Source organism: Dipteris shenzhenensis, chromosome 22, assembly GCF_047967505.1.
Source record: "Dipteris shenzhenensis isolate YYH24624 ecotype China chromosome 22, Dip_SZ_1.0, whole genome shotgun sequence".
NCBI classification, from domain to species: Eukaryota; Viridiplantae; Streptophyta; class Polypodiopsida; order Gleicheniales; family Dipteridaceae; genus Dipteris; species Dipteris shenzhenensis.
The window spans coordinates 589,360-661,448 of record NC_141617.1 but is presented as its reverse complement, the minus strand read 5'-3'; the positions used below and the strand labels follow the sequence as shown (position 1 = coordinate 661,448).

The window sequence follows — 72,089 nt, the reverse complement described above, 5'->3', positions numbered from 1 at the left end:
CACTACTTCCACCCCATTGGGAGGGCCAATGCTTCTAAAATTCTACATCATTCTTTCACACATGTGCATCCTCCAGCGGTTTGTGACAAGTGGTATCAAGTAGGGATCCTCTGACTATGTGGACCTGTCATGTGGAAGCTGTCAAAGATACTGACATCAGTGCAACATCAATGCACAAAGAATTCACCAGGGGGATTTCCTTTTTCCCTCTCTGAAAGCCGAAATTTTACAAAAAAAAGAACTCTATCTTTTGTTAATAGGGGGAGACCCGGACTCTGATCCTTATTGATTGGGGAACCACGGGTAAAGGATTAAAGGAGGAAGGGTGCCACCCAACACACGTAGGTAGCCCTTCCCTCTTAAATTAGGGGAGGCTTGTAAAAAGTCAACCCTCCCCTTCCTAGTTGCACAGTCCCACCGTCGACTCTTTCGCATGGTGTTGTGATCCGCATCGTGTTGCGTGTTGTGATTTGCACTGCCATCATGAAGGTGTCGTCTCTACTTGTAGTTCTATGGGCTGCCATCATCTGCCCCGTTGGCCCCTCTACCACATGTCAACCCTGCCAAACTTGTATCAGCCCACCTCTGCCCATCTATCATCATGTGCAGCCTATAGTATAGCCGCTAGCTGCCTTTGCCATTGCCACCCTGCACGGCCATTGTCAGCATTAAAATCCCATCTCCCTTTCATTTCAAACCCCCCCTCCCTTTAAGTTTCCATTCAAATTTATCCCCCCCTTTCCCTTATTTCCCTCTAATTCTCCTTTGTCCCTTTTCCCCCCCTTCTCTTGCAGTATTTTTTTAATATTTTTTTCTTAAAAAAAAGAGATAAAGATAAATGAAAATGGAGAAAATAAGAGGAAAAGTTAGAATATAAAGGGGGGGGAGAACAATTATAAAAATCAAAAGAAGTTCCAAAGAAAGAAAAAAGAAACAAAATGGGGTTAGGCATATTTGAGCAGAAATGTACACAATGGTATCATACAGAGACATTGGGCAAGCTGGATCCTTTGGAAGGCATCCATGGTGCTAAGATTCTTGAAGTTAGAAAACCAGAGATGGTTAAGTTATTCTCTTAGTTTGGGTTGATGAGCCAAGGTAGTTTGGGCTCTTCCCAAGCAAGAGGGTGCTAGAAGACATATTAGGAAAATTAGCAGATGGTAACTTCCTTACTAAGTATAGCTTGCTAAGTATAGCAAGTGGGAACCTATACATGGCCATAGGTCTTGCAACCTTAATTTAGACTAGGATAGTTGAGTAGTATCTAGGATATTGAAAATAGTGATTCATTTGGAATGATCATTGGAAGGGTTCATAGTCTTACCTAGGTGTTGGACTAGGTGGTGGATATGTAAGCGCTTAGTAAGGTGTAGTGACCTTAGAGAGGACCTTAGAGAGATCTCAAGTAATTGGTAAGTCATGGACGCATGACTATGGATGGATCTAGAATTAGACCTGGTGGTCTAGAGTGAATACTCATTCAGATCTAGTGATCTTGATCTTGTAAGTTTTGGGTTTGATCAACCTAAAACTAATAGTTCCAAAATAGTCACTTGGAACTTGGACCAATGCATACATATATGAGAGATAAATTAGGAAATGGTATCTTATTAGAAAGGAAAAGTAGAACAAAAATGGATTCCTACTAGCCCTAATGGATAAAGTCGAAGTAGTCTTTGTAGGAATGTCCAAAGCAAAGGAATACATGGACAACACAACATGAAAGATAAGTACTATTTCTTTCTTATTGATTTATTTGGAAATTTGATTTAAAGGAACATACTAATGTTGGACTTGTTTGGTAGGAGTACTAGACATGAAGATGAAACATTGAAGATTTTGTATGGAAGTATATGCAAGAACCTAATGAGTGTTAAAGACCATGAAGGCAAAGAAGAGTACCTAGTAGATGAGGACATCTATGTCCCAAGCAAGAGGGCATGTCACGACATGATTTTGTAGCCTAGAATGTATTAGGCTAGCATGATTAAAAGCAATAATTAGAAGGTAGGTTAGGTAGGTTCAAATGGCTAAATGCCATATGGATAACGTATTTGATATATTAATTGATATGGAATAAATGGTGCACTCACACATGTAGGTCCTAGGATAGGAATGGGTAGGAATGCATGGGTATGCATTAATAAATGGTAGGCATAAAAGTGTTATAGGCTAAGGGTAGAATGATGGGGTATGCCCAAGGGACAGATCCCAAGAGGCATGAGAGGTTGTGACCTCTTCTATGCATGGAATGTGTGCATGAGGCATTATGCATTCATATGTGGTATGGTAGATTGCATGAGCATCTATTGGTTGTCAATAGCAAAAGTACACTCAATGGGAACTCCTTCCACCCCATTGGGAGGGCAAATTCTTCTAAAATTCTGCATCATTCTTTCACACATGTGCATCTTTGTGACACTCCAAATACAAAAAAAACTAGCAAGAATCTTTTTCCCATTATTGTTTAGAGTCCTACTAAGTTTGGCCCCATTCCAACCATTGATTCCCAACATCCCCTTGAAATACCAATGTTGGTAGACCCACATATGTCTCAATGCATGCCACTAAGGGCATAGGAAAAAAGTTGATAAGACCTTTGCATGGGACCATATTTGCTAGAATGCTTTCCTTGTCCAATTTCAAGACATGAAGCTCGATATTTGGTGTTACCTTAGTGAAAATCCATTCGTGATGCATGCAGCTTAAAAAAGCATATGCACCCTAAAACAAGGACCCACACTACTCCAAATGGAACAACCTAGCATGATCCTTATCTCGTTTTATGATTTACAGGCCTACCACTTAGCAAAAGTGTCTCCATGTACTAGTTGTAATACATGTCTCCATAAAACATCTCTAACATGTCTTCTCAATAGGAATGCATCTTATTCAAAGTTATCATTGGAATAGCTATTGCACATGTCATTGTGCTTGTACTAGCACCATACCACGACCACACAATACACACACGCATGTGTGTGTGTGCATGCATGCATGCGCGCACATGTACTAACACCACATCATGATCACACACACGTGTGTGTGAATCCATGCATGCATGCACACACGCATGCGCACACATGTGTGTGTGTGTGTGTGTGTGTGTGTGTGTGTGTGTGTGTGTCCTAATAACTTACCCCTTAGATTTTTCTTTTTCTTTTTCTTCTTCCTTCTTTAAATGGTCACAAGTACTCAACTTGGCTCACTCAAACTTTGAGGTGCCAGTTCCAAAAGAATCGCTCATTCATACTTCTAGCAATAATTCCATAACAAGGATCTACATCCCTTTGCTACAATGTAGCAAAAGAAGGTTCAACCTAGTGCACAAGAAAGACTACTTTGCATGATTTTCATTGACAACACTCCAACAACCATGAACTTTGCATGATCTAGAGGATTGGCATGAAGGGGGGCATGTTAACTGATCGGTTACAATATTCCACCACTTGTTAGTGATGTCATTTGATGGATAGTGGTAAGTCCATAGAGCTAGGATTATGCCTTGGAGCCAAATAGGCCCAAGTTGATTGTAAAAGAATGAGGAAAGAGAGTTTCACTTTTCTTTTTCATAAAGTACACCCAAACTTTTCTGCTGTAGTCATCAATAAAAGTGACAAAATAATGATAGCCTCCAATAGATGCAACTTTAGTAGTCCATACATCAGAGTGGATTGATTCCAATGGCTTCTTACTCTCTTGAACATGGCTAGGAAATGGTTTCCTTGCCTGTTTTCCAAATTGACAGGCTTCACATACCTTATCATTTCTGCAACCTTGAATTTAGGCAATCCTGCAACAATATTTTGAGCCTGCTTTCATTTAACTAGTCGTACATTAACATGACCAATGCATTTATGCTAGATATCAATATCTGCAACTACACCGGTCCCACATGCAAACACTGCTACACTTAATTCAAGCATGTCTGCATCCAACATAAACATCCTGCCCTTCTTCTTTCCTTTTGCTATCAAGCGATTATTATTTTTCATATCCTCAACAAAGCATCCATGAGGATTAAATCTGACCTGCAAGCCTTGCTCAACCATTTGACCAATAGAAACCAGGTTCTTGGTGATATTTGGGACATGAAATACATCAGACAAGTATTTCTTTTTCCCATCCTGCATAAACAAAGGTATTTTACCAATTTGCACAATAGGATGTGCAGTATCATCACCAGTCTCCACAAATGCTGGTCTTTCCATTTTCCTTGCATCTTGCATCCATTCTGCATGACTTGTCATGTGGTTTGATGCACCTGAGTCAACATACCACACATCATTGCTTTCTTCTGCACTTGTCACAGAATTGGTCATGCGTTGTACCATATACAAATGCTCATTTCTGTCATCACCCTGTCTACTAGAAGATGCATAATTCCCTTGCTGCAATTTTCCATTCATGATGTCAAACTGCTTTTTATAGTAGTCTTTAGCCATATGACCCATTTTACCACAATAGTAGCATTCTACAAATTTTCTATTTGCATTTTGGCCTCTCTGCCATCCACCACAACCTCTTTGGCTCCCCCTGCCTCTAGAGTTACCACATCCTCCTCCATAGGACTGGTTTTCTTGAGTTTGCTACATATTTTGATTTCTACCATGGCTTCCAGATTGGCCTGCTCTACCTCTTCCTCTACCTCTTCTAGCATTTGAGTAGAAGATAGTTTATTTTGAAGTTCCTCCTGAAGAAGATGCACCACCATTTCTCTGGTCTTCAAAAATTAGAAGAGCAAACAACTCCTCAAAATCAGGAAATTTTTCATGGATGGCAATGGATGTCCAGAACTGTGCATAATCCTTTCCTAGACCATAAATATGCTGTCACTGCAAAAAACACAGCTTCTGCCTCACAAGGGCAAATCTGCAAAACTGACGAAAGTGGTATTTGACCACACAGTCACTTCCTAGTGATGATTTTGCATCAACAGGCAATAAGGATGATTTTGTAACTCCCAATATCTCTGCGCATAGGCATTTGATGCAATTTCTGTGGCAACTTTTCATCGACTTGCAATGTAGTGGTCACATAGCAAAAACAGGGCCTTTTTCTCAGTGCTTGCGGAGAACTTTTGCCTCCAAAATGGGCCCCGAAATGGCCTCGAATCAAAAAATAAATTCACCAAGTGCTTCACCTCACATCACACAACATATATTGCCCTCTCGCCACACCACGAAGGGCGTCTCAATCTGAGACAATGCACTCTTGCACTTTTTGGCTGTGCTACCTACAGAGATTTGCTCCCAAACTCGAAAAAGGAAAGCAACACTGGTCCTCTTACTAGGACACTATGAACTTGGTTTGCTTTCTTGAGCTCCTTACCATGAACCTGGCTCTGATACCATGTGAAGATAGTGGGAGAGAAGGAAGGACTCTCACTTGCGGCTTTCTCACATACACAATGGGGGAATACACACAAAGGTGGAGGCTGAAAATAGTTTTCCTCTTCTTAGTTGTGAAAGCCAAAAGAACTCTAGTATGAAGAAATAGAAGAACCCTATATGTGGGTCTCAAACCAAACTCGGCTAACTAAGGTGGCATACTAACTGAGCCATGAACTAGAGTACATAAGAATAGATGTCATCCAGCTATTATTCATGGGCGGTGTACCAACCGCATCTGCAGCTAACAAGTCAGTGACATAAATGCACAACGGTCACCCTAGAATATCACGAGTGGAGCTCGATATCTCAACACTTGTCATATAGGATTCCACTTGCTTGCAACCTATGCTTCAACATAGACCTTCATTGCACCTAGGATGTCACTTAGACACACATGTAAAGGTATATTGTGATCGAGGTATTGAATCACCACATCATCATATCCTTTTGGGCCACATCAATTGCCACATATGAAGATACCTTGCTAGAGGTATGACGATGGATTGTACATGTCCTAGGTGGTTACCACATAAAGTACCTCAATTGAGGTATTTTATATACTTGGTATGCCACCTGGACACCTAAGCCTAGGAAGAGGAACGTCCAATCCTAGGAAGGAGAAGAGATGTCACCATGTGATTCAATAGAATACCTTGATCACCTTGTGATTCCATAAAATACCTTGATCAAGATATGGCTACCTGCTGCCCATTCTCTACATTTTTTGTATTTTGGTGTGCCCTTATGTCCCAGTTTGCCCAATTGCACAAATTGGACACCCTTTTCTTGCAACTAGCTTGTGATATTTATAAAAGGTATATATATTTGGCTAATTGTTTTCAATTTGTTCAATTCAATAAAAAGTGATGGTGAATATAAAACAATGTAAAGATGGTTAACCACTGGAAACTATAATGGTTAATAATAATAAATGGATGCTTAAAGAAAGACTCATGAAAGATTAAGTTTTATGTTTTTCTTAACATCATCACAGTTTTTAAAGATAGATATTCTGATATGAGAACACCAATTCCTAGGTTCTCTTCTACAAAATGAACATAATTTGATATTAGATGCTTGTTGAAAACAAGCCCAAAATTAGGTAGTACTACAATTTTGTTTTATGACTAGGACTTCAAGTATGATGGATGTATCATGGCTCAATTCAAAAGAGAAATAAAAGAAGAACAACGATGAATGTAAGAGCACACTACATAAAAATAATATTTTAATAGATTGTCAAGGTCCTTACTATAAGCAACCCTTAAGGACCCAACAAAGACCCAAGATATCCTAATGCCTGATCAAGTGAACATAATATATTCATCTTTCTTAGGCTAAAATGTGAATCCCTATACAAAAACTTTCCTCTTGGGTCATCCCTATTATATCAACACTTGGTTGTTTTACTTTGAGCTAGTTCTTATCATGCATTCGGAAGCATGTGTAAGAAAACAATACAACATATGTGCTCAACAGATAACAGGATCTCGTATGCAAGAGAGAAAAGTAGATAGTATGGAGAATCAAAAATTTGATTACTATAGAACTGATACAATAGATGGCACTGCCTCCCAGCCACATGCTCCTGTGAGAGAAGCTTCGATGGCACACTGGAAACAGTAGAGGACGGAGGCTGGATGCTAAGGAATCAGGGTTGTTGTAGCCAGTGATGATAATGGGCTTCACGGGCTTGCTCTTATATAGCCACCAATTGTAGTCAGTTAGACTCAATTAGGAGACCGACCCAATCCACCCAAACTAGCCTCGGTCCCAAAATAGGCCACCGACCACACGATAGAATCGTGGCGCAAAATAGAGCAAATGACCTATGCTTGCCATTCGGCCCACAGCCATCCGGGATCATCTAGGGCTCCAAACGGGCCCTGCAACCCGAGAGTGGGCTACCCCAGGAAATGCTCCATCTACCCTCAGTGCGGTCAGTCATGGGATGCCTTCCCACACTTGCATGTAGCTTAGCTGGCAATGTGCCAAATCTATCTAAAGCCATCTAGCCATCAGGCCACGCATGGCCCCCATCTGGTGTCCAAGCCAGGACCTATCGGATAACCGAGCTACTCAAATGCCTTCTCCTCATATGGGGGGCTTACAAGTAGAGTTAGCTGGTTCTCGCTTAGTTACACGAAAGTGGAGCATTGATAGTTAACACCCCGCCTCAATGTCCACCCACAAGTGAACTCTTCCAAGAGCCTTTGTGAAGATGTCTGCAGCATTCTCTATAGTTGGACAGTACATCAAGTCGACCTCTCCATCCCATGATGAGCTCGCATACAAAGTGATATTGAATCTCAATGTGTTTTGTGCGAGCATGGAACATAGGGTTCTTTGCAATCACCGTGCAACTCTGATTGTCACATGATAACTGCGTAGGCTTGTTCTGCACTACACCCATGTCTCCTAAATTCCTCCTCAACCACACTACCTCACAAGAAGCAAAACATGTAGATTTGTACTCAGCCCGGTAGAAGAAAGAGCAACTGTAGGTTGCTTCTTGCTGACCCATGACACAGCTCTAGATCCAAGTGAGAAATAGTAACCTGTCACTGATCTCTTGCTGTCCACGTCTCCTACCCAATCCGAGTCACAGAATCTGGTCAAGATGTTGCCATTGGTATAGGTGATGCCATAATCAAGTGTGCCTTTGATGTATTTCAATACCCACATCCCTGCCCTCTAATGGTTCTCCTATTCTTCACATCGGCTCGAGCACTGAAAGCTAAGAGTTCGTAGATGTTGTTGCACCGTGTAACTTTACCAATGACCTTCCCTTGAAGATCCAAAATCTGTGTGCCATTCTTATCGAATTGAAATTTGAGGTCCCGATCCGTGATCGCAAAAACGGACAACAAGTTCCTCTTGATATCTGGCACATAAAGAACATCGGACAAATGTTTTACAACTCCATTTGACTTGAGAGCAATTGTACCTTTTCCTTTTGTTGGACATTTTGCATCATTGCCGATTGCTACCAGGATATTCCCTACCGAACGTAAAGAGGTATACCAATGCTTCCGAGTGGTCATGTAGCGTGATGCACCACTGTCAATAATCCAAGGTTCATCCACTGGTACATGAACTACCTCCATGCAAATCTCCTCAATTGCTATGAATAGCTCTACTAGTACTGCCTGCGTGCTATTGCTAGATTCTTTCTTTACTCCATTCTTCTCATCAACAATCTTCTTTCGGCACTCATTCTGCTTGTGCCCTGCCTTGTTGCAATAGAAGCACTTGATCTTCTTCTTTCTCTTTTTATCATCAGAAGAAGATGGGTTACCAGAGTCCTTACCCTTACCTTTCTTTGATCCAACATAGAAATCCGAATCTTCTCCAGTCCTCGTCTTTTGACGCATCTCCTCCTCCAAAAGCATTGCGCTGAAATCCTCAAAGTTGAGGGTTGGATTTTTGTTTTGTGTATTCAGCGCCGTAACAAGATCATCGTACTTTGGTGGGAGAATCTGTATGCACCTTCGTGCTAGATTCTCACTGACGATGGTGATGCCAATCGTAGTTATCTGATCGCATAGATTCTTCACCCTGGTGATGAACTTCTCTGCCGTTTTAGACTCAGACAGTTTCTCGTTCGTGAGTTGGGTCTCCAGATTTTGAATCCACGTCTAATTCATGGTCTCGTACCGATTTTTCAAGACCGTCCATGCCTCCTCTGCTGTGGTGACATGTTGAATTAATGCCATGACATAATCACTTACACTGCAGACAATAGAACTCAGCGCATCTGCATTTCTTCTTATCCATGTGAGAATCTCATCCATAGTTGGTACTATCTGTTGTGCTGCATTGGCTGGATTCAGCGGTCTTGGAACCACGGCACGGCTTCAGATCCACCCCAGTAGCAGTATCCCAAAGCTCGTATGCACTTAGGATGGTCTTCATCTTGAACTTCCAGAGTGGATAGTTAGTGTCGTCCAACTTTTTGGTTTCACCAAACAGTGGGATTCACAGTCTTGCGGGCTAGGCCATCTCTCACAATCTACTCGCAAACAGAAACATACTACCAAAATCTTATTGCTAGAGCCCAAGCTCTGATACCATGTAAGAAAACAATACAACGTCTGTGCTCAATAGATAACAGGATCTCGTATGCAAGAGATAAAAGCAGATAGTATGGAGAATCAAAAATTTGATTACTGTAGAATTGATACAATAGATGGCGCTGTTGAGATATCGAGCTCCACTCGCGATATGCCAGGGTGACTGTTGTGCATTTATGTCACCGACTTGTTAGCTGGAGATGCGGTTGGTACACCGCCCACGAATAATAGCTGGATGACAGCTATCCTTATCTACACTAGTTCGTGGCTCAGTTAGTATGCCACCTTAGTTAGTTGAGTTTGGTTTGAGACCCACATATAGGGTTCTTCTATTTCTTTGTACTAGAGTTCTTTTGGCTTTCACAACTAAGAAGAGGAAAACTGTTTTCAGCCTCCACCTTTGTGTGTATTCCCCCATTTGTGCATGTGAGAAAGCCGTAATGAGACTCCTTCCCTCTCTCCCACTATCTTCACATGGTATCAGAGCCTTGTTCGTGGTAAGGAGCTCAAGGAAGCAAGCGAAGTTCGTGGTGTCCTGGTAAGAGGACCAGTGTTGCTTTCCTATTTCGAGTTTGGGAGCAAATCTCTGCAGGTAGCACAGCCAGAAGTGCAAGAGTGCACTGTCTCAGATTGAGACGCCCTTCGCGGTGTGGCGAGAGCGCAGTATATGCCGTTTCGGGGCCCGTTTCTGATTTGAGGCCATTTCGGGGCCCGTTTTGAAGGCGGAAGTTCTTCGCAGGCACTCAGAAAAAGGCCCTGTTTTTTGCTGTGTGACAACTGCGCGGCTAGTTGGTGGAAAGGTGCCGCAGAAATTGCATCGTATGCCTGTGTGCAGAGATATTGGGAGTTGCAGATTCATGCCTGTTGCCTGTTGATGCAAAATCGTCACTAGGAAGTGACTGTGTGGTGAAATACCACTTTCGTCAGTTTTGCAGATCTGCCCGTGTGAGGCAAAAGCTGTGTTTTTTATAGTGACAGAATATTTTGCAGTGTTCTGTAATGGCATCTGATTCTCTTTCACAGATTGTCACTGAAAAGCTTGACAAGAACAACTTCCAGGCATGGAAGTTTAGAATGACGAATTTCTTGATGGGAAAAGGCTATTGGGAATTCGTTATAGGAAATGAAGAAGAACCTGTTCTTCCTAATGTTCCCAGTCAACAGGAAATGCAGGCATTTAAAGGATGGCATGAGAGAGCCAGGAAAGTTATGTACTGGATGTCTATCAGTATTTCGAACTCCATGATTGTGCATATTCAGGATGCAAATACGCCAAAGGAGGCATGGGATACTTTGGCAAAAATGTACAGCATAAATACGCCAGCCAAGAAAATGCAACTCAATTAGGAGTTGCACAATGTGCAGAGAGAAAATTTGAGCATAAATGACTACCACATGAAAGTGAAGAAAATTGCAGATGCACTTGCTTCCATTGGGTCGCCAGTGGATGATGACGATTTGGTCTCTGTGACCTTGAATGGTCTAGGAAAGGATTATGCACAGTTCCGGACATCCATTGCCGTCCGTGAAAAATTTCCTGATTTTGAGGAGTTGATTGCTCTTCTAATTTCCGAAGAGCACAGAAATGGGGGTGCATCTTCTTCAGCAGGAACTTCAAAAGAAACTGTCTTCTACTCAAATGCTGGCAGAGGTAGAGGCAGAGGTAGAGGAGGCCGATCTGCAGGCCATGGTAGAAATCAGAATATGCAGCAAATGCAAGAAAACCAGTCCTATGCAGGAGGACATGGTAACTCTAGAGGCAGGGGGAGCCAAAGAGGCCGTGGTGGATGGCAGAGAGGCCAAAATGCAAACAGCAATATTGAATGCTACTATTGTGGCAAAATGGGTCATATGGCTAAGGACTGCTATAAAAAGCAGAATGACATTATGAATGGAAAATTGCAGCAAGGCAATTATGCATCTTCTAGCAGGCAAGGTGATGACAGAAATGAGCATCTATTTATGGTGCAGCATATGACCAATTCTATGACAAGTGTAGAAGAACAAAATGATGTGTGGTATGTTGACTCAGGTGCGTCAAACCACATGACAGGTCATGCTGAATGGATGCAGGATGCAAGAAAAATGGAAAACCCAGGATTTGTGGAGACTGGTGATGATACTGCACATCCTAATGTGCAGATTGGCAAAATTCCTTTGTCTATGCAGGATGGGAAAAAGAAATACTTGTTTGATGTATTTCATGTCCCGAACATCACCAAGAACCTGGTTTCTATTGGTCAGATGGTTGAGCAAGGCTTGCAGGTCAGATTTAATCCTCATGGATGCTTTGTTGAGGATATGAAAAATAATGGTCGCTTGATAGCAAAAGGAAAGAAGAAGGGCAGGATGTTTACGTTGGATGAAGACATGCCTGAATTGAGTGCAGCAATGTTTGCACATGGGACCGGTGTAGTTGCAGATATTGATATCTGGCACAAACGCATTGGTCATGTTAATATACAACGACTTAAATCAATGCAAGCCCAAAATATTATTGCAAGATTGCCTAAATTCAAGGTTGCAGAAATGCACAAGGTTTGTGAAGCCTGTCAATTTGGGAAACAGGCAAGGAAACCTTTTCCTAGGCATGTTCAAGAGAGTAAAAAGCCATTGGAATTAATCCACTCTGATGTGTGGACTACAAAAGCTGCATCTATTGGAGGCTGTCACTATTTTTTCACATTTATTGATGACTTCAGCAGAAAACTGTGGGTGTATTTTATGAAAAAGAAAAGTGAAGTGTTTGGGCACTTCAAAGCTTTCAAAGCTATGGTTGAAAAAGAAACAGGCCTGCAAATAAAATGCCTAAGGTCAGATGGAGGGGGAGAGTACCTCTCAAATGAGTTTGCAAGGTTCTTGCAGGAGCATGGTATAAAGCAGCAATATTCATGCAGTCATACCCCACAGCAAAATGGAATTGCAGAAAGAAAAAACAGGCATATTGGAGAGGTATCTCGGGCTATGCTAAATGAAAAAGATCTACCAGATTATTATTGGGCTGAAGCAGTTGCTACAGCAGTCTATATAATGAACAGGACTCCCACTGTAGCAATACATGGCATGACGCTAGAGGAGATGTATACTGGTAGGAAACCAGATATTTCTCATTTGAAGATTTTTGGTTGCATTGCATATGTCCATGTGCCAGATGAGTTGAGATCCAAGTTGGATCCAAAAGCTGAGAAGTGCATCTTTATTGGTTATTCTCTGCAGCAGAAAGGGTATAGATGCTATAACCCTTCTACACGTAAGTTCACAGTGAGCAGAGATGTTGTTTTTTATGAGATGAGCAGCTGGTATAAACCAGTAAATGTGATGATTGATGTAGATGCACAAAATGGTAATGCTGCACAGAATGCACAGCAGCAATCACAAAATATCAGTGGACCTGGAGTGTCCTCTACCAGTGGTTCACATACTTCGCCATGGACAGGCAGATTGAGATCAGGAGAATCCCCTCAAAGCAATGCAGAGAGTGGTACGCAGGTATCACGAAAAGGAAAAGAGAAGGTAGATCAGCCCATGTATGATGTGAATGCAGAGGTCACTCTTGTGTGGATGGTGAATCCAGTGGCTCAGAACAAAGCATTGATGATGAGTTGGGTATTCCTTCTGTTGTTACACCTGGAGTAAGGAAGACCAGGGATGTTTTGAGAGCACCTGGAAGTGAGCCTATTTTGCGTAGGTCTACCAGGGTTAGGTATCCTGTGGATAGGCTGAAATATGATGGATTTACAGCCATTCACTATGCCTATATGGTCAAAGTGATACAGGAACCAGAACCCACTTCTTTTGAGCAAGCCATGGGAAATGAAAAATGGGAGAAAGCCATGGATGAAGAAATGGATGCCTTGGATGCTAATGCTACATGGGAATTGGTGCCTTTGCCTAAAGGCAAGAATGCAATTGGTTGTAAGTGGGTTTATAAGATCAAGCACAATGTAGATGGTTCTGTGAATAGATACAAGGCAAGATTAGTTGTCAAGGGGTATGCACAGACATATGGCATTGATTATGAAGAAACTTTCAGCCCGGTTGCAAGGATGGCAACCGTAAGAGCAGCCATTGCTATGGCTGCATCAAAGGGATGGTCTTTACATCAGATGGATGTAAAGAATGCCTTCTTGCATGGTGATTTGCAAGAAGAGGTCTTTATGGAGCAGCCAGTAGGTTATGTTCATGCTACTCATCCTGAGTTTGTTTGCAGGTTGAAAAAAGCCTTGTATGGCTTGAAGCAAGCACCTAGAGCATGGTCTGACAAGATAGGATAGTATCTTGTCACTATTGGCTTTCAGATTTCCAAGGCAGATTTCTCACTCTATGTGAGAAAAACAGAGAAAGGGATTATGCTGCTGGTCATTTATGTTGATGATTTGATCATCACAGGTGATAGTGATGAAGATATCCTTCATGTGAAAATGCTATTGAGGTAGAAGTTTGAGATGAAGGATTTGGGAGAGCTGCGTTATTTCTTGGGCATTGAGGTGATTAGATCACCAAGTGGGATACAACTCTTGCAGAGGTAGTATGGATTGGACATGCTGTCCAAATATGGGATGACAGGCTGTAAGCCTATTTCAGTTCCTTTGGAGCAGAATGTGAAGCTGAGCACAGATGCAGGTGAGCTTCTGGAAGACCCTACTATGTACAGATGCATAGTAGGAAGTTTGATTTACATGACTATTACCAGGCCAGATTTGAGCTATGCTGTTGGGTTGGTAAGTCAGTTTATGCAGGCTCCAAGGAAACCGCATTTGGATGCGGCTAGACGCATACTCAGGTATGTGAAGTCCACATTGTAGTATGGACTATTTTATGAGGCTGGGGTTCAGATACAGTTGCATGGATACACTGATGCTGATTGGGCTGGTAGTATTTCTGATAGACGATCTACCAGTGGATATATGTTCTCTTTTGGGAGTGCTGCAGTCACTTGGAGCAGCAAGAAACAGCCTACAGTTGCCTTGTCGAGCACAGAGGCTGAGTACAGGGGTGCAGCAATGGCTGCATGCGAGGTAGCTTGGTTGCATAAGCTACTTTATGATATGCATCAGTCTACAGATGGGCCGGTTGTCATTTATTGTGACAACATGAGCAGTATACATTTGGCAAAGAACCCAGTCTTTCATGCTAGAACAAAGCACATTGAGGTGCATTATCACTATGTGCGGGAGAAGGTTTTACTAGGTCTTATTGATCTAGTTTATGTCAGCACAGAGGATCAGGTAGCTGACATATTCACAAAGGCATTGGGTGCAGAGAAGCTACGCAAGTTCAGAGACCTGCTTGGTGTGCAAGATTTGGGATTGAGCTCGAGGGGGAGTGTTGAGATATCGAGCTCCACTCGCGATATGCCAGGGTGACTGTTGTGCATTTGTGTCACCAACTTATTAGCTGGAGATGCGGTTGGTACACCACCCACGAATAATAGCTGGATGACAGCTATCCTTATCTACACTAGTTCGTGGCTCAGTTAGTATGCCACCTTAGTTAGTTGAGTTTGGTTTGAGACCCACATATAGGGTTCTTCTATTTCTTTATACTAGAGTTCTTTTGGCTTTCACAACTAAGAAGAGGAAAACTGTTTTCAGCCTCCACCTTTGTGTGTATTCCCCCATTTGTGCATGTGAGAAAGCCGTAAGTGAGACTCCTTCCCTCTCTCCCACTATCTTCACAGGCGCTGCCTCCCAGCCGCATGCTCCTGTGAGAGAAGCTTCAATGGCATGCTAGAAACAGTAAAGGACGGAGGCTAGATGCTAAGGAATCAGGGTTGTTGTAGCCAGTGATGATAATGGGCTTCATGGGCTTTCTCTTATATAGCCACCTGGTTAGACTCAATTGGGAGACTGACCCAGTCCACCCAAACCGGCCAACTAGAGGTCGGTCCCAAAATAGGCCACCGACCACATGATAGAACCGTGATGCAGAATAGAGCAACTGACCTATGGTCACCATTCGGCCCACAGCCATCCGGGATCATCTGGGGCTCCAAACGAGCCCCACAACCTGAGAGTGGGCTCTGCCCTAGGAAATGCTCCATCTACTGTCAGTGCAGTCAGTCATGGGATGCCTTTCCACACTTGCATGTAGCCTAGTTGGTAGTTGCCAACTCTATCTAAAGCCGTATAGCCATCAGGCCACACATGGCCCCCATCTGTTGTCCAAATCAAGACCTATCAGATAACCGAGCTACTCAAATGCCTTCTCCTCATATGAGGGGCTTACAAGTAGAGCTATCTGGTTCCCATGTAGTTACATGAGAGTGGAGCATTGATATCTAACAGCATGTACGTATATAAAAATTTATGTCTTTTGTATGCATATCTAAATCTTCATGCTTAATGGAACATTATTCTATCAATGGCAAGCTATATCCTCCATAGTTCTGACATACTCCACCCTTTTATTTGTGATTTCCCTCTGGTGCTTTTAAACATGACTACTTCTTGTTGTCTTCTTGCATTTTCAATTTGTATTAGTGATAAGGAGATTTTATACCTTGTGAATATGTTTATATGATACCAAAAAATAATAAGATATGTGAATACTCACATATGTATATATCATGGCAATCATGAGAAACTCAATTTTGGTATTTTTTAATATCACTAATTCATGTTCATCTTCTTCATTGCTATCCATCTCTTAGAATTTCATTTTCTTCTTTTTTTGAGGTTTCATGTTCCCCTTTCAACCACAATTACTTTGTTGAGCAATTTATTCTACGTTATCATTGGATATGGTTATCTACATGTTGCACAACTTTGTGCCATTGGTGATCCCACTCATCAACCATGACTACAATAGTATCACATAATACAGTATTCAGAATTTTTGGACTTGTCTAAAGTCTAATTCTAGAACTGGACTAAATACAAGTCCAAAATTTTTTAATATCATACTCCCATGGTTTTTTCCCCATACTAAATTGTTTGATCCTTGAATGTAGGCCTCATAGGGATGAGGAGGATCCTACATGACATTCATCATAGAACTTTATTCTACATGCAATAATAAAATTAGTGTTGTAGTTTCATTTTTGTTAACAAGCTCTTTTGGTTTTCAAGCCTTGTATGTTCTTTGAAGTATTAACTTGGATTATAAGTCAGTTGTGATTCCATAACTGGGTTGGTGGTGGACTCAATAGTGGCCTATCTCCAAACTTGTCCATTGTGGTTTGTTCCATGTGATTTAGTCTTTATCCTTATGATGGTTGTGATGAGACTCTTCTATATTCTACCCAAAACTTGCTAGAATAAGATGGAGGCCACTTGTACAACAGATTTGACCATTGTTTTGGGTCATACTAGAACAAAATCAATGCTATTTAATTTCAAATTCCATCACATTCTATCGATGGAAATTAGGATTTTGTCATACAGCATTTTTTCATCAACAAAAAACATTTTTTTTGCCGACGGCCTTATTGAATGCATCTTGAACCAAGCAAGGTTAACAAAAGCAAACCTTGAGTCTATTGCTATTGGCGCACTGCCACTTGTATAATTCTTGAAGTATTTTGGCACTTCTCGAAGATCGGCCTCTGATGGGGTTGAACTAGCCGGACATGTGTCATTTGTACTAGGTGGTATAGTTGCATTTATTAATTTGTTAGGCTCTTCTTTTCTTTCTTTTTTTGAAGTCTCTTGATCGAGCTTCACATCCGCACGTGGCTTATATTTTCAAAACTTCTTACGTTGGGAACTATGGGGTAACTTTTCCACTGGTAAGGTGTTTCTTAGTAAGGGTTCATTTGCTATGCATATGCCTTCTAGTCCATTAGGGGACCATTTAAGAGGCGATGGTTTTGATTTTGAGGGAGATGACTTCACAAGGTACAATTTGACAATCCTTGTTTGGACTCATTCGAATTCATTGAAGTGCTCGGCCTTGGCTTTTCTGTGATTTCCTCCTTCAGCTTTCTTGTGGGATCTTCTACTGTTATTCAACTGCAGAGGTTCAACTTTTGGGAGCTCGACTGCCATTAGGGCATGTAGAATGGCTAAGTCATTATCAAAGATTTGATCTTCAATTTTAGCATTTGCAGCCTCTCTTTCAAGGTCCCAAGGAAAATCTGAGTCATCATTGGTATGGGTACCTTCTTCAGTTTCATTATCCCACTCCAGATTAGCCATAAGGAATGGCATCTCTAGATCGATTGGTTCTTCATGTGTCAGTGGAGGATCGACCTGTAGTGCATAAGCATCTATCTGTAAGAAGATGGGGTCTAATGAATGGCAGTTGTCGATGGTTGCCAATGTTTGTATCCAGTTATCGACATTGCTTTGTGAGTCACCTGCTATGGCATGCTGTTGCAAGGGAGCTGATTTGCTTGAGATTGTCGTGGAAGATGTGTCATCCAATGCTCTAGGCACAATTGGTGTAATAGCTCTTGTCCCCACATTCACCCTGACTGCAGTGTCTTGATTCTGGATTGTCACTCTATCAGTTCCCCAGTCATGGAGGACTGATGCTTCTCGTAACCAAGGACGTCCCAGCAGGATTTGATAGGATTTTTTGGGGAGATCCAAGATTGTGAATTGAAGCAAAATCTCTGTGGACACACCATTCACTATTCCCAAGGGTTTAGTGTTGAGATATCGAGCTCCACTCGTGATATGCCTTGGTGACTATTGTGCATTTTATGTCATCGACTTGTTAGCTGCAGATGTGGTTGGTACACCAACCATGAATAATAGTTGGATGACAGCTATCCGTATGTATTCTAGTTTGTGGCTCAGTTAGTATGCCACCTTAGTTAGCTGAGTTTGGTTTGAGACCCACATAGAGGGTTCTTCTATTTCTTTGTACTAGAGTTCTTTTGGCTTTCACAACTAAGAAGAGGAAAATTGTTTTCAGCCTCCACCTTTGTGTGTATTCCCCCATTGTGTATGTAAGAAAGCCACAAGTGAGACTCCTTCCTTCTCTCCCACTATCTTCACATGGTATCAGAGCCTGGTTCGTGGTAAGGAGCTCAAGAAAGCAAACCAAGTTCGCAGTGTCCTAGTAAGAGGACCAGTGTTGCTTTCCTTTTTTGAGTTTGGGAGCAAAACTCTACAAGTAGCATAGTCAGAAGTGCAAGACTGCACTGTCTCAGATTGAGATGCCCTTTATGGTGTGGCGAGAGGGCCATTTCGGGGCCCATTTTGGAGGCGGAAGTTCTTTGCAAGCACTGAGAAAAAGGCCTTATTTTTGCTGTGCGACCACTGCTCTACAAGTCGGTCAAAAGTTTTCGTAGAAATTGCATCGTATGCCTGTGCGCAGAGATATTGGGAGTTATAGAATCATCCTTATTTCCTGTTCATGCATAATCGTCACTAGGAAGTGACTGTGTGGTCAAATACCACTTTCATCAATTTTGCAAATTTGCCCTTGTGAGGCAGAAGCTATGTTTTTTGCAGTGACAAAATATTTTACATTGTTCTGTAATGGCATCTGATTCTCTTTCACAGATTGTCACTGAAAAGCTTGAGAAGAACAACTTCCAAGCATGGAAGTTTAGAATGATGAATTTCCTTATGGGAAAATGCTATTGGGAGTTCATTACAGGAAATGAAGAAGAACCAATTCTTCCTAATGTTCCCAATCAACAAGAAATGCATGCATTTAAAGGATGGCATGAGAGAGCCAGAAAAGTTATGTACTGGTTTTCTATCATTATTTCAGATTCTATGATTGTGCATATTCAGGATGCAAGTACACCAAAGGAGACATGGGATACTTTGGCAAAAATGTACAGCACAAATACACAAGCCAGGAAAATGTAGCTCAAGCAGGAGTTGCACAATGTGCAGAGAGAAAATATGAGCATCAATGACTACCACATGAAGGTGAAGAAAATTGCAGATGCACTTGCTTCCATTAGGTCGCCAGTGGAAGATGATGATTTAGTTTCTGTGACCTTGAATGGTCTAGGAAAGGGTTATGCATAGTTTTGGATGTCCATTGCCATCTGTGAAAAATTTCCTGATTTTGAGGAGTCGTTTGCTCTTCTAATTTATGAAGAGTGGAGAAATGGTGGTGCATCTTCTTTAGGAGGAACTTCAAAAGAAACTATCTTCTACTCCTTCTACTCAAATGCTGGAAGAGGTAGAGGCAGAGGTAGAGCAGGCCGATCTGGAGGCCGTGGTAGAAATTAGAATATGCAGCAAACTCAAGAAAACCAGTCCTATGGAGGAGGACGTGGTAGCTCTAGAGGCAGGGGGAGCCAAAGAGGCAAGGACAGCCAAGGAGGTAGGAGGAGGACATGGTAACTCTAGAGGCAAGGGGAGCCAAAGAGGTCGTGGTGGATGGCAGAGAGGCCAAAATGCAAACAGCAATGTTGAATGCTACTATTGTGGTAAAATGGGTCATATGGCTAAAGAATGCTATAAAAATCAGAATGACATCATGAATGGAAAATTGCAGCAAGGGAATTATGCATCTTCTAGTAGACAGGGTGATGACAAAAATGAGCATCTGTTTATGGTGCAGAACATGACCAATTCTGTGACAAGTGGAGAAGAAAGCAATGATGTGTGGTATGTATACTCAGGTGCATCAAAACACATGACAGGTCATGTAGAATGGATGCAGGATGCAAGGAAAATGGAAAGACCAGGATCTGTGGAGACTGGTGATGATACTGCACATCCTATTATGCAGATTGGTAAAATTCCTTTGTCTATGTAGGATGGGAAAAAGAAATACCTGTTTGATGTATTTCATGTCCCAAATATCACCAAGAACCTAGTTTCTATTGGTCAAATGGTTGAGCAGGGCTTGCAGGTCAGATTTAATCCTCATGGATGCTTTGTTGAGGATATGAAAAATAACGATCGCTTGATAACAAAAGGAAAGAAGAAGGGCAGGATGTTACGTTGGATGTGGACATGCCTAAATTGAGTGCAACAATGTTTGCACATGGGACCGGTGTAGTTGCAGATATTGATATCTGGCATAAATGCATTGGTCATGTTAATGTATAGTGACTTAAATCAATGCAGGCCCAAAATATTGTTGCATGATTGCCTAAAATTCAAGGTTGTAGAAATGTATAAGGTATGTGAAGCCTGTCAATTTGGAAAACAAGCAAGGAAACCATTTCCTAGACATGTTCAAGAGAGTAAGAAGCCATTGGAATTAATCCACTTTGATGTGTGGACTACCAAAGCTGCATCTATTGGAGGGTGTCATTATTTTTTCACTTTTATTGATGACTACAGCAAAAAAGTTTGAATGTATTTTATGAAAAAGAAAAGTGAAGTGTTTGGGCATTTCAAAGCTTTTAAAGCTATGGTTGAAAAAGAAACAAGAGTTTGGGCATTTCAAAGCTTTTAAAGCTATGGTTGAAAAAGAAACAGGCCTAAGGTTAGATGGAGGGGGAGAGTACCTCTCAAATGAGTTTGCAAGGTTCTTGTAGGAGCATGGCATAAAGCAACAATATTCATGTAGTCATACCCCACAGCAAAATGGACTTGCAGAAAGGAAAAACAGGCATATTGGAGAGGTATCTCGGGCCATGCTAAATGAAAAAGACCTACCAGATTATTATTGGGCTGAAGCAGTTGCTACGGCAGTTTACACAATGAACTGGACTCCCACTGTAGCAATACATGGTATGATGCCAGAGGAGATGTATATTGGTATGAAACCAGATATTTCTTATTTGAAAATTTTTGGTTGCATTGCCTATGTTCATGTGCCAGATTAGTTGAGGTCCAAGTTGGATCCAAAAGCTAAGAAGTGCATCTTTATTTGTTATTCTCTACAGTAGAAAGGATATAGTCTCGCTATAACCCCTCTACTCATAAGTTTACAGTGAGCAGAGATGTCTTTGATGAGATGACCAGCTGGTATAAACCAGTAAATGTGATTGATGATGTAGATGCACAAAATGGTAATACTGCACAAAATTCACAGTAGCAATCAAAAAATATTAGTGGATTGGCAGTGTCCTCTAGCAGTGGTTTGTAAAGAATAAGGGAGAGAGATAGGAGACTCAAGTTCAGCTTTCTTCACAACACACAAAAGAGAGAGGACACAAGGTTGGAAGGTGAAGCCTTTCTTCACTTTTGCACACAACAACAATACAATAGAAGAGGGAAATACCCTATATGTCAAACCCTAGAATACGTGGTTCATATGTGAACCCAAACCAAAAACATACGTGGTAGTCTAACTACACCAGGAGTACAACTAACATAGACGATGACATAAATGATAGTCATCCAGGAGATATATCGGGGGTAGAGCTTGATATCTCAACACTCCCCCTCAAGCTCAAATCCATCTCACGTACACCAAGCAAGCTCCTAAACCTGCGAAGCTTCTCGGTACCCAATGCCTTCGTAAAAATATCAGCCACCTGCTCCTCAGTGCTGACATAGACAAGATCAATCTCACCAGCTAGAACCTTCTCTCTCACAAAGTGATAATGCACCTCGATGTGCTTCGTTCTAGCATGATAAACTGGGTTATTAGCAAGCATGATGCTGCTAATGTTGTCACAATGAATGACAACTGCTGCATGAATTGACTGTCCCATATCTGCAAGTAGCTTCTGTAACCAAGCTACTTCACATGCAGCCATTGCTGCACCCCTATACTCAGCCTCTGTGCTCGACAAGGCAACTGTTGGCTGCTTCTTGCTGCTCCAACTGATGGCACCACTCCCAAGAGAAAACATAAAACCACTAGTAGATCTCCTGTCTGAGACACTACCAGCCCAGTCAACATCTGTGTATCCATGTACCTGTAATGCACACCCAGCTTCATAAAACAGTCCATAATGCAATGTGGACTTCACATACCGCAGTATGCGCCTAGCCGCATCCAAATGTGGCTTCCGCGGTGCCTGCATAAACTGACTCACCAGCCCCACAGCATAGCTCAAATCTGGTCTGGTTATAGTCATGTAAATCAAGCTACCTACTATGCGCCTGTACATAGTAATATCTTCAAGAAGCTCACCTGCATTGAGCTTCACATTCTACTCCAATGGAACAGAGATAGGCTTACAGCCTGTCATCCCATATTTGGACAGCATGTCCAAACCGTATTGCCTTTGCAACAGCCATATCCCACTCGGGAATCTAATAACCTCAATGCCCAAGAAGTAACGCAGCTCTCCCAAATCCTTCATCTCAAATTTCTGCTTCAACAGCAGCTTCACTTCATTAATGTCTGCATCACTATCACCTGTAATAATCAAGTCATCAACATAGATGACTACAAGCACAATCTCTCTGTTTGTCCTTTTCACATAAAGTGAAAAATCTGAATTGGAAATATGAAATCCAATAGTGACAAGATATTGCCCTATCTTGTCTGACCATGCCCTCGGCGCCTGTTTTAAGCCATACAAGGCTTTGCGCAACCTGCATACAAAATCGGGGTGTGAATTATACTCATAACCTTCTGGCTGCATCATATAAACCTCTTCCCGCAAATCACCATGCAAGAAGGCATTTTTCACATCCATCTGATGCAAAGACCATCCCTTTGCAGCAGCCATAGCAATTACTGCTCTCACGGTTGCCATCCTTGCAACTGGGCTGAAAGTTTCCTCATAGTCAATTCCATATGTTTGCGCAAAACCTTTGGCAACCAATCTTGCTAACAGACCCATCAGCATTGTGCTTTACTTTGTAAACCCACTTGCAGCCAATAGCCTTCTTATCATGAGGCAAAGGCATCAAATCCCAAGTGTGGTTTGCATCCAAGGCAGCCATCTCTTCATCCATAGCTGCTTCCCAATTTTTATGCCCTACTACATCCTCAAAACATGTGGGCTCTGGCTCCTCTAGAACCTTGACCATATAAGCATAGTGATGTGCTGTATACCCATCATATCTCAGCCTGTCAACTAGATACTTAATACGAGTGGACCTCCGTACAACTGGATCAGTTACAGGAGTCTTTAAATCATGCCTGCTTTTCCTTGCACCAGGTGTAACAACAGAAGGAATCCCAAGTTCCTCATCAAGGCTCATTTCAGAGCCGCTTGACTCTCCATCAACATGAGAGCTACCAGCAGACACATCAAACACTGGAGCATGGTCTACTTTTTCTTTTCCCTTATGTGATACCTGCACAACACTATCAGGGCTGCCATGTGACGATTCACTAGATCTTAATCTCCCTGTCCATGCATTAGATTCACTAGTAGAGGACTCTCTGGGTCCACTCAAGGCTTGAGATTGCTACTCTGCATTTATTGCAACATTCCCATTTCCTGCATCTGCATCTCCTACCATAACAGTTGGTGCATACCAGCTGCTCATTTCATCAAAAACAACATCTCTGCTCACTTGCATTTTGTGGGTGGAAGGGTTATAACAGCGATACCCTTTCTGGTGCAGAGCATATCCAATAAAGATGCATTTTTCTGCCTTTGGATCCAGCTTTGTTCTCTTCTCATCAGGAACATGAACATAAGCTATGCAACCAAATACCTTCAAGTGAGAAATATCTGGTTTTTGGCCTGTATACATTTCTTCAGGCGTCATGCCATGGACAGCTGCAGTGGGAGTTCTGTTCATAATATAAATAGCAGTTGCTACTGCTTCAGCCCAAAAATAATCAGGCATGTTTTTCTCATTTAGGATCGCCCGTCCTACTTCTGCAATATGCCTGTTCTTCCTTTCTGCAACCCCATTCTGCTGAGGGGTAGACCTGCATGAGTACTTCCTTTGAATTCCCTGTTCTTTCAGATATTCACAAAATTCTTCTGAAAAGTACTCTCCCCCTCCATCAGATCTTAGCACTTTAATATGCACACCTTTCTCTTTTTCAACCATGGCCTTAAAAGCCTTGAAATGGCTGAACACTTCACTTTTGTGCTTCATAAAATAAATCCACACCTTCCTAGTGTAGTCATCAATAAACGTCACATAATAATGGCATCCACCAATAGAAGTAGCTTTGGTTGTCCAAACATCTGAATGGATCACTTCCAAAGGTCTTCTGCTCACCTTAGCATTTTTGGGAAATGCATGTCTAGCCTGCTTACCCATTTGGCATGCTTCACATACCTTTTGCATTCCCTCAACTCTGAATTTAGGCAAACCTGCAACAATGTTTTTCGTTTGCATAGATTTCAGCCTTTGTATATTCACGTGCCCAATGCGCTTGTGCCATATCTCAATATCTGCAATGACACCTCTCCCATGCGCAAACATAGCAGCTTTCACCTCAGGCATATCAACATCCAAGGTGAACATTCTGCCATTTTTGTTGCCTTTCGCAACCAAGCGGCACTTATTTTTCAAGTCCTCAACAAAGCATCCATCAGGATTAAATCTAACTGCAGACCTTGCTCAACCATCTGGCCAACTGAAACTAGGTTCTTAGTGATTTTTGGAACATGAAGTACATCTGCCAAGTACTTTGTTTTGCCATCCTGCATAGCCAATGGCACTTTACCAACCTGCGTAATTGGGTGCGCAGTATCATCACCTGTTTCAACATAACCTGGCTTATCCAAATTTCTAACATCATGAAACCACTCACCATGACTGGTCATGTGGTTAGAGGCACCTGAATCAACATACCAAACATCATTGCAAGCTGCAGCATCTCCTGACATGGAGTTAACCATATGCTGCATCACAAAAAGGTGCTCATTTCTGTCGTCACCATGCCCACTTGATGATGCATAGTTGCTTTGCTGCAACTTCCCACTTTTGATGTCATTCTACTTTTTATAGCATGTATTCTCCTTGTGTCCAGGCTTTCCACAATAATAGCATTCTGTGCTGCTATTTACTTGCTGGTTCCTTTGCCATGAACCACGGCCTCTTTGGCTCCCCCTGCCTCTAGAACTACCACGTCCTCCTCCATAGGACTGGTTTTCCTGTTGTTGCTGTTGGTTCTGATTTCCTGCACGGCCACCAAAACGGCCTCTTCCTCTACCTCTGCCTCTACCTGTATTTGAGTAGAAAGTAGTCTCTTGAGAAGTTGAGGTGGCTGAACCACCATTCCTTTGCTCTTCACTCAGCAAGAGAGCAATAAGTTCCTGAAAATCAGGAAATGTTTCACGGACTCCAATGGATGTCCGAAACTGTGCATAATCTTTCCCAAGACCATTCAAGGTCACGGACACTATAAGTCCTCATCATCAACAGGTGCTCCAATGGAGGCAAGAGAATCTGCAAGGCCTTTCACCTTCAAGGAATACTCATTTATATTCAGATTTTTCCTTTGCACATTGTGCAACTCCTGCTTTAGCTGCATCTTTAGTGCTTTGGTATTTGTGCTATACAGCTTCACCAATGTATCCCATGCCTCCTTAGGCGTCTCTAGATCTTGTATATGCACAATCATAGAATCTGAAATGCTAACAGACAGCCAATATAGGCATTTTCTGGCTTTTTCATGCCATTCTTTAAAGGCCTTCAATTCAGCAGGAGTGGGAGCAGCACCCAAAACTGGTTCTGCAGTTTCACCACTGATGTACTCCCAAACTCCCTTTCCCATAAGGAAGTTTGTCATCCTGAACTTCCATGCTTGGAAGTTGTTCTTGTCAAGTTTCTCACTGACAATGGTAGACAGATTCTCAGACATTTTACAAATCACGAATTGCAACAACAACCTGTAAACACAGCAAATGCCTCACAAGGGCAAATAGCAAAACTTCTGCAAAAAGCCTCACAGGGGCAGATCTGCAACACTGACGAAAGTGGTATTTCACCACACAGTCACTTCCTAGTGACGATTTTGCATCAACAGGCAACAGGCATGAATCTGCAACTCCCAATATCTCTGCACACAGGCATATGATGCAATTTCTGTGGCATCTTTCCACCGACTAGCCGCGCACAGTAGTAGTCGCACAGCGAAAAACAGGGCCTTTTTCTGAGTGCCTGCGAAGAACTTCCGCCTTCAAAACGGGCCCCGAAACGGCCTCAAATCATAAAAATAAAGTCACACCACGAAGGGCCTCTCAATCTGAAACAGTGCACTCCTGCACTTCTGGCTGTGCTACCTGCAGAGATTTGCTCCCAAACTCGAAATAGGAAAGCAACACTGGTCCTCTTACCAGGACACCACAAACTTGGCTTGCTTTCTTGAGCTCCTTACCACGAACAAGGCTCTGATACCATGTAAAGAATAAGGGAGAGAGATAGGAGACTCAAGTTCAGCTTTCTTCACAACACACAAAAGAGAGAGGACACAAGGTTGGAGGGTGAAGCCTTTCTTCACTTTTGCACACAACAACAATACAATAGAAGAGGGAAATACCCTATATGTCAAACCCTAGAATACGTGGTTCATATGTGAACCCAAACCAAAAACATACGTGGTAGTCTAACTACACCAGGAGTACAACTAACATAGGCGATGACATAAATGATAGTCATCCAAGAGATATATCGGGGGTAGAGCTTGATATCTCAACATGGTTCACATACTTTGCCATGGATAGGCAGATTGAGATCAGATTGGATGGTCTTTACATTAGATGGATGTAAAAAATGCCTTCTTGCATGGTGATTTGCAAGAAGATGTCTTTATGGAGCAGCCACCAGGTTATGTTCATGCTGTTCATCCTGAGTTTGTTTGCAGCTTGAAGAAAGCATTGTATGGCTTGAAGCAAGCACCTAGAGCATGGTCTGACAAGATAGGACAGTATCTTGTCACTATTGGCTTTCCGATTTCCAAGGTAGATTTCTCACTTTATGTGAGCATCCCAGGCTATAAGCCTATTTCAGTTCCTTTGGAGTAGAATGTGAAGCTGAGCGCAGATGCAGGTGAGCTTCTGGAAGACCCTACTATGTACAGATGCATAGTAGGAAGTTTGATTTATATGACTATTACTAGGCCAGATTTGAGCTATGTTTTTGGATTGGTACGTCAGTTTATGCAGGCTCCAAGGAAACTGCATTTGGATGCGGCAAGATGAATACTCATGTATGTGAAGTCCACATTGCAGTATGGACTATTTTATGAGGCTGGGGTTCAGATACAGTTGCATGGATACACTGATGCTGATTGGGCTGGTAGTATTTCTGATAGACAATCTACCAGTGGATATGTGTTCTCTTTTGAGAGTGCTGCAGTCACTTGGAGCAGCAAGAAACAGCCTACAATTGCCTTGTTGAGCACAGAGGCTGAGTACAGGGGTGCAACAATGGCTGCATGTGAGGTAGCTTGGTTGCATAAGCTACTTTATGATATGCATCAGTCTACAGATGGGCCAGTTGTCATGTATTATGACAAAATGAGCAGTATACACTTGGCAAATAACCCAGTCTATCATCTAGAACAAAGCACATTGAGGTGCATTATCACTATGTGTGGGAGAATGTTTTACTAGGTCTTATTGATCTAGTTTATGTCAGCACAGAGGATCAGGTAGATGACATATTCACGAAGGCATTGGGCGCAGAGAAACTGCACAAGTTCAGAGACCTGCTTGGTGTGCAGGAATTGGGATTGAGCTTGAGGGGGAGTGTTGAGATATCGAGCTCCGTTCATGATATGCCAGGGTGACCGTTGTGCATTTATGTCACTGACTTGTTAGCTGTAGATGCAGTTGGTACACCACCCATGAATAATAGCTGGATGACAGCTATCCTTATGTACTCTAGTTCGTGGCTCAATTAGTATGCCACCTTAGTTAGCTGAGTTTGGTTTGAGACCCACATATAGGGTTCTTCTATTTCTTTGTACTAGAGTTCTTTTGGCTTTCACAACTAAGAAGAGGAAAACTATTTTCAGCCTCCACCTTTGTGTGTATTCCCTCGTAGAGCTCCTATCAAAGGCACAGTAATGTTGCATATGTCATCTCTCTCACCCATCCACACAGGGATATCTTCAATGTCGTTTATAGGTGGAGGGGGATTTGCGAGTTCAATCCATACTTCGAAACTCTCCCAAAGATCGGGACAATTCCGTAAGAGGATTCAGATGGGAATTGACACAAGGCAACTCAGGATGCTAGAGAGTGTGGCTCCTTCATGTTGACATGGCGGTAGATTCTGTTGTGGAGTCTATTGTTGGAACAAAGGCTCGAGTATAGTATCATTGTTACACGCACACTCACTGCATACGCACGTTTTTTGCACATTAGGGATGTTTGAGTCTTAGTTTCCCTATCAAATCCCACAAATAAGCATATAGTTAGACACATCACATGCACTCACATGATTTTGCATAGGCACATAATAGATTGCATAAAAAATAGTATCACACACTTTCATTCCATACTCTCAAAGCATGCAATGAATTCACACGCACTACACAAAGCTATGCCAAAACTCAAGATGAATTAGCAACAGAGTCTGCAGCCTCCGCAACGAGACCCCCGCCAAACATCACAGCCGTCTCCTATATGCAAAAATATCAAACTTGCATACTAATTATCTACAAGCTCAACGCTACGGGTGCAATCGCATCCAACATGTATGCAAGATAGCAAGAAATGACAGCCTCAACAACGAGACCCCCGCTAAACCTCTTCCCAAGAAGATTCGATGGCAGCGTCCGCAACCTCAGCAACGAGATCCCCTCTGACATTCATAGTCATCTACCCCTCCTTAAGTGGAGATAAGATTCTTGACCAACATCCTTTATACCAATCCTCCACAACGAGACCCCCGCTAAACCTCTTCCCAAGAAGATTCGATGGCAGCATCCGCAACCTCAGCAACGAGATCCCCTCTGGCAATCATAGTCATCTACCCCTCCTTAAGAGGAGATAAGTTTCTTGACTATTGACTACAAATTGTGTGGTGCAAAAGCATTATAGCAGGAACGACTCGCATACCACAAGCTAAATAGCCACTGAATTATGCACATGGCATCCCAACTCTGAAATCAAAATAAGCCATAACCCGAGGACGGGTAATAAAATGGATCCGGGAGTATGTTGACTCTGTGCCAACATGAACTTATGAAGAAAGAGAAGGTGATACAACTTTGTGATACAACTTTGTGTTACAACTTTGTGTTACAAATTCTAGACACAACTTTATGTTACGACTTTGTGACACAACTTTGTGTTACAACTTTGTGTTACATCTTCTACATGAAGAGAGAGAATGTGTTACGACTTTGTGACACAACTTTGTGTTACAACTTTGTGACACAACTTTGTGTTACAACTTTGTGATACAACTTTGTGTTACAACTTTGTGATACGACTTTGTGTTACATGCAGAGAGAGAAGCTCTCCAACTTGTATAAATACCCCATAATGGAATGAATCCCTCACTCTTGGGGCATTGTGTTGAGTCTACATTGGTATTCCAAGCATTTGTCTCAAGTGTCCATGCTTCCTTGCACTGCATGTCCAAAAGCATGTCCTAACCTTGCAACCCTTCTCCCCTCTCCTCCAACCCTGCAACCCATCCTCTCCCTCTCCTCCTCCCTTCTCCCTCCTCCTCCTCCTCCTCCTCCTCCCTCCTCCTCCCTCCTCCTCCTCCTCCTCCCTCCTCTTCCCTCCTCCTCCTCCTCCTCTCTCCTCCCTCTCCCTCCTCCTCTTCCCTCCTCCTCCTTCCTCCTCTCTCTCTTCCTTCACCCATGCTCTTACACCTTCTTCCTCTCCCACTCCTATGCTTTCCTAAACCCTTAAACTCCATGATCTACGAGGGAGACGAGTTCTCCACCATGTACTCTACTCTGAACCTTGGACCCTCCTTCTAACCCTGGACTCCTTCTAAACCTTGGAACCTCCTTCTAAACCCTGGAACTCTTTCTAACCCTGAACTCTTTCTAAACCCTGGATCCTCCTTCTGAACCCTTGAACTCTTTCTAAACCCTGGAACCTCCTTCTGAACCCTTAAACTCCTCCTAAACCCTACAACCCCCAATGAAGGCGAAAGCCTTCATTACTCCAACAACAATGGTTTACGTGCCTTTTACACATGCTTGCATTTTGTTTACTCACCACACTTAAGCCTACGTCTCTCATCGGAACACGACTCGAGGTCCTAAGCTACACATATACTACAACGACATACCCAATATATCTGTAGGTGACAAAAAGCCTCGAAACCCTGCAACATAGAATACCCAGCTCTTCCTACGAAAGCAGTAGGAAAGAGTCAACAAGGGGGGAGGGGGAGGGGGTGATGGAGGTGGAGATGGAGGGGGAGGGGGGAGGGGGAGATGGAGGGGGTAGGGAAAGAGAGAGAGAGAGAGAGAGAAAGGGGGATGGAAAGAGGGAGGGGGAGGGGGAGGGGGAGATGGAGGGGGTGGTGGAGATGGAGGGGGAGGGGGGAGGGGGAGGTGGAGATGGAGGGGGAGGGGGAGGAGGTGGTGGAGATGGAGGGGGAGGGGGGAGGGGGAGGGGGAGATGGAGGGGGAGGGGGGAGGGGGAGGTGGAGATGGAGGGGGAGGGGGAAGGGGAGGGGGAGGTGGAGATGGAGGGGGGAGGGGGAGGTGGAAATGGAGGGGGGAGGGGGAGGGGTGGTGGAGATGGGAGAGGGGGGGGGGAAAAAAAAGAGCAAAAAACTTGACGGATGGAAATAGAAAAGGAGGGAGAAGTGGTCACCTAAACGCACTCCAAGTCTTTCTTGATGTAATGGGATTGTTGTGGAACAATGGACGGTGGGTGAATGGCTAGGTTATCGCTACGAGATGGGCTCGAAGTCACTTACAATGTGAGGATGGGAGTAAGGTGGTGGTCGATGGAGAGGGAGGAGTGTCTTGTGTGGGGCTCGGAATGAAGAAGAGAATGGAGGCCAAAAAGTGAAAGATGAAGAATGAGGGGGTGGAGTGGGTTTTTATAGGATTTGAGTTTAGGTTTAGGGTTTAACCCTAAACTCCTCCCGAGCCATAACTCTTTATGGATAGCTCGGTTTGCTTTTCTGTAAAAAGGTAAAATGATCAAAATTGCAAGCTCTACGCATTTGTGTCCACTACCTTGCCTAATTGTACATCATATGGCTTCTATTTTAATAAAGAAAATTTCTTAAGGTAGTAACCCAAGATTGATGCTTAAGGTTGATGTGTTTGGCTAGAAATGGAAAAAAAATTTACTCTCCTTGCCCTTGAGTGAATGTTCGTGAAAGTTCGAAGTAGTTTGTTGTCTTACACATACCTATGTATGTTTACTCACTACTTGAGATGCTAGTCTCCCCGGCAACAGTGCCAAATGTTGGCTCTTTCCTACTGCTTCTGTAGGAAGAGCTGGGTATTCTATGTTTGCAAGGTTCCAAGGCTTTTTGTCACCTACAGATATATTGGGGTTGTCAGTTGTAATATATGTGTAGCTTAGGACCTCGAGTCGTGTTCCGGTGAGAGACGTAGGCTCAAGTGTGGTAAGTAAACAAAGTGCATGCATGTGTTAAAGGAACATAAATCATCTTTGTTGAGGTAATGAAGGCTTTCACCTTCATTGGGAGTTGTAGGGTTTAGGAGGAGTTAAAGGGTTAGAAGGTGGTTCCAAGGTTCATAAGGAGGTTCCAGGGTTCAGAAGGAGGTTTCAGGGTTCAACAGGAGGTTCTAGGGTTCAGAAAGAATTCCAGGGTTTAGAAGGAGGTTCCAGGGTTTAGAAGGAGTCCAGGGTTAGAAGGAGGATCCAAGGTTCAGAACGAGGATCCAGGGTTTAGAAGGAGGTTCCAGGGTTTAGAAGGAGATTCCAAGGTCAGGGTAGAGTACATGGTGGAGAACTCGTCTCCCTCGTAGATCATGGAGTTTAAAGGGTTGAGGAACAAAGGGTTTAGGGGAGCATAGGAGTGGGAGAGGAAGAAGGTGTAAGAGCATGCGGGAAAGAAGAGAGAGGAGGAAGGAGGAGGAGGGAGGAGGAGGAGAGAGGAGGAGGAGGAGGAGGGAGGAGGGAGGAGGGAGGAGGGAGGAGGAGGAGGAGGGAAGAGGAGGAGGGAGGAGGAAAGGGAGAGGATGGGTTGCAAGGTTGGAGGAGAGGGGAGGAGGAGTTGCAAGGTTAGGACATGCTTTTAGACATGCAATGCAAGGGAGCATGGACACTTGAGACAAATGCTTGGAATACCAAAGTAGACTCAACACAATGCCCCAAAGAGTGTGGGCTTCATTCCATTATGGGGTATTTATACAAGTTGGAGAGCTTCTCTCTCTGCATGTAACACAAAGTTGTATCGCAAAGTTGTAACACAAAGTTGTAACGCATTCTCTCTCTACATGTAGAAGTTGTAACACATTCCCTCTCTACATGTAGAAGTTGTAACACAAAGTTGTAACACAAAGTTGTTACATAAAGTTGTAACACAAAGTTGTAACACAAAGTTGTAACACAAAGTTGTTACACAAAGTTGTATCACAAAGTTGTAACACAAAGTTGTATCACAAAGTTGTAACACAAGTTGTATCACATTCCCTTTCTACATAAAGTCATGTTGGCATAGAGTCAACACTGACCTTAGGCATTCTATTTGCATGCATGTTTCTTTTTCAACCATAGCTTTAAAATCTTTGAAATGCCCAAACACTTCACTTTTCTTTTCATAAAATACACCCAAACTTTTCTACTGTAGTCATTAATAAAAGTGACAAAATAATGATAGCCTCCAATAGATGCAGCTTTAGTAGTCCACACATCAGAGTGGATTAATTCCAATGGCCTCTTACTATCTTGAACATGTCTAGGAAATGGTTTCCTTGCCTATTTTCCAAATTGATAGGCTTCACATACCTTACGCATTTCTACAACCTTGAACTTAGGCAATCTTGCAACAATATTTTGGGCCTGCATTAATTTAAGTCATTGTACATTAACATGACCAGTGCCTTTATGCCAGATATCAATATCTGCAACTACACCGGTCCCATGTGCAAACATTGCTGCACTCAATTCAGGCATGTCTGCATCCAATGTAAACATCTTGCCCTTATTCTTCCCTTTTGCTATCAAGCGACCTTTATTTTTCATATCCTCAACAAAGCATCCATGAGGATTAAATCTGACCTACAAGCACTGCTCAGCCATTTGACCAACAAAAACCAGGTTCTTGGTGATGTTCGGGACATGAAATACATCAAACAGGTATTTCTTTTTGTCATCCTGCATAGACAAAGGAATTTTACCAATCTGCACAATAGGATATGTAGTATCATCACCAATCTCCACAAATCCTAGTCTTTCCATTTTCCTTACATCCTGCATCCATTCTGCATGACCTCTCATGTGGTTTGATGCACCTGAGTCAACATACCACACATCATTGCTTTCTTCTACACTTGTCACAGAATTGGTCATGTGTTGCACCATAAATAGATGCTCATTTCTGTCATCACCTTGTTTACTAGAGGATGCATAATTGCCTTGCTGCAATTTTGAGTCATGATGTCATTCTACTTTTTATAGCATTCTTTAACCATATGACCCATTTTACCATAGTAGTAGCATTCAACATTGTTGTTTGCATTTTGGCCTCTCTGCCATCCACCATGACCTCTTTGGCTCCCCCTGCCTCTAAAGCTACCACGTCCTCCTCTATAGGATTGGTTTTCTTGAATTTGCTACATGTTCTGATTTCTACCATAGCCTCCAAATCGGCCTGCTCTACCTCTACCTCTACCTCTACCTCTTCTAGCATTTGAGTAGAAGACAACTTCTTTTGAAGTTCCTCCTGAAGAAGATGCACAACCATTTCTCTCCTCTTTCAGAAATTAGAAAAGCAATCAACTTCTCAAAATCAGGAAAATTCTCATGGATGGCAATGGATGTCCAGAATTGTGCATAATCCTTTCCTAGACCATTTAAGGTTATAGAAACTAAATCATCATCTTCCACTGGCGATGCAATAGAAGCAAGTGCATCTGCAATCTTCTTCACCTTCATGTGGTAGTCATTGATGCTCATATTTTCTATCTACACAATATACAACTCCTACTTGAGCTGCATTTTCCTGGCTTGCGTATTTGTGCTATACATTTTTGTCAAAGTGTCCCATGCCTATAGAACACAGCGCATCTGCATTTCTTCTTGTCCATGCAATAATCTCATCCACAGTTGGTACAATCTCGCAACCGGCTTCAGGTCCACCCCGGTAGCAGTATCCCAAAGCTCGTATGTGCTTAGGATGGTCTTCATCTTGAACTTCCAAAGTGGATAGTTAGTGCCATCCAACTTTCCGCTTTCGTCGAACGGTGGGATTCGTAGTCTTGCGGGTTGGGCCATCTCTCACAATTTGCTCGCAAATAGAAACACACTACCAAATCTTCTTACTAGAGCCCAAGATCTGATACCATGTAAGAAAACAATACAATGTCTGTGCTCAACAGATAACAGGATCTCGTATGCAAGAGAGAAAAACAGATAGTATGGAGAATCAAAATTTTGATTATTGTAAAACTGATACAATAGATGGCGTTGCCTCCCAACCGTACACTCCTGTGAGAGAAGCTACGATGGCATGCTGGAAACAGTAGAGGAGGGAGGCTAGATGCTAAGTGTGGGGGTTAAAGGTCACTGTGCCTTTACCCCGGTTATGTACAATACTTAAACACATATATAAATGAATGAAAAAGAAGATTAGGGTGGTTGTGCACCCACCAAAACTTGTGGCTCTCTATCTCTCTCTCCTTCTTCTGTTCTTGCTTTCGTTGAGAGCACTCTCAACTGATATCAGAGCCCGGGTGATCTAGCTGAGCGTGCGTGAATGCTTGGAAGCTCAGCAGCTCTGTGGGAGGAAGGAGAAGCTCTATGGGAAGCTTTGTGGGCGACTTTACTTGCATCCGAGTGTGCAGAGACCTTGGAGGAACCTTTGGAAAAGTTACTTTGGTTTTGCGAAGTGGTTTTGAGAGCCTATTAAGAGTTTTCAAAGAAAAAGTCGTTTTTTGAGCTTTTCCCTGTTCTGTTCGATGACAGAGACTTCTATTGACTTGTAGAGGCAACTATTGCTTGCTTTTGGTGTCCACTTTACTTCAAGAGCTTGGAGACACCTTCATTCTTGAATCTGGGATCATTTCATTGGATTTCTGACTCACTGTGTCACTTTCTGCGTTTTTTGCCCGGGTGTTGGAACTCAAGTTTGGAGCAACCATTTGCAGATCTGTCAGTTCCAGTGGACTCAGGAGGTCCTAAAACTTCTATGTTGCTCATCATTCGCACTCCAGTGGAGTTTACAAACAGCTATGCTTCCAAAAACGTTTTTTAGTTTGTGTGTTGGACCTAGTGATTCAGACCACGGTTTCCAAAACCGTCTGTCCCATTGCGTTCCGGACGCCCAAAAACCCCTACCCATCAGTTCTTGCGCGATTCGGTGGAGGATTTTCGGAGTTATAGATCTCTGTGTATTCGATTTCATCTCTCTGTTATGCATTTTTCATTCTAAGGTTTTGAAACCTTAGATTTATGCCACATGGCAGTGGATAAGTGTTGACTCCCATTTCTCACTCATTGGTTGGGATTTTGGAGTTCCGGCAGAAGAGAGATATTTGCAGATTTTCTTGCTGAGTCCAATTATGCAATGGTGCTCGTGTTTTGAGGCATCTCAGGTTCTATTTTCAGTAGCGGTCATTACTATGGGACTATGATTTCTTGAGCATACCTTATGCAGATCACTCTGGTTACAGTTTGAGCAGGACACTATAGGTCCACTGATATTTTGTGATTGCTGCTGTGAATTCTATGCAGCATTACTATTTTGTGCATCTACATCAATCATCACATTTACTGGTTTATACCAGCTGCTCATCTCATTAAAAACAACATCTCTGCTCACTGTAAACTTACGAGTAGAAGGGTTATAGCATCTATACCCTTTCTGCTACAAAGAATAACCAATAAAGATGCACTTCTCGGCTTTTGGATCCAACTTGGACCTCAACTCATCTGGCACATGAACATAGGCAATGCAACCAAAAATTTTCAAATGAGAAATGTCTGGTTTCCTACCAATATACATCTCCTCTGGCGTCATGCCATGTATTGCTGCAGTGGGAGTCCTGTTCATTATGTAAACTGCTGTAGCAACTGCTTCAGCCCAATAATAATCTGGTAGATCTTTCTCATTTTGCATGGCTTGAGATACCTCTCCAATATGCCTGTTTTTCCTTTCTGCAAGTCCATTTTACTGTGGGGTATGACTGCATTAATATTTTTGCTTTATGCCATGCTCCTGTAGGAACCTTGCAAACTCAATTGAGAGGTACTCTCCCCCTCCATCTGACCTTAGGCATTTTATTTGCAGGCCTGTTTCTTTTTCAACCATAGCTTTAAAAGCTTTGAAGTGCCCAAACACTTCACTTTTCTTTTTCATAAAATACACCCATAAAATACACCCAAACTTTTCTGCTAAAGTCATCAATAAAAGTGACAAAATAGTGACAGCCTCCAATAGATGCAGCTTTAGTAGTCCACACATCAGAGTGGATTAATTCCAATGGCTTTTTACTCTCTTGAACATGCCTAGGAAATGGTTTCCTTGCCTGTTTTCCAAATTGACAGGCTTCACAAACCTTATGCATTTCTGTAACCTTGAATTTAGGCAATCCTGCAACAATATTTTGGGCTTGCATTGATTTAAGGCAGTGTATATTAACATGACCAATGCATTTGTGCCAAATATCAATATCTACAACTACACCGCTCCCATGTGCAAACATTGTTGCACTCAATTTAGGCATGTCTGCATCCAACATAAACATCCTGCCCTTCTTCTTTCCTTTTGCTATCAAGCGACCGTTATTTTTCATATCCTCAACAAAGCATCCATGAGGATTAAATCTAACCTACAAGCCCTGCTCAACCATTTGACCAACAGAAACCAGGTTCTTGGTGATGTTCGGGACATGAAATACATCAGAAAGGTATTTCTTTTTCCCATCCTGCATAGACAAAGGAATTTTACCAATCTGCACAATAGGATGTGTAGTATCATCACCACTCTCCACAAATCCTGGTTTTTCCATTTTCCTTACATCCTGCATCCGTTCTCCATGACCTGTCATGTGGTTTGATGTACCTGAGTCAACATACCACACATCATTTCGTTCTTCTGCACTTGTCACAGAATTGGTCATATGCTGGACCATAAACAGATGCTCATTTCTGTCATCACCCTGTCTACTAGAAGATGCATAATTGCCTTGCTGTAATTTTCCATTCATAATGTCATTCTGCTTTTTGTAGCAGTCCTTAGCCATATGACCCATTTTACCATAGTAGTAGCATTCAACATTGTTGTTTGCATTTTGGCCTCTCTGCCATCCACCACGTCCTCTTTGGCTCCCCCTGCCTCTAGAGTTACCATGTCCTCATCCATAGGATTGGTTTTCTTGAGTTTGTTCCATATTCTGATTTCTACCATGGCTTGCAGATCGGCCTCCTCTACCTCTGCCTCTACCTCTACTAGCATCCTTTTAGCACTCGCTCTTTCTTTACATATTTTTAAAAGGCTTTTGGGCCCGTAGGGTGCACAAATCAACTTTTAATTTCAGCTTGATTCTTCATTCTTGGTTGTTTTTTGTGAGATTTGACAACATACACACCTTAGCAATTTGAGAAACTACCTTCTTATCATTCCAAAACACTAACAAACCTAAAAAACAAGCTTCCTAAACTAAAAAATTCTCTTCAACATAAAATGGCAGTTTTTCTTCTCTTTTTTGTCCAACTCACACTTCTTTCCTCATTCCTCCACTAAAATTCCACTAACAAAGCTCCAAGTTAAGCTTGAAGCCTTGTGTAATGGGTGGATTACGAAAGAAAGCAAGTGCAAATGCAAAAGCATACCTTGAACTCCTCAACAACAATGGTGCCAAAAATGTGTAGTCTCGAAGGTGGCTCACGTGTCATGGGGATCTTGAAGGAATGCCATTGGGGCCTCCACTCTAAGGTACTTCCTTGTGAGAGAAAAGCAAGCACGAGCCGTCCACTTGTGCCACAAAAGCAGCTTTCAAATTGTTGCAGTGTGTTTCCACAAGAGTAAGAGGGAAGTGGGAGGGAGAGAAGAGAGGGGAGAAGTGCGGGAGAAGGAGAAGGGAAGGAGAGAGTGAGGGGGGATGGAGTGGCCAACACAAAGGCACTACCAAGGAGACAAGAGAACACCCAAAGACACTCTTGAAGAGAAGAGGGAGCTTGTATTCCAAACTTGTGAATACAACAGAGAAGACCAAAGTCAACCATTTGGTCTTTTATACATGTCACCTTTTGAAAGGAGGGCCAACCCTTTTCCTTTTAGCACTCTCTCTTTCATTACATTTAAAAGTCTTTTGGGCCCATAGGATGCACAAATCAACTTCGAATTTCATCTTGATTCTGCATTCTTGGTTGTATCTTGTGAGATTCAACAACCTACACACCTTAGCAATCTGACAAACTACTTCCTATCATTCCAAAACACTAACAAACCTAAAAAACAAGCTTCCTAAACTCAAAAATTCTCTTCAATATAAAATGTAAGTTTTTCATCTCTTTTTCATCCCTCACACTTCCTTCCTCATTCCTCTACTGAAACTCCACTAACAAAGCTCCAAGTTAAGCTTGAAGCCTTGTGCAATGGGTGGATTATGAAAGAAAGCAAGTGCAAATGCAAAATCATACCTTGAACTCCTCGACAACGACGGTGCAAAAAATGTGGTCTATATGGTGGCTCACGTGTCTTGGGGATCTTGAAGGAATGCCGTTCGAGCCTCCACTTCAAGGTACTTCCTTGTGAGAGTAATGCAAGCACGAGCCATCCACTTGTGTCATGTAAGTGGCTTCCAGATTGTTGCAGTGTGTTTCCATGAGAGAAAGAGGAAAGTGGGAGGGGGAGAAGAGAGGGGAGAAGGGAGGGAGAAGGAGAAGGGAAGGAGAGAGTGAAGGGGGATGGAGTGGCAAACACAAAGGCACTACCAAGGAGACAAGAGAACACCCAAATACACTCTTGAAGAGAAGAGGGAGGTTGTATTCCAAACTTGTGCATACACTAGAGAAGACCAAAGTCAACCATTTGGTCTTTTATACATGTCACCTTTTGAAGGGAGGACCAACGCTTTTCCTTTTAGCACTCTCTCTTTCTTTACATTTAAAAGGCTTTTGGGTCCGTAGGGTAGAAATCAACTTTGAATTTCAGCTTGATTCTTCATTCTTGGTTGTTTTTTGTGAGATTTGACAACACGCACACCTTAGCAATTTGAGAAATACTTCCTACCATTCCGAAACACTAACAAACTTAAAAAACAAGCTTCCTAAACTCAAAAATGGCCTTCAACATAAAATGACAGTTCTCCATCTCTTTTTCATCCAAGTCACACTTCCTTCCTCATTCCTCTACTAAAATTCCGCTAACAAAGCTCCATGCTAAGCTTGAAGCCTTGTGCAATGGGTAAATTACGAAAGAAAGCAAGTGCAAATGCAAAAGCATACCTTGAAGTCCACGGCAACAACGGTGCCAAAAATGTGTAGTCTCCATGGTGCCTCACATGTAGTGGGGATCTTGAAGGAATGCCATTGGAGCCTCCACTCCAAGGTACTTCCTTGTGAGAGCAATGCAAGCACCAGCCATCCACTTGTGTCATGCAAGCGGCTTTGAGATTGTTGCAGTGTGTTTCCACGAGAGCAAGAGGGAAGTGGGAGGGGGATAAGAGAGGGGACAAGGGAGGGAGATGGAGAAGGGAAGGAGAGAGTGAAGGGGTATGGAGTAGCAAAGACAAAGACAATACCAAGGAGACAGGAGAACACCCAAAGACACTCTTGCAGAGAAGAGGGAGCTTGTATTCCAAACTTGTGCATACAATAGAGAAGACCAAAGCCAACCATTTGGTTGTTTATACATGTCACCATTTAAAGGGAGGGCCAACCCTTTTCCTTTTAGGATGCTCTCTTTCTTTACATTTAAAAGGCTTTTGGGCCCATAGGGTGCACAAATCAACTTCAAATTTTAGCTTGATTCTTCATTCTTGGTTGTTTTTTGTGAGATTCAACAACATACACACCTTAGCAATCTGACAAACTACCTTCCTATCATTCCAAAACACTAACAAACCTAAAAAACAAGCTTCCTAAACTCAAAAATGCTCTTCAACATAAAATGATAGTTTTCCATCTCTTTTCCATCCAACTCACACTTCCTTCCTCATTCCTCTACTAAAACTCCACTAACAAAGCTCCAAGTTGAGCTTGAAGCCTTGTGCAATGGGTGGATTATGAAAGAAAGCAAGTGCAAATGCAAAATCATACCTTGAACTCCTCGACAACGACGGTGCAAAAAATGTGGTCTATATGGTGGCTCACGTGTCTTGGGGATCTTGAAGGAATGCCGTTCGAGCCTCCACTTCAAGGTACTTCCTTGTGAGAGTAATGCAAGCACGAGCCATCCACTTGTGTCATGTAAGTGGCTTCCAGATTGTTGCAGTGTGTTTCCATGAGAGAAAGAGGAAAGTGGGAGGGGGAGAAGAGAGGGGAGAAGGGATGGAGAAGGAGAAGGGAAGGAGAGAGTGAAGGGGGATGGAGTGGCAAACACAAAGGCACTACCAAGGAGACAAGAGAACACCCAAATACACTCTTGAAGAGAAGAGGGAGGTTGTATTCCAAACTTGTGCATACACTAGAGAAGACCAAAGTCAACCATTTGGTCTTTTATACATGTCACCTTTTGAAGGGAGGACCAACGCTTTTCCTTTTAGCACTCTCTCTTTCTTTACATTTAAAAGGCTTTTGGGTCCGTAGGGTAGAAATCAACTTTGAATTTCAGCTTGATTCTTCATTCTTGGTTGTTTTTTGTGAGATTTGACAACATGCACACCTTAGCAGTTTGAGAAATACTTCCTACCATTCCGAAACACTAACAAACCTAAAAAACAAGCTTCCTAAACTCAAAAATGGCCTTCAACATAAAATGACAGTTCTCCATCTCTTTTTCATCCAAGTCACACTTCCTTCCTCATTCCTCTACTAAAATTCCGCTAACAAAGCTCCATGCTAAGCTTGAAGCCTTGTGCAATGGGTAAATTACGAAAGAAAGCAAGTGCAAATGCAAAAGCATACCTTGAAGTCCACGGCAACAACGGTGCCAAAAATGTGTAGTCTCCATGGTGCCTCACATGTAGTGGGGATCTTGAAGGAATGCCATTGGAGCCTCCACTCCAAGGTACTTCCTTGTGAGAGCAATGCAAGCACCAGCCATCCACTTGTGTCATGCAAGCGGCTTTGAGATTGTTGCAGTGTGTTTCCACGAGAGCAAGAGGGAAGTGGGAGGGGGATAAGAGAGGGGACAAGGGAGGGAGATGGAGAAGGGAAGGAGAGAGTGAAGGGGTATGGAGTAGCAAAGACAAAGACAATACCAAGGAGACAGGAGAACACCCAAAGACACTCTTGCAGAGAAGAGGGAGCTTGTATTCCAAACTTGTGCATACAATAGAGAAGACCAAAGCCAACCATTTGGTTGTTTATACATGTCACCATTTAAAGGGAGGGCCAACCCTTTTCCTTTTAGCATGCTCTCTTTCTTTACATTTAAAAGGCTTTTGGGCCCATAGGGTGCACAAATCAACTTCAAATTTTAGCTTGATTCTTCATTCTTGGTTGTTTTTTGTGAGATTCAACAACATACACACCTTAGCAATCTGACAAACTACCTTCCTATCATTCCAAAACACTAACAAACCTAGAAAACAAGCTTCCTAAACTCAAAAATGCTCTTCAACATAAAATGATAGTTTTCCATCTCTTTTCCATCCAACTCACACTTCCTTCCTCATTCCTCTACTTAAACTCCACTAACAAAGCTCCAAGTTAAGCTTGAAGCCTTGTGCAATGGGTGGATTATGAAAGAAAGCAAGTGCAAATGCAAAATCATACCTTGAACTCCTCGACAACGACGGTGCAAAAAATGTGGTCTATATGGTGGCTCACGTGTCTTGGGGATCTTGAAGGAATGCCGTTCGAGCCTCCACTTCAAGGTACTTCCTTGTGAGAGTAATGCAAGCACGAGCCATCCACTTGTGTCATGTAAGTGGCTTCCAGATTGTTGCAGTGTGTTTCCATGAGAGAAAGAGGAAAGTGGGAGGGGGAGAAGAGAGGGGAGAAGGGATGGAGAAGGAGAAGGGAAGGAGAGAGTGAAGGGGGATGGAGTGGCAAACACAAAGGCACTACCAAGGAGACAAGAGAACACCCAAATACACTCTTGAAGAGAAGAGGGAGGTTGTATTCCAAACTTGTGCATACACTAGAGAAGACCAAAGTCAACCATTTGGTCTTTTATACATGTCACCTTTTGAAGGGAGGACCAACGCTTTTCCTTTTAGCACTCTCTCTTTCTTTACATTTAAAAGGCTTTTGGGTCCGTAGGGTAGAAATCAACTTTGAATTTCAGCTTGATTCTTCATTCTTGGTTGTTTTTTGTGAGATTTGACAACATGCACACCTTAGCAATTTGAGAAATACTTCCTACCATTCCGAAGCACTAACAAACCTAAAAAACAAGCTTCCTAAACTCAAAAATGGCCTTCAACATAAAATGACAGTTCTCCATCTCTTTTTCATCCAAGTCACACTTCCTTCCTCATTCCTCTACTAAAATTCCGCTAACAAAGCTCCATGCTAAGCTTGAAGCCTTGTGCAATGGGTAAATTACGAAAGAAAGCAAGTGCAAATGCAAAAGCATACCTTGAAGTCCACGGCAACAACGGTGCCAAAAATGTGTAGTCTCCATGGTGCCTCACATGTAGTGGGGATCTTGAAGGAATGCCATTGGAGCCTCCACTCCAAGGTACTTCCTTGTGAGAGCAATGCAAGCACCAGCCATCCACTTGTGTCATGCAAGCGGCTTTGAGATTGTTGCAGTGTGTTTCCACGAGAGCAAGAGGGAAGTGGGAGGGGGATAAGAGAGGGGACAAGGGAGGGAGATGGAGAAGGGAAGGAGAGAGTGAAGGGGTATGGAGTAGCAAAGACAAAGACAATACCAAGGAGACAGGAGAACACCCAAAGACACTCTTGCAGAGAAGAGGGAGCTTGTATTCCAAACTTGTGCATACAATAGAGAAGACCAAAGCCAACCATTTGGTTGTTTATACATGTCACCATTTAAAGGGAGGGCCAACCCTTTTCCTTTTAGCATGCTCTCTTTCTTTACATTTAAAAGGCTTTTGGGCCCATAGGGTGCACAAATCAACTTCAAATTTTAGCTTGATTCTTCATTCTTGGTTGTTTTTTGTGAGATTCAACAACATACACACCTTAGCAATCTGATAAACTACCTTCCTATCATTCCAAAACACTAACAAACCTAAAAAACAAGCTTCCTAAACTCAAAAATGCTCTTCAACATAAAATGATAGTTTTCCATCTCTTTTCCATCCAACTCACACTTCCTTCCTCATTCCTCTACTAAAACTCCACTAACAAAGCTCCAAGTTAAGCTTGAAGCCTTGTGCAATGGGTGGATTATGAAAGAAAGCAAGTGCAAATGCAAAATCATACCTTGAACTCCTCGACAACGACGGTGCAAAAAATGTGGTCTATATGGTGGCTCATGTGTCTTGGGGATCTTGAAGGAATGCCGTTCGAGCCTCTACTTCAAGGTACTTCCTTGTGAGAGTAATGCAAGCACGAGCCATCCACTTGTGTCATGTAAGTGGCTTCCAGATTGTTGCAGTGTGTTTCCATGAGAGAAAGAGGAAAGTGGGAGGGGGAGAAGAGAGGGGAGAAGGGAGGGAGAAGGAGAAGGGAAGGAGAGAGTGAAGGGGGATGGAGTGGCAAACACAAAGGCACTACCAAGGAGACAAGAGAACACCCAAATACACTCTTGAAGAGAAGAGGGAGGTTGTATTCCAAACTTGTGCATACACTAGAGAAGACCAAAGTCAACCATTTGGTCTTTTATACATGTCACCTTTTGAAGGGAGGACCAACGCTTTTCCTTTTAGCACTCTCTCTTTCTTTACATTTAAAAGGCTTTTGGGTCCGTAGGGTAGAAATCAACTTTGAATTTCAGCTTGATTCTTCATTCTTGGTTGTTTTTTGTGAGATTTGACAACATGCACACCTTAGCAATTTGAGAAATACTTCCTACCATTCCGAAGCACTAACAAACCTAAAAAACAAGCTTCCTAAACTCAAAAATGGCCTTCAACATAAAATGACAGTTCTCCATCTCTTTTTCATCCAAGTCACACTTCCTTCCTCATTCCTCTACTAAAATTCCGCTAACAAAGCTCCATGCTAAGCTTGAAGCCTTGTGCAATGGGTAAATTACGAAAGAAAGCAAGTGCAAATGCAAAAGCATACCTTGAAGTCCACGGCAACAACGGTGCCAAAAATGTGTAGTCTCCATGGTGCCTCACATGTAGTGGGGATCTTGAAGGAATGCCATTGGAGCCTCCACTCCAAGGTACTTCCTTGTGAGAGCAATGCAAGCACCAGCCATCCACTTGTGTCATGCAAGCGGCTTTGAGATTGTTGCAGTGTGTTTCCACGAGAGCAAGAGGGAAGTGGGAGGGGGATAAGAGAGGGGACAAGGGAGGGAGATGGAGAAGGGAAGGAGAGAGTGAAGGGGTATGGAGTAGCAAAGACAAAGACAATACCAAGGAGACAGGAGAACACCCAAAGACACTCTTGCAGAGAAGAGGGAGCTTGTATTCCAAACTTGTGCATACAATAGAGAAGACCAAAGCCAACCATTTGGTTGTTTATACATGTCACCATTTAAAGGGAGGGCCAACCCTTTTCCTTTTAGCATGCTCTCTTTCTTTACATTTAAAAGGCTTTTGGGCCCATAGGGTGCACAAATCAACTTCAAATTTTAGCTTGATTCTTCATTCCTGGTTGTTTTTTGTGAGATTCAACAACATACACACCTTAGCAATCTGACAAACTACCTTCCTATCATTCCAAAACACTAACAAACCTAAAAAACAAGCTTCCTAAACTCAAAAATGCTCTTCAACATAAAATGATAGTTTTCCATCTCTTTTCCATCCAACTCACACTTCCTTCCTCATTCCTCTACTAAAACTCCACTAACAAATCTCCAAGTTAGATGCCAAAAATGTGTAGTGTCGATGGTGACTCACGTGTCATGGGGATCTTTAAGGAATGCCGTTGGAGCCTCCACCCCAAGGTACTTCCTTGTGAGAGTAATACAAGCACAAGCCATCCACTTGTGTCATGCAAGTGGCTTCCAGATTGTTACAATGTGTTTCCACAAGAGAAAGAGGGAAGTGGGAGGGTGAGAAGAGAGGGGAGAAGGGAGGGAGAAGGACAAGGGAAGGAGAGAGTGAAGAGGGATGGAGTGGCAAGCACAAAGGCACTACGAAGGAGACAAGAGAACACCCAAAGACGCTCTTGAAGAGAAGAGGGAGCTTGTATTTCAAACTTGTGCGTACAATAAAGAAGACCAAAGTCAATTATTTGGTCTTTTATACATGTCACCTTTGAAAGGGAGGGCCAACCGTTTTCCATTTAGCAGTTTCTCTTTCTTTACATTGAAAAGGCTCTTGGGCCCGTAGGGTGCTAAGGCATCTTTGCTATTCTTTCCATCTCTCCCCTACTTTTGCACTCTTGTGTGTCGGAAATAGCACTGGTGTTAGTCATATAAGAGCGCTAAATAGCACTTGTGTTAGCCTGGAGCTTCCGAGGCTAAAACTATTTGGGGCTCAAACCCCCTGCATGAGACTCAAAACCTGGAGTGGCGAGGCCGATCTTAGGCTACTTGCGGCTTGACCCCCATGAGGCAAATAATCATAATAACCACATTTTGTGGCAATTTGCAGCCTAAACCTGTGATTGTTTGGGATATTTGGGGCTCAAACTCCCTAATCTTATACTGTACTCCTTCCTTGGCTGCAACTGTTGAAGTAAATCATGAAGCCTAATCACCTCTAATCATTGGTTACCCTGCATTCATCGCCCTGCATTCTGCGACTGTACTCTATGGATGTTAACACTATGATGCTTGTAGGATGCGTCAATTTTACGAGCAAAAACCTATGAGCAGGTTTATCCGAGCATGTTTTTCAAGAGATTTTTAAAAATGTTTTTCTTTAGGAAACATGGTTTTTATACTTTTATTTTCACTAGAACTAGATCCCTTTATCATAAAAATATACAGACTAGTCACTCATTCATTTTTACACAACATAATTTTCTTATTTAGAGACATCCCTTTGTACCCCTGTTATTACCTTAAAAAAGTGTTGATTCCTTTAAGAAACATTCCTCATAATCACTCTCAATGTAATAATACTATGCATATATAATTACTTATTAACACATTTATATCATATGGCAATATCTTTTTAGTGTTTTTATAGCATATTTATGGACATGTTTCTAAAGAAGTTTAAATTACTATAAATAAGTATTAACTTGGGCTTATATATCACTCTCATAAAATACATGTAATATTTAATACTATATATGAAAGATTTTCCAAAATATAACTTCATAGATGTGCTCAAATGGGGTGTTTCGATCAATTTGAGTGGCTGAATGACTATATTTGGACATTGGATATGAAAGTTATGTCACTTTTAAAAGTGCTGTCCAAGGTAGTTTCGCCAGCGAAACTACCTTGGGAGACTTGCTTCAAAGGGGTTTCGCTGGCGAAACTACCTGGATGGCTTGCTTCAATGAGTTTTCTTTGAAGAAACTCTTTCATGAAGATAGGTTGAGAGAGGGTTTTCAATGTCACCCCCTATTAAGTAAAAGTTGTAAGAAATATCATAAGGGAATTTTCATAGAGAAGTCTACTCTACATGTGGGTTTCTTCAAAAGCCATCCCATTATGCTCTCACCATTCCTACAGATTCACCTAAAGATTTTTGTATAAAATAGGCATTGCTATAATACTTTGCATATTTCTAAGTGAAACTATGTTTTCTTCTGATTGATTTTTGCCATATTTATGCATAGTTGGAAGCTTTTTTTTTCCTTCGCTCGGACGCTCGGAAGATTTCGCTCAGAAAATGCTCGTCCCCATGCTTGTAGGAGGATCACATGTTTGATACAAACTCATCAGCTCAAGGCACCCACTCTAGTAGTGAGCAATAGTAGATATAAGGGATAAGATGATAGCTAGAAGTTGCCACAAGCATCAAGATCCGATTACCATGGTAAGAAATCTAGTAGGAGGAACCAAAGAGACTCATTATGATAAGTAGGAGCAACCAAGGAGATTCGTCCACAAAATGATCTGTGATCAAAGCAAAGTTCAAGAGCTTCTCTAGTCAACTTTCTCCAAGTAGTCCATGTAGCCATGTAGATTGCCACATGGGTGAGTATTATACTAAACCCCTTAACTCTACAAACTCTAGTCAACCCTTCCAAGAATTTGTTCCTCCTTGAACACCTCCCTCAAACTATAAGGAAGGGTTGAGCATAAACTGTCAGCAAAAAGTAGTCTCCAACAAAGCAAATCGGGACAATAATCCTAAACCTTCAAAGCTTTCCTTTCACAGAAAAAGAAACCACGTGACCTTCACAAACCGAGAGAAGTTATCTAGCTAAAAATTGATAGTCTATATGTCATAAGACATCGCTCACTCAAAGCGTTATTTCAGTAACAAAAAACAAATCCAACTACTAAGTATGAGAACTAATTCAAAATACCCAATCGTCGGCCAACACTTGAACTAGACATGCATAGTCTAGCAAATTCTTTAGTAAAGTGTGCACTTCGCTTGCTCTTTTCTTTGTTCTTCTAAGTAATATCATCACGCTTTTTGAAGTAGTATTCCTCCTTGTAGCTTGACTTCGTGCAGTTTCTTCACTATAGCTCATCCTTCTTCAGAGTCGTAATTACCTTTTTTAACTAGCACATTTAACATATAAGCAGGTTCCATGCCTTCATAAACGTGGGTAGTGGAGTGGCAACATTCATCATTGAGTATCATCTTTGCAAGCTGATGTCAACTAGTGACCCAAATGATCTTCACGAATCACGATGTTGGCAAATGATGGAGTCACACTTAATAAAAGAATGTCGTCATCCTCCGGCATATGGACAAGAGTCTATTAATAATTTGTAATAATCTGCTTGTAAAAGGGAAAATTGAAAAGAGTAAAGGACTGTATGATACTATAATTGCAAATCGTGTTCAGGTCATTCGTTGAGATTTCACAGCACTTTCGGCTTGTACAAAAATCATTGTCCTAACAGGCTGTTGCAATAGAATTGTTTTGAAAGATTCGGCAACATGAGACTATTCAGTGCTCGATACGGCAACTCAGAGATTTTTTGCTGTTTTGTTTTTGCGACGATTGAACTTGATGGGCGGAAGTGGCGCTGCCAAAAGTGTGAGCTAACAAAAGAAACAGAAACAGGATGATCCATGGAAGTGGATGCTATTGGGAGGACGGGAGTGAGGGTCACAAGAAGAGAAGCAGGAAGAGGGTGGGGTTACTGGTCCTCGAATCGAGGAAACTCGTCTTCTTGGCCATTGAAATGTGAGTTCTTGATTTCTCAGTTCAGTTCATTTCGCACGTTCTGTTGCCAATGCTTTAGTTTTTTGTCTACACCCAGCCTCCCCACTCCTCCGCCTTGAACGTCGTACTGTACCATACTGAGCGCTTATGGAAGGAGTACTTCATCGATTTCTCCCAGTGGCCTTGCAATCGAAACAACAAGGTACGTCTACAACGAGCTGAACTCAATTCTTGTTTTAGCTCAATTCTGACGCCTCTGCTGTCACTTGTAGCAGACAGACACAAGAGCGGCAGATTTCAAGCAGAAACTCACCAAGGAGTCTCTATGAATAGACGGCTGCTACAATCCAAGTTGGGTTAAAGGCACGCTCCAGAAAATGGAGACTGCAAACAACGCCATGCACAGCCCCATGGCAGAGCTTAGTTTAGAGGAGGCACTCGCTTCTTTGGAACGCATGCCCCACCCGCCTTCGGTTGAAAACTTGACGTGCATCTTGCGCAAGTCTAGAAAACACAAAATTCCAGCGTATGCCCTGCGCTTGCATGCCTGCCTGCGCAAAAGTGGGCTGGAAGCGCATAGATCACTCGGGAACTACGTCGTCCCAATGTTGGTGGAAGTTGGAAGCATGAGGGATGCCCAGCAGGTTTTTGATAGATTGGTTGATCGGAACGAGTATTCCTGGACTTCTCTCATCACAGGTTATATCGAATGTGGTGAGTTACAGCATGCCTTCCTACTGCATCAAAAAATGCAAGAGGATTGTGTGCATCCTAGTGGCTACACGTTAGTGGCCTTACTAAAGGCTTGTGCCAGGCTGAAAGATAAAGATAGAGGCCGAGAAATACATGCTCAGATTGCTAGAATGGGGTTGTTGGAAAGAGATCCTTTTGTTGGTAACACCTTGGTTGATATGTATGCCAAGTGTGGCTTGCTTGCAAAAGCACAGGAAGTGTTTGACAAACTTCCAGTACGAGATGCAGTCTCTTGGAATGCACTTATCGCAGGGTATACTGAACATGACCATGGTCATGACGCTCTGAACTGTTTCGAAGAAATGCGATTGGAGGGCATCTCGCCAAGTGTGGTCACATTTCTTTGCATCTTGAAAGCTTGTGGCAGCATAGGAGCCATAGACAAGGGCCTAGAAATACATGCTGAGATTGCGAGAATGGGGTTATTCGAAAGAGATCCTTTTGTTAGTAGCACCTTGGTTGATATGTATGCCAAGTGTGGCTTGCTTGCAAAAGCACAGCAAGTGTTTGACCAACTTCCAATTCGAGATACAGTCTCGTGGAATGCACTTATTGCAGGGTATGCTGAAAATGACCTTGGTCAGGATGCCCTGAACTGTTTCGAACAGATGCAATTGGAGGGCGTCTTGCCAAGTGTGGTCACATTTGTTTGCAGCTTGAAAGCTTGTGGCAGCGTAGGAGCTATAGATAAGGGCCGAGAAATACATGCTGAGATTACGAGAATGGGGTTGTTCGAAAGAGATTCTTTTGTTGGTAGCACTTTGGTTGATATGTATGCTAAGTGTGGCTTGCTTGCAAAAGCACAGGAAGTGTTCGACAAACTTCCAGTTCAAAATGCAGTCTCTTGGAATGCACTTATCACAGGGTATGCTGAACATGACCGTGGTCAGGATGCTCTGAACTGTTTTGAACAGATGCAACTGGAGGGCGTCTTGCCAAGTGCGGTTACATTTGTTTGCAGCTTGAAAGCTTGTGGCAGCGTAGGAGCTATAGACAAGGGCCGAGAAATACATGCTGAGATTACGAGAATGGGGTTGTTCGAAAGAGATCCTTTTGTTGGTAGCACCTTGGTTGATATGTATGCAAAGTGTGGCTTGCTTGCAAAAGCACAGGAAGTGTTCGATAAACTTCCAATTCGAGATGAAGTCTCATGGACTGCACTTATCACAGGGTATGTTGAACATGACCTTGGTCAGGACGCTCTGAATTGTTTCGAACAGATGCAATTGGAGGGCATTTCTCCTGATGTGGTCACATTTGTTTGCAGCTTGAAATCTTGTGGCAGCATAGGAGCCATAGACAAGGGCCAAGAAATACATGCTGAGATTGCGAGAAAGGGGTTGTTGGAAAGAGATCCTTTTGTTGGTAACACCTTGGTTGATATGTATGCCAAGTGTGGCTTGCTTGCAAAAGCACAGGAAGTGTTCGACAAACTTCCAGATCGAGATGCAGTCTCATGGAATGCACTTATTGCAGGGTATGCTGAACATGACCTTGGTCAGGATGCTCTGAATTGTTTCGAACAGATGCAATTGCAGGGCGTCTCTCCTGATGCGGTCACATTTGTTTGCAGCTTGAAAGCTTGTGGCAGCATAGGAGCCATAGACAAGGGCCGAGAAATACATGCTGCGGTCGCAGGAAAGGGGTTGTTGGAAAGAGATCCTATTGTTGGCAACACATTGGTTGATATGTATGCCAAGTGTGGCTTGCTTGCAAAAGCACAGGAAGTTTTCGATGAAATTCCAGTTCGAGATGCAGCGTCATGGACTGCACTTATCGCAGGGTATGCTCAGCTAGGAGAGAGTGAAAAGGTTTTTTTAATGCTTGAGAGGATGAGAGCAGAAGACGTAAAACCAGATGGAGTCACATTCATTAGCATTCTTACTGTATGCAGTCACACAGGTCTAGTGGAGAAGGGCCAGACATTCTTTGAGTCCATGAGCAAAGACTATGGCATCACTCCAACTATTGAGCACCACACTTGCATGGTTGATCTCCTTGGCCGTGCAGGCCAATTAGACAAGGTAGTAGTGATGATAAAGAAGATGCCGTTAAATCCTAATCTCGTATTATGGCATACCGTGTTGGGTGCTTGTTGGAAGTGGGGGAATGTGGAGCTTGGAAGGTGGGCCTTTGAACATGCAGTGGAATTGGATAAGACGGATGCTGCAGCTTATGTCTTATTGGCTAACATATATGCACATGCCCTGATGCAGGAGGATGCCAAGCAGGTTGAGTTAATGAGATTAAAAGAAGCATGGAAGAATCCAGCACAGAGTTGGACTAACGTTGGTGGAATTGTGCATTCAGTTTTTGTAGGGGATACAGGATATTCCCAAAACAATTATATATGTGCAAAGCTAGAAGATCTTTCTTTCAAAATAGGGGAAGAAGTATATGAACCAGATTTGCATTAGCTATCCCAGGACATATCTGATAATGAATAGGAATGTGGGCACAGTGAGAAGTTGGCTATCGCTTGTGCCTCGATTAATACACCCAAGGGGGTACCCATACATGTAGAAAATCTGCAGATTTGCTGCAGCACCTGTATCCAAAGTAGATCAGCGAACTATTCTTGTTAGAGATGCTAACTGCTTTCATGTTTTCAAGAATGGAAAGTCTTCTTGTGGGAACTATTGGTAATCATAGTGTAACTATGGTAGCGTTTATTCCTCTTAGTTCAAATGTTGATACTAGCATGACAGAAACATATGTGAAGCAGACTCATACCAGGAGAATGAGAGGCTGAAAGTGAGTTGGGATCATGTTTGCATTAGTGAGCAAGGTTTGAGTTTCTAGAAATCCAATCTCCTTACCTCAAAAGACGGTTGATTTCTGCGAAGTACAGTTTGTGACTTGTTCATGATTTTGTTAATTGTGTCTTTGTGTTTTGTCTTATTACAAGTTCATCCCCACTATAATGAATTCCCTTGCTAAAGTGGACAACTTCTATGAGCTAGTTCTAGTTTTTCGATTTTGAAGTTTGTTACTAATGCTGTTTTATCTTGCATCTTTTTTTGCTTAAGAAGGTTAGTAGGCATGTATCTTTGATAAAACCATTTATAACATGATAATAAGATGAGTTAAAAGAGTTGAAATAACAAATGATATTGTTATTTCTTTGTACTCCATAGGTTGCTATATTCTTGTGGATGAATTTCTGCAACCAGGTACTTTAGGTCGTAAGTCCACATTTTGAGAGTACTTTTGCCATACATGGTCACGTAAATTACAATGGCAGGGATAACCCAATGACTTCATAGTTTCAATTGTTGTTGAATGATGTTTTGCTTCTCCAGTTTGTATGAGCTAACTCCCATCTCCCATTTGGCCAACTTTCAATAGGCCTCAAACTCAGCAAGTATGACAACTGAATAATTTGATGGTACGCTTTATAGTAAGTGGGCAACCTCATCTATTTGTGCTCTATGAGGCTTGACATTGCCTATGCTACAGGGTCAATTCAGGCAGTGTCCCACGATCACACATTGAGATGCAGCCAAAAGGGTTCTTAGACATATACATCGTACTCTCACTTTTGGTTTGCATTATGCTCAAGATTGGTGACTGACCTTCATGGGTACACAAACTATGATTGGTCAAGGACATTGATGACCGACAATCCACTTTTGGCTATGGTTTCTCATTGAGTTCAGCTTGGGCAACCTTATCTATTTGTGCTCTATGAGGATTGACATCGCCTATGCTACAGGGTTGCGCGGTCAATTTAGGCATTGTTTCTTAATCACACATTGAGATGCAGCCAAAAGGTTCTTAGACATGTACATGGTACTCTTACTTTGTTTGCATTATGCTCGAGATTGGGGCACTAACCTTCATGGGTACATTGATGACCGACAATCCACTTTTGCCTATTGTTTCTCATTGAGTTCAGCTTGCATTTCATGGCTCAACAAGCTAGGGTCTTGCTTTCATGTAGGGAAGTGAAATTGAAGGCAACAAACACAACAACTATGTATTGGAGGAAGCCTCATGGGATGGGCTATTGGATCCTCCAGCTTCATTAGGTCTGCTTGATTGGGTGGTAGCAGAGTTTTGATTGGGCCATGCATTTCATTGTTGGCCAGCCAGTATGTGGATGACACTTCACAATATCATTTCATTGTTGGCCAGCCAGTACGTTGATGACACTTGGCAATAGCATGCAACACTTGACATTTGGAGACCACTAGGAGAGGTTCTGGGAGCATCGTGGCGGTGAACTTATGCGGTTGCATTAGTACCTACTCTTTCAAATAGGAGAACAAACGCATGAATCATTCTTCTTGTCGAGGCTACGGCCTATAGAGTACGTCGCAGAGCTGCTCTTAGTTTAGTTGTATGAGATTTCTTATAGTTTGTAAGGCCAACAAACTGAGTACATGGGAGGCCAAAAGGTTTGTCTATGTTTCGGAATCAGAGTTGTGCTCAAAAGGTTGATCAATTGAACGTTTCGTATAGATTGTCTATCTTTTGCATGGATGACAGAGAGGTCGATCTACTGTGTCGAGAAGTTCTCTGTGTATTTCATTCTAGTGCCTTAGTCGCAGATTACTTCACATAACTGTTATGTGAGAATCATCACATGCTGTTTCCCATCAATATGGAATGCATGTGGTTGAGGAAGTTAAAACATGATCTACATCTTTCAAAAGATAGTGTGGCTACTCCCACGTATTGTGACAGCAAGAGTTGCATTGCCATTGCAAACAATGTTGTCTTTCATGCTCACATGAAGCATATTGTAAGTCATCAACATTACATTTAGGGTTGTATTGAGGACAAATCCATTGAGCTCACTATTTCCCATCCAAGGACAACATGGTAAACATCTTCACCAAAACCCTTTCCATCGATACATTTGTACACCTTCAAGAAGGCTTCGGGATGAGGGATTTACAAAAAATACCAATTGAGGGTTGAAAATTATCATTGTTTTTTTATTTGCACTTCCATGGGTTGCTATATTGCTAAAGATGAATTTGTGAGACTATGGTACTTTAGGTACACGAGGTACTATTGAGACATTTCTAGAGTCGTAAAGCCATATCATTGAGGAAAACTTTTGTAGGAACATATGGAATGGTATGATTATGAAAGTTAGTCTAGTCTATTTTATTTGGGTTTTGGGTTTCATATATAACCCAAAAGTTGTACTTTCATTCTTGTCTATTTAGTGGAGCTTTCAAGTTGAGTCAAGCTCTCTTCAGTGTAGTCTCTCTCTCCACTTCATGACTCTCCTCGACTGATATATTTATCTATCTATATATCCACACAGACACAAGCAACATGATGTCATGACCTCAACACCTAAATTCATTACCTTTCAACCAACCTTTTAAGATTATAAAAGGAGAACATCAACATATACTACAAATGCGTCCTACAAACATTAGACTAAGCAGGGCAAGGGGTGGAGATGAGGGTGGAGTAGGAGGATGAGAACTTGAAGTCGATGAGTTTGAAGAAGAGGGTTCATGTAGCTCCCATGCTTAAATAGCTCAGTGCTCACCTCACTTATAGCCTAGTCTTGACTACTAGAGCCAATCATGTAGATGATTGTAATCCCTAGGAAATATCTTGGCCAATAGGGAAATTTCTTGGCCATTGGAGCTCAATCAATTCCAAAGGCTTCCAATCCCATGGATTATATGGTCCTCACCGCATAATCATTTTGGCCATCATGCAAGCCTCATGGTTATAGTTCTCCACTCTTTTAGAGCTACCAAATTAAGTCACTAGAGGATTTAGAGCTGCCAATTGCAAGCCCCGTGGTTGTAATTGTTCACATTTTTAGAGCTACCAAATTAATTCACCTGTCCATCACCTAGCATGGTGGATACAATAGACATCCCACGAATATGATGGCCCATTTTATGAGCTGCCAAATTAAGTCATCCCACAAATTGGAACAAGCACAGTGGCCCATTTTGAGAACTTCCAAATTATATCACCCTTAAATTCAAACCTACATGCTAGCCCATTTTGAACTCACAATGTGGCCCATTTTTTACATCTGCAAATGGAAGTCACTAGAATTTAGTTGTTCATCCCAATAGAACTCTAAGCCTCCACTTTCAACGGTCCTCACCACACCATCATCTAGAATGTCTTGATCACACCATCATTTTAGAAAATCCTCCTCCACCATCATTTTAGAGCTAATTAATTATAACATGTTAGCTCAATGCCATCATGCAAGCTTGGTGGCTCTAATTGTCCACATTTTTAGGCCTACCAAATAAGCCAAACAAACCATCACGGTGGCTGATTTCCTCTATCGTGGTGGTAGAGTAACATGCTACTATGCAAATCGTATGGCAAATTAAGTCAATTGAATGCTAGAAATGAACCATAACGGTGGCCAATTTCCTCCACTAAGGCGGGTAGAATGACATACCAAGTCATCAGAGGGTAAATTTATTTACCATTGAATTAGAGATGCACCATCATTATTAGGTACTTTTCCCTTCCAAAGAAACTATCTTCCCACTTTGACTCTGTTGCATCTCAAGAGGATAATTTTTGGATGTTACATATGCTGCTATAAGAATCACCGTGTTAGTTTTCTCATTAGTAAGCTATCTTTTGATTGCTGCTTCTCTCAACCCATGGGTGTGGATTATCCTTCAATAGCTCCACTCTATGCTCATTTTTGCTGCAGTGGGCAACGGTTGTATCCTTATCATGTAGTTGTTTCTAAACTATCTCAAATTCTTTAAGAACCTCCTCATAATAGGCATTTTTGCAAGAGGATTTCTCTATGCTCCAATTTCAAAAATTTGGGAGGAATGCCTCTTCAAATTATCAAAAGCCTTAGCAAGGTCCTACACAATGACATTATATTCCAATAACATCATCCATATATTGCCAATGTTGCACATCATCTTGTCAATGGCTAGTCTCTTCATGATCTAAATTGTGGTCACTCTCTCTAGATATCAAGCTTTCCTATAGCTCTACCATCATCGCTTTGTTCTTTCGTTGTTGATCTAACAAGTTAGCATTTTCAATGCCCAATGCTCTTTGCATGTTGCAAAGACGACGTAAAAGGGGTTCCTTCTCCACTCTCTGTGTCTCAAGATTGTTGCCAAGGACGTGAGCTCAATCTCTACACTCTTTACATCCGTTTCAGTGGTCTTCATCTATTGATTTAAGCACTCGATACGATCCTCCCCTTCTTGTATTCTCTACCTCTCCTCTACTTATTGTCTTGTCTAACTCTCAATGTGCTCCTCTTCTTTTTGGCCTGGCTGAAAGGTAGCCTTAGTAATGAAACTCGTCTTCAGAACTGAAATTAAGAAATTTCATTTTCAAAAATTCTCTCTCCTAAACTTAGTCCAAATTTAGACATATTCCAATATAACTGCAGTCTAACTTGGATATAATCCTCTCTCTCTCTCCCTCTCTCTCTCTCTCTCTCTCAGCTTTTCGCCCTTTTTCCCATGCTGCACATCTCAGGCAGGCCTTATGAATGATTTATGAGCATTCACCTTGTTTTCTTCTCTACCTCTCCTCCTCAACCAATGTTTTAGCGTCCCATTCTTGGGCCTTGGCTACCTTGAATAGTGCCCATCATGGCTTGGATTTAGCATCCTCCCAAAGATGTCACTCATATTCTATAAAAGATTTTGTATCATTGTCTTTTGTCTTCTCCTTCCTCAGATCCTCATCTATTTCACACAATGATGTGAAAATGATCCTTCACACCAAGTGCATTTCAATACTCATGGACTGAGGCGATAATGGAGAGTGGTGCTCATAATTTGGTTGTGAGCTTGGAGATCATGACCGAGATCCACTGCTAGAGGAGTTGGTATCCGTTCTAGTGAAGGTTGGTGGCATGGCCCCCCTTCCTAGAGCTTGTACTAGGATCCTCAGAGGATCCTCATGGCTTCATCAGTAAAAGCACCATTTGTGGCACAAGAGGAATTAACAATAGTGAGTAGGCCGGGGAACTGTACCATAGGTCGGTGAGCAACAAAAGTGGGATTGGAGGTTCCTGATCCACTGGGACCTAGGAATGGCATTCAAGGTAGGCTTTCCCTTACTGGCTGCACCAATGATGTCCTAGGCAATTTGTGCTAGAATAGAATGTAATTTAACTTTTGGAAGATGGAGCAAAGATGGTAGATGCAGAGGCAGCTTTCCATGACCCATCTTTTGAAGCTCTCATAGATGGAGTCAATTGGTGTAGCAGATACTTCAACCACAAAGATGAGCATCCCAGAGCAGACTGATGTAGATTCATTGAAGTGACGGTCAAAGTGCAATTCCAAGCAGAAATATGAAGAGGACATGAGTCCATAAAATGATCTACCTAACCCAAAGGGAGAAAGGGCTAGAACCCTAAGTAATGTTGATAAGGTTGTGAGTCTTGTGGCAAAGCGAAAAGCAAGTACAGCTTCCAACCATAGGCCACGGGCCTACAAGCACTATAGCTTTTATATTAGAAGTTTGTGTTATACCCTCGTGTAGTGAAGTGTCATGTTTCAAGAAGCCAAGCAACATATTCAGGAATCTCTAATTGTAGTCAAAATTTATGTTATGCATGTTCTTTTTCTAAACACTATGAGAGAGTGCCTTATACTAGAACACATTAAAAATACTCAAACAACATATAGAAATCCATAAGTGTTATCATACATAAATGAGAGGAATTAAGAGTAGGATCTTTTGATAGTGCTATTTACTCCTTAATTGATGACTCCCACAATGAAGTTAAAAAATTTAGCTAGTAGCTTTTCTTTCAACGCTTGTGTGCCTAATCGATCTTGAAGGACTAGATGAGACAAGACTGCATGCTACCTATTGCCTTTGAGTGGAGAAGGCATGATGTAGAAAATGGTTCCATTGCAGCCTCAAGAACAAGGACCTCAAGGAGGGAGATCCGACACTCCTCTATAGCGTCTGTAATACCAAGTGCATTCTTAAATATAGAGGCATGGGTCCCTACCACATAGTGGAGATTATTCCACAAGGTGCATGCCGAATAGCCACCCTAGATGGAGTCGAAATGGACGGCTTCCTTAATGGTGTGTAAATATTGATATACCTTTGAAAATTTTATGAAAGAAGACCAAGCTCTTGCATCAACAAATTCACCTTTAAAAAGAATTGGCATTCTTTTAAACCAAATAAAAAATATTAAATTGTTCTTTTCTAGAGAGAAATGTTTGTCAAGGTGTTTTTCAATATGGCCCTTGAGGGGTCCCCTTTAGGGGCAACATAGTGAAAAAAGTTTATGATGGTTGTTGAATATGGTCCCCCCCTAAAGGAGACCTCTCAAGGGCCATATTGCCAAACACATTGAGAAATAGTTGTCTGTACAATCCAAGCACTCACACACCTTTCACTATTATGAGATTGTTTGGTACTACCATATAAGTCACAAAGCACCCACTTAACTATCTCACAAACCACTTCCAAGTAGTTATAAAGCACTTCCAAAAGTCTCATAGTAGTCATAAATCACTACCAAGTAGTGTCATCATAGTCAAAAGACACTCACATAGTAGTGTCAAATCACTAACCAAGCACTCACATAGCTTTCACTATTATGAGACTGTTTGGTACAACAATTTAAGTCACAAAGTATTCACATACGTATCACAAAGCACTTCTAAGAAGTCACAAAGGACTTCCAAAAGTCTCCTAATTGTGTCTTGATCATAGGTTGACAGACCCACTGGATAGGTCTATCAACATATCCTTCCTTAACCTCCCAAAACACTTGTGCAACATTCCTTTCCTTAGATGCATAGCTTGTGGTAGCCCCATGAGACAAGTTGACCCTTAAGAAACCCATGAAATCAGTTGCACATTTTAATGTGGATCCATTTTTTTTTAGTTGTTCATGTGTCAATGCTCTCTTCACAATAGCTCTAGCTCCATCATGCTTGCCATTTCCATGCCTAGATACAAACAAATTAAAAGGCCTTCTAGCTTTGAATTGGGAGGCTATTCTGTTTGAGCAAGCCCAATGCTTGGTAATATCCAACCCTAGATGTTTCAACCACCTATGATGCATCATAAAACAATGCTAGACAAAGAGGGTGTCATGAACCTTGTCATCCAAAATGAAGAAGTAAATGTCTTCTTCACCTCAGTTTTGATACGAGCATATGTAATGTGCACAATATTTGTAACCTGGCTAGACTACTAATGCATAGACTGAATCTTGTTTTGCTCCTTGAAAGAGTAGTTTTTTGCAAAGTCCACCACTAAAACTACCACATCTTCAGGAAACCTTAGCATGCACTCTTTAAACTATTTAGCCTGCCACTTACAAGTGTAATTGTGCTTGATGAATATTTTGAAATGAGTCTTCATTCACCATATAAGATCATTACAATGCATCTCCTTGCTCAAAAGCTCTTTCCTTTGCTTCTTTCTCCTCTATGTAATGGTGCTTGATTCTACATTTTGGAACACCTTCACCATCACCTTTTTGGAAACTTCATTCATTTCGTGAGGGCAACATAACATGTTATTTGGACCACATTTTCTACTCACCAAATAGGCATTGATGAATGATCGAATGGTGCTCCAATAGGTTTGGGGCACACCACAAAATCCCAAAAGCCATGACACCCTTGTAAGCATGTTCAAAAGATTTGCAATGACCCTCACCTTTGCATATCTCACAATTACAGCTACAAGATGCTCCAAGAACACCAAAACTCTTGGTCCTTAGTTGATTGACTATATCCTTGAGAAAAGTCATCTACATGTGATAAATGTAGTAGCATTTATACTTATCATTCGACTTTCTCCATGAAATGGGCCTCAAGCACTCAAACAAGCATTGCCGAATTTTGATCTCTAGAAACGTGTCCTTGAATCACTAGAAGAGCTCAATGTGGCAACGTACAAAGCAAGGTAGCTTTGGGAAGTAGTGAAACAAACTAAAAGTTCTTTACTTTTAAAAAAATTCACCTACATTATGATTTCATTACATAATAGCAACACGCTCTCATAATAGTGTCACCCACTTTACAAGAACCAAGGTCGCATCTAGCCACGATTCATTGCTTTGCCAAGCCCAACATTCATACCAATCCATAGGTTTCTTGTGGCCAAAACTGTAATATCACTTCATGCATTGTATTATACCCAAGTTGCTAGTGGCTCCTCAGAAAGGATAGACATGAGAAGTCAAAACGGCAAGGAAAGCAATAATCTCTAATTGAAGGACTTTATCAGTTTTCATTTCCTAGCACCTTTCATCCATGGTTTTGATGCTTGTTGACTTGGAGCTAGATAAAATTACCTTCCTATAAGATTTGACATTGCAAACCCAATATCATGGAGTCCTCCATTCCCAACAAACAGCGGAACATTGCCAGTCCTAGTTTTTTAGTGCCCTTTGCTTGATTGATCTCTCCCACTTTACCGAAAATGGGAACTTGCATTGTGCTCATCTCTTGGACCAATACCTCACCCTTTTAATTTGGTAAATTTCCCTTCACATATCTATGCATGATTTCCATCCATCCTTGGAAGAGATAATCTGAACATATAAGCATATGAACATCTTTCGAGTTGAAAGTCCTCCCAAAAGACACATGCACATTATCAATAAAGTCCTGCACAACAAGAATATAGCATATATGACACACTTCTCTCAAGGTCAATTTTGAAATTGAGATTACTCAAAAGAGAGAAAGCTTAAAAAACAAAATAGAATGACATTCTTTCTTTAAAGATTGGTTCAAAATCGATCTTGTATCATCAATGAAGAATGTCACAAAGATAGCAACTTTTTAAGATAAAATGATAGAAAAAATTCTTACATCCCATTCTTTTCGTGATTGGTGTCCTTTAGTAGCTCCAGCTTTAGGCTTCTCTGGTCTCCCAAATGCAACCCCTTGACTCTATAGCTGCGTTAGTTGTTCTGCATAAGGAACATCCTTCATGTTCTTTTGGAATTCCTCATTGGCCTTTCATGAAATTATTTGACACATTTTCTTTGGAGAATTCACAACTATTCTTGCGGTTCCTCCTACATAAACTCCTTTTATTTGTTGAACCGTTGGGAAGTCACTCAATTGCAAAATTTTAGCTATTTCATTTAAGTGCTACCTTGATAACACCTAATAAGAGTAGATGTAGATGTATATGTCTTTAGATGACACTTTGGTGAGTGGCAAATTGGTGTGTGGATCATATGGCATCAAATATGATTTTGTGGAGTTGTCCTTGGGATTCATATAGAATTCTTTGACTAGGTTGCAAACATGTTGTTCCTCACCACCAAGACACTGCCCCTGGACCCTGCCCTATTGTGGCGTAGGGAAGCCACAAGGTGTTGCTGCCCCTTGACCCTGCGTTGAGGTAGAATCAACCTAGAATTGGGGAATCAACTGTGTAGACTAACATATGCACTTGAGATCATGAAGAATCCCAGGAGCTAACCCAGAGCACAAAGATACTGCCTCAATCAACATTCTGTCTAGGTACTTGTCAAGTTTCACAACTATTCAGTTAAGATCCTCAATACTTAGTGACCACTCAGTGCATGGACCAAGCTGAGCTATCCAACTCTGAAGATTCAATGAGCTTTGATGGAGAGATGGGTAAAAATACCAACATTTGAGCATCCGTAGCTCCAAACTCTAGTTCAATATTCCCTCAATCACCTACTCCTTCCACAACATTTTGAATATGATACTAATTTGTAAATATGCTAGGAAGGTTTGGGCTCAATGACCCACCCACAAAAATGCTAAACCCATTTGTTGGAAAAACTAGGGCAATGATAGAGCCTCAAATGCCAGCCCAACCACCGATATCACAAACAATACTCAGGGAACCAAGTCCCCATGATACCTACTAGCAATCAAACCCCATTGTATCAATTCTTTGATGATAGACAGCCCTATGGGGGTGGATTTGGACCCAGATTCTCACAAGGGTCACAAATGCTAGAACAAAAGGGGTAGAGGAGTGACCTCGAAGGCCCACAATTAAGACCCTCCACCTCATTAGATGTTAAGAGAATTGGAATTATCCCAATAATTTAATCCTTCATGTTACGAGAATTGGAATTATCCCAATAATTTAATCCTTCAGTATTTAGTTTAGTGAGATCCAACATTTTCGTCACGCAGCTGATGCATGTGTGCTCGCTGTTCTGTAGTGATGCATGTGTGCTCCTACATGGTTAGATATGCGGCTATGGTTGTATGAGTGTGTAGCATTGTGTGCACCACTTACGCAATGAGGGTATGTGTAGCATGTGTGCACCATCCGTACAATTTTATTCATGTGTAGCATCAGGTGCACCATGAGATGGTATGTGTCGCATGTGTGCACCATTCATCTGTGATTTATTGATTTTGCGTTGCTATGATACTAAAAGGTTGATTGATTGTGGTGATTAATTCCAAGGTTATCTTATGCTTGAAATATTTCATTACTATTGATCGTGTGAATCCAGGGGAAGAGTAATTGATCGGGCGATGGCATCTGGCAAGCATGATCTGTCATATTTTGGGCATGTAGGCGCAACTCCACTGATGCGGGGATGAATAAGGCTTATGCCTAATTTTTGATATTACAAAAGCTTATGTACATATTTGAATTTTGGAATATTAGTGGCTTGGGTAAGTGTATAAACTAAAGTTAGAAAAAGCTTTATTTTTAGAAAAAGCCAGCTTTTCTAGAAGGTGGATGGGCTTTTTGTAAAAGGGTGCATGGAGGAAAGCACACGGGCTTTTGTATGATTTTTTCTTGGAAGCTTTTCGAGAAATATACATAAATACATAGGAGGTGGAATGAGAGCACCACACCTGTGGGGGGAATTGTACCCAGCACACTTGTTCTGTCTCTTCCATTTGTGATTTTTGAGAGTTTGTGCGTATTTCGAAGAGTGTTGCTATGTTTTTCAAGGATCTACAAGCTCCACGAGCATTTCCCATCATAGTGGTATCAAAGCCAAGGTTCATTGTCCATAGCATGGGAAGCACACGCACACCGCATCCTCGAACAAAAAACTACAGCATGCATCAAATTGCGTACACTGCATACAAGAGCGCAATGAAGTTCGAAGCAACAGAAGCGAACAATGGAGAAAGGCTCGTAGGCAAAAAGATGTGCGACGAGGATTTTTTTTTTTTAATCGTAGCAAAAGAAGTCGGTCATATATAGACAGGTCGAAGCTTGCAAACGCACACCCGTGCCTTAGCTCCTCCAAGTGACCAAGGCATAGTCATTGGCATACCTGGCACTAAAGGCACCGTTGGCTGCATGCGAGGAAGCCTTGGGAGATTTCTCTTAAGACTTTGACGAAGGTCCCCCATCCCGGTACTAGCTCAAGTCCCCTTAACAATTGGTGACTATCCACTAGATCATGTCCCTTTGTTGCTCTATTCTTTAAAGTTCCTAGTCATAAAGATATCCTTCAAGGCAAAAGTGCAAACAAGGGAGCAACCCAATGGATTTTGGAAGAGGAGAATCTCAAAAAGTGTGCACAAGAGCAGGAGGCAATATACAAGTGCTATCAGACACGAGCTTTGCTTTGTACCTTGCAACGTGGATTCACTTGTTGGAATCGTGTGAGTTCGTGAGCCCACAGAGATACTATTCGACAAATAGCCGCCTTCAAATCTTGGAAACCAAATTGAGATAAGTCTTGTGTTTGTGTGTATTTTCTTTCATAGTGCCTTCTTCTTTGCATCGTGCACATACTTAACTATGTCTGGAAGGCGTATTCCACCAAAGATAGGTTATCCTAAAGATCTACATCATGATGAGGATGTGGAAAATGATCACCATCGATCACGAAGAAGTTCAACACTGATGACACTAAGGAAGAATGGTGAGAATGCTATCAGCATGAGAAGCAACAATGTTAAGAGATTGAAGATGCTCTACACCAAGTGATGACAACTTGGAAGCCACCTATATCAATTGAGGACAAGGAACCCATGCATGCATCAGATTCACTAGATGCATGGAAACATCATGCATGGGACCTAGCAGAAACTTGAGTACATGCGCAACATGTGTGACATGCATAAAGCAATGAAGAACGCACAAATCGAGTGTTAAAAGAGATGACTGAAGTCACAAAGAAGCATATGAAGGACAGAGATGATGAAAAAAGTGAAAGTAGCAAATCATCAGACACCAGTGATAGTGAGTGTGGAAGAACCAAGACAAGACATCAAAGGAAGAAGAAGCGACATTGAAGACCACTACGATGTAAGATTAATAGCAAAACTTTTTCTTTTCCAAAATATGATGGTAAAAGAGATGGACAAGCTTTACTTGCATGGATTAGTTCTTTCAATCAATACTTTTTGGGAGAACGGTACGAAGAGATCGAGAAGGTAAAACTTGCTGCAAGTCACATGACAAGCAATGCACAATTATGGTGGAGTGTGGTTGCCGAAAGCACTCATGTTCCAAAGACATGGGAAGCATTCAAAGATAAAATCAAGAAGCGCTTCCTACCTACACAGTTTGAAGAGGATACTCGCAGACGATGGCAAAGATTGAGATAGTTGGATAATCAAAGTGTGGACGTATACACCGAGAAATATCTTTCCTCTCTACTTGAATTCAAAACCATTGAGAAAGTGTCCCGAAAGGAGCAATGATGTAACCTTTGTTGAGGGTTTACACCCTACTATTCATGCTAATGTATGTATGCTTCGACCATCTACAGCTTCTGATGCTATGGATTTGGCATTAGAGTTGGAAAAAAAGCAAGGAAGAATCTTTGCTACTCGCACCCCTCGAACAAAGAAGCATACTTTAGACTTCAAGGAGGAGGGTGTAAGAGGTAAAGTTGGTAGATATGATGGTAAGTCTAATTGGAAACCTGCTAAGTCAAGTATTAATTAAAGAACCAAAGAACTTGTCACATGTTACGAATGCAAAGAGAAGGGGCAATACTCTTATGAATGTCCAAAGAATCCACTTGCTACACACAAGACAGGTACCCAAGCAAAGAATGCTACCAACAACAACAGAGGTAATGGAGGGAGAACCAATGGACATACCAATGGTATTAGTCAGCGCTACAACTCCGCATAAATCGACTACATTGATGATGGATCCCATGATAAATCTTTCAAGCAAGAGGGAAAGGATGAGGACAATGACACTGAAGATGCCGACTACACCCCTTCAGGTAAGTGTTATTTAGGTAAAATTGCATCTTATTTTTGTACTGCTTTATTACATGTGACTGCACTATTGCACAAAAAAGAGCATAGTGTCTTATTTGATGATGGAAGCACCCATGATTTCATTTCGCAACGTTTAGTTGAAAAGTTAGGGCTCGCAACCATCAAAACAAAATATAAATTCAAATCAGCTTTTCAAGGATTGAATTATAATTATTTGCAAATGGTTAAGGATCTTGAGGTGATTTTAGGGCCATTAGCTGAGAGCCGTGATTTCTTAGTCGCTCCTTTGCATGAGCAAGATCTCATTCTAGGGATGCCCTAGCGTGTCGATCATAATGCCAAACCTGATTATCTTAAATGCACCATTACTATGACTCAAGGCACTGAGACTATGACTCTAGAATGTGACAAGAATCTTCCCTCTTGGCCTATATTGTCACATACCCAAGCTAAAAGAGCTTTGCGTCAATGTGAGAAGACATATTTGTTATGGTCAATAATATTGAGGCTATTCCTGAGACTAAGAAAAATAAGCAAGAACCTTTGGATCCTTTTCTATCTACCTATGATGACTTCTTTATGGAAGACTTACCCCCTGGCCTACCTCAATCTAAACCTGAGGATCATAAGATTGACCTTATTCTAGGTAGCGCACCACCATGTAAACCACCATATAGACACAATCCTACTGAACAACAAGAGATTCAATTCCAAATAGAAGATCTTTGGCTAGAGGCCTAATTCGACCTAGTAGCTCACCATTTAGGGCACCCATTCTCCTTGTCAAGAAGAAAAATGGAACTTTCCAAATGTGCATCGATTATCGTGCCTTAAATAAAATCACTGTGAAAAATCGATACCCTATTCCAAGAGTTCTATTGGAACATGAAGCCAAAGTGAGTGTTTTCTAGTGTTCTAGAGTAGTACTAGACTACTTTATATCCTAGAGTGCCATGTGTCACTATGGGACTTATCCCATATACATGTGACACCTAGAGTGTGTGTGCCTATTCTATAAAGGCATTGTACTTTCTAGTTTTTAAGATATCAATCAACATCAAGCTCTCTTGGCCTACATGTGAGTACTCTTGGTTATCATTGCTTTGCACTTGTATTGTCATTTCATTTCCATTTCATTCCATTCCTGTGCCTTCATGTGGTATCAGAGCCTACCTTCCTAGCCCTTTCCTTCCTCCTTGCTTCTCCATGAAGTAGAGGGTGGCCGGAAATAGAAGCTGCCCTCTCTTCTCTTGGAGGAGCTCCCCTTCCCTTCTCTTGCCTACAAATTCCGCCTATCTCAAGCTCTTCTCTGTCTTGCAACTTGCCCTCTATTCCAGCCTCTTCTGCACCGATGATGCTACTCCACCGACATGAGATGGAAGATCTTGAGCTGCTCTACTTCCGCCCTGCTTTGCTGCTGATTTCTGCCTTTGCTCAGCACCTATGAGCTGCTTTTACTGCCCGCAAATCTGCGCTGAAGTTCTGCCCAAATATTCTGCCTTGCTCAGCATTCCTCCTACAGCTCCTGTCTCAGCATTCTGTCTCTGTTGCTGTCCAGCAGTTCCCGCCATTCTGCTCCAAAGAGTCGCCTCTTCACACCTGAAAATTCCGCCTGCAAACAGCCACGCAAACTACCCAAGCCTCACCATAAAAGACCTTGAGCCTCAGCAAGGAAGGACCATGTGGAGCTGTAGCACCCGCCAATGCTCAGCCAACTGAGCCGCCTTTCTGCTCGCCATCCTGTGGATCCTCTGTTTGCCATTCAGCCCACTGCCATTCTACCTGCAATGCTGCTTCTACTGCCCGCCACACTCTCCCGTATGAGCTGCTGCTGCTGCTATCCATGCACCTCCACGTTGCCCACGTAGTGCTACTGCCCACGCTGCTCCAAACGTAGCTCTAGATACTATTACCCACGCACCTCACTTGTTGCCCATGCACCTCACTTGCTGCCCATGCAGCTGCTACTAGCTTCTACTGCCCACGCACCTCACTTGTTGCCCATGCAGCTGCTCCTCTTGCTCATGCCTCTCCTGTTGCATATGCAACCCCCTTGTTGTTGAGCTCTTCTATTCTGCCGTGCTCCTATTCGTTTCTTTCTAGCTCGTGGCTCCCTGCTTCATTTCCTACTTGAGATATTGACGATCACAAGGTTCCACCTCTGAATTTGCTACTTGCCAGTTGATTGCCATGGAGTCCTCGAAGTCAAGTGCCTTTATTGAAAAGTTCACGGGTAAGAACTTTCTGACATGGCAAACAAAGTTGCGTCTTATCCTTATGAAAGACGGGGTGTGGAATGTTGTTTGTGGCAACGATAAAAAGCCACAATCAGATGAGAAGAAAATTCTACACTGGGAGAATTTAAACGACAAAGCCCTTTCTCTCATTGGTTTGGGTTTGGGTGATGAAGTTATTCATCATTTCGACTTTGATTCCACTGCTCAAGAATTATGGGAGAAGTTCGAAGGTCTCTTTGGCAATAAGGTAATAAATTCTAAGGTCTTTCTCCATCAAGAATTCTTCAAACTCCAGATGAAGCATGAGGACTCTCTTCTCACCCATCTGAATCATATGGAGTCTCTCATCACTCAACTTGCTACGTTGAAGGCCCCAGTTGGGGATGATGACCAGGTTGCAGTGCTCCTCACGAGCATTGAAGAAATTCCTAAGTATCGGGAGATCATACCAGCATTAAGAGTGGCAAGCATGAGCTACCATAACATGGTTGCTATGCTTCTTGATCGTGAAAGAAGGCATAGTGATACTTTTGACGCCAATGCACTATTTTCTAAAGGGAGGTTTCCTAAAGGGAAAGGTAACTTCAAACCTTTCAAGTGCTCTTACTGTGGAAAGCTTGGTCACACCGAAGATCGTTGCTTCCAAAAGTTGGCCAAACAACAATCTAAAGACCATGCCAACTTGGTTGGGACTATATCCAACGAAGACGAAGACGATGCAGACACCTCTACTCCAATTCATGCTCTCACTGCTCACATCCAAGATCTCTCTCTTAATAAAGAGGTCTATGCACCACATGATCTTGACTTTGTTTTTTGAGTGTGTCGAAGGTACTCTGCCTTGGGAGTCCCCCTAAAATGAATGCAAATAAATCATGTGTGTTGAATCAATAAAGGTTCTCAGCCTTGGATAGTCCTCCTAAAATGATGGATTTTGTTATCAGGCCTGGCCGAGTTCCAGGATGTTGGTGCACTCCCTAGACCGTTTTTATTGGGTCAGGTAGCCATGCTTCTCTTTTGAGCCTCTGAGCTATTTGGGATGTACAGATTAGTAGATTCATCATGTCATGTCTTGTTCTTGGCTCCATTCTAGTAATCTCTCACCTTGCCTTCATGGGGGGGTGTTGGAACATGAAACCAAAGTGAGTGTTTTCTAGTGTTCTAGAGTAGTACTAGACTACTTTATATCCTAGAGTGCCATGTGTCACTATGGGACTTATCCCATATACATGTGACACCTAGAGTGTGTGTGCCTATTCTATAAAGGCATTGTACTTTCTAGTTTTTAAGATATCAATCAACATCAAGCTTTCTTGGCCTACATGTGAGTACTCTTGGTTATCATTGCTTTGCACTTGTATTGTCATTTCATTTCCATTTCCTTCCATTCCTGTGCCTTCAAGTTGATGATCTACTTGACAAGTTGAAAGGATCCACAATCTTTAGCAAGTCAGGATATCATCAAGTGAGAGTGATCGAGCCTAATATTTTCAAAACTACTTTTAGAACCCAAACTAGTCACTATGAATTTCTTGTTATGCCTTTTGGATTGACCAATGCACCTACCACATTTAGTCAGATGATGAATCATATCTTCCTACCCTATCAAGACTTTGTGGTAGTTTTCTTTGATGATATCATGATTTATAGCAAGAGTTGAGAGGAACATGAGAAAAACTTGGATCTTGTTTTCTCTTTCTTACGTGAGAACCAACTGTATGCCAACCCGGAGAAAAGTTTTTTTTTCCAACCTAAAATTGAATATCTTGGACACATTGTTCCAACTAAAGGCATTCGAGTAGAGCCCAAGAAGGTAGAAGTGATAGTAAACTAGCCACAGCCTGAAGATATCCATGAGTTACGATCTTTTCTAGGTCTGTGTAGTCTCTATCGCAGATTTGTTAGAAATTTTGCACACCAGGCACATCCATTGACCAAACTACTTCGTAAGACTCGTGCTTTCTCTTGGGGTGAGTAGCACACTTTAGCTTTTCAATGACTTAAGGGTGCAATGACACACACACTAGTTTTGACCATGCCGGACTTTACAAGACCCTTCTTTGTCATGGTTACTGATGCTAGCGGACACAGTTTTGGGGCTATGCTCATGCAAGATAACCATCCAATTGCATTTGAGTCACATAAATTAAAACCAATAGAGCTAAACTATTCCATGTATGATAAAGAATTAGCTGCTATGATGCATGCCCTTAAACTCTAGAAACACTATCTTATGGGTTTTGAGTTACTCATTAAGATTGATCACCAGAGTCTTAGACATCTCCTTACTCAGCCGGTGTTCTCGGATCGGCACATTAGATGGGTTGCATTTATTGATAGCTTTAAATCGATGATCCAATATCAAGTAGGCAAAGATAATGTAGTTGCCGATGCACTGAGTCGTTGTTGACTCTGTGCCAACATGAACTTACGTAGAAAGGGAATTGATACAACTTTGTGTTACAACTTTGTGTTACAACTTTGTGATACAACTTTGTGTTACAACTTTGTGATACAACTTTTTGTTACAACTTTGTGATACAACTTTGTGTAACAACTTTGTGTTACAACTTTGTGATACAACTTTGTGTAACAACTTTGTGTTACAACTTTGTGTTACAACTTTGTGTTACAACTTTGTGTAACAACTTTGTGTTACAACTTTGTGTTACAACTTTGTGATACGACTTTGTGTTACAACTTTGTGTTACATGCAGAGAGAGGAGCTCTCCAACTTGTATAAATACCCCATAATGGAATGAAGCGTGCACTCTTTGGGGCATTGTGTTGAGTCTACTTTGGTATTCCAAGCATTTGTCTCAAGTGTCCATGCTTCCATGCACTCCATGTCCAAAAGCATGTCCTAACCTTGCAACTCCTCCTCCCTTCTCTTCCAACCTTGCAACCCACCCTCTCCCTCTCCTCCTCCCTCCTCCTCCTCCTTCCTCCTCCTCCTCCCTCCTCCTCCTCCTTCCTCCTCCTCCTCCCTCCTCCTCCTCCTCCTCTCTCCTCCTCCTCTCTCCTCCTCCTCCCTCCTCCTCCCTCCTCCTCCTCTCTCCTCCTCCTCCCTCCTCCTCCTCCCTCCTCTCTCTTCTTTCCCCGGGGGAGGAGGGGAGGGAGAGAAAGAGAGAGAGAGTGAGAGAGAGAGGGGGGGAAGAGGAAGAGAGAGAGAGGAGGGGAGACAAAAGGGAGGAGAGAGAGAGAGAGAGAGAGAGAGAGAGAGAGAGAGAGGGAGGGAGGGAGGGAGGGGAGGGAACGCAAAGATAGAAGAGAGAGGAGAGAGGAGAGGGAAGGGAAAATGGGAGAGGAAAGGGGAAGAGAGAAGGGAGGAGAGGTCTCTTGCACTACCATAGAAGAAGAATTCTAACACAAAAAAGGAGGAAGGGGGATGTTAGATATGCTCAATGCCCCACCCTCCTGGTAACCAGTAGTGGTCCAAGGTGCTCAAGTTGTAAGGCCCCCATATGACGAGAAGCCATGTGTGAGCCCGGGACACTAGATGGATCCTGACTTCCATGTTAGATGAGGTCTATCAATGAGACTGTTGATGGTAGAAAGGTGATTGTGTGGGAGCCCCTTATTCTTGCTAGGGCCTAGGGGGTCCCAGGGGGGCCAACGGCCCCCCTAGTGGGGGTTCGGGGGTGGGAGCCCCCAAGGCGACAGTATAGGGAATACTCCTTGAATATTCCATGGACAACTAGTCGGTGTAGTCAGTTCCATCAACTAGGTTGACTGGTTGGCTCCACCAACTAGGTCGACTGGTCTACTCCACTGACTACATTGATCCAACTACCGCCCTCATAGCTATAAAGAGGCAACCTCCCTAGTCCATTGTATCAGATCAGTTCAAATTAGATCAAATCTTCCAGCTAGTAGCTCTTCCCCTAGTATCTATCTAGATCACCATCTAAGCTCCACTGTGGGAGTGCACAGGTGGATGGAGCCATCATCTGTACTACATCAGTACTGAAGGAAAATTTTTTTCCTCTCTAGTTTGCTGTGTACTCTCTATTCTTTGTTCAGTTTTTGTTCCATTGCACCATGTAATTTAACATGGTATCAGAGCCTAGGTGGCTCTAAGGATCAAAGAATACAAGAGAGGTGAGGGCTTCAAGCATACGGAGTGATGGCAACAGGAAGCGGCTCAATTTCGGTAGCTGCTACTGCATCAACAATCCAGGCATTGAGGATTCACCCACCAACCTCCACTGAAGGCAAGCTAGATGGTACGA

At 42.2% G+C, this 72,089-nt stretch overlaps 1 protein-coding gene and 1 pseudogene across 1 annotated transcript; both read left to right on the top strand.

Annotated features, from left to right (window-relative positions):
• Positions 1-48,624: 48,624 nt before the first annotated feature.
• On the top strand, positions 48,625-49,083 carry LOC147887591 (uncharacterized). Its single transcript, XM_087393698.1, has 3 exons — positions 48,625-48,693; positions 48,823-48,927; positions 49,001-49,083. Exons 1-3 carry the CDS (start codon positions 48,625-48,627, stop codon positions 49,052-49,054), a joined length of 228 nt encoding a protein of 75 aa, XP_087249824.1. The 3' UTR covers positions 49,055-49,083.
• A 19-nt stretch (positions 49,084-49,102) lies between these two features.
• Positions 49,103-52,124, top strand: LOC147887590 (pentatricopeptide repeat-containing protein At2g27610-like; annotated as a pseudogene).
• The last annotated feature ends 19,965 nt before the right edge of the window (positions 52,125-72,089 follow it).

What these genes read in the sequence shown, in the direction of transcription:
- LOC147887591 (XM_087393698.1), top strand. Translation starts at nt 48,625, where the DNA reads ATGATCCATGGAAGTGGATGCTATTGGGAGGACGGGAGTGAGGGTCAC. An exon ending in AGAAGAGAAGCAGGAAGAGG is followed by an intron (nt 48,694 to 48,822) that starts GTGGGGTTACTG and finishes GTCTACACCCAG; the next exon opens with CCTCCCCACTCCTCCGCCTT. An exon ending in CTTGCAATCGAAACAACAAG is followed by an intron (nt 48,928 to 49,000) that starts GTACGTCTACAA and finishes CACTTGTAGCAG; the next exon opens with ACAGACACAAGAGCGGCAGA.